This window comes from Manacus vitellinus, unplaced genomic scaffold, assembly GCF_001715985.3.
Source record: "Manacus vitellinus isolate BGI_N305 unplaced genomic scaffold, ASM171598v3 scaffold_63_pilon, whole genome shotgun sequence".
In the NCBI taxonomy this organism is placed as follows: Eukaryota; Metazoa; Chordata; class Aves; order Passeriformes; family Pipridae; genus Manacus; species Manacus vitellinus.
Window position 1 is genome coordinate 1,919,952 of NW_021940711.1, and position 72,089 is coordinate 1,992,040.

At 39.0% G+C, this 72,089-nt stretch overlaps 2 protein-coding genes across 2 annotated transcripts in view; both read right to left on the reverse strand.

The window, feature by feature from the left end:
• Positions 1-23,798: 23,798 nt before the first annotated feature.
• On the reverse strand, positions 23,799-53,241 carry SLC17A6 (solute carrier family 17 member 6). Its single transcript, XM_008931748.3, has 12 exons — positions 52,983-53,241; positions 49,804-50,056; positions 48,351-48,469; positions 35,733-35,847; positions 34,000-34,087; positions 33,809-33,895; positions 32,740-32,882; positions 30,541-30,690; positions 28,374-28,506; positions 27,560-27,670; positions 26,261-26,388; positions 23,799-25,934 (listed from the first exon to the last, which is right to left on the reverse strand). The coding sequence occupies exons 1-12, from the start codon at positions 53,066-53,068 to the stop codon at positions 25,602-25,604; spliced, it is 1,746 nt and encodes a 581-aa protein (XP_008929996.1). The 5' UTR covers positions 53,069-53,241; the 3' UTR covers positions 23,799-25,601.
• A 16,956-nt stretch (positions 53,242-70,197) lies between these two features.
• The window catches only part of ANO5 (anoctamin 5), a 59,626-nt gene continuing 57,734 nt past the window's right edge, over positions 70,198-72,089 (reverse strand). The window contains exon 22 of the mRNA XM_029963795.1: positions 70,198-72,089. This exon is cut by the window's right edge and continues 1,843 nt beyond it. The gene's annotated coding sequence lies outside the window, so the exon portion shown is untranslated.

The following is a 72,089-nucleotide window of genomic DNA, read 5'->3' on the forward strand; positions in this document are numbered from 1 at the left end:
AATTGCAGGCAGAATGGTAGCCCGGAATGAGATGATCAATACACAAGCTCTCCAAAAAAATCTGAGGTATTACATTTCACATTAAATTATTTAATAGAATCTGTGCTAAAATTACTATGATCCGTATCAGGAGGGAACGATTCGTATTTTTATGACTTTTTATTAGAGTAAGTTTAAGTTCATTTTTCAGAACCACGATCACACTTGCTATTTTTATATGGCTCCTTGAAAGTGTTTCCTCAGAATGAACCCCATGAATTTTCTTTTGTGTGAATGGAAATGGGCCTTCTAGTTAAAAAATGATGAACAGTAATTAGAACATAAATTATTTAAAGGTCTTGTAGTTTAAGCAGACATAAAAACTGGCAGGCAATTAAATTCATGGCAAACTCTAGGGGATACTGGTGGAAACAGGTGGAAGCAAGTATTTTATGAGATCTCAGGACAAGCTTGAGGGCTCAGGAGATGGTGATGTGGGGATGAAAACTGGCATTTTTCAATCTAATGCTGGCTTAACAAGATGTATGGGAAACCTTATTGCACTGGTGTGAATGTCCCCTGTGGGCCAGAGCCAGGCTAAAGCTCCACATTTCGAGCTCCAGATGGGAACAGCCAGCCCTCCCCCCCTTTGCAAGCTTTCCCTTGCTTCCATCCCTTTCTGTGCATAAATATCTGTGGTGTGCATAGGCTTTGGAGACCAGTTTCACAGCTACCGTGCAGTCAAGCGGAGCAAGGAGCGCTCTGACAAAGGAGCCAGGCTCACCAGCATCCAGGAACTTAGAAAAGTAGATGCTGAGGGCTCTAAGCCATTGTCCCTACCCTGCCCCCACGGCAGCAGGAAACTTGGGATAAGTAAATATTGCCAAAATCTCTCTGCCTAATGGAAAACAAACCTAATTAAATTTTCAGCAGCAGAAAAAGTTGTTTAGTATTCATTTGCCTTTTTATGCTACAACCAGCTATTATTTATAGTTTTGTAGAAAATGTTTGCAGACCTAACCTATATTTCTTTTTAAGAAGTGTGTGACCATTACGTTGAACCACAAATCTCTTTTTATTAGCTGCACAAACATGCAGTATGTACAAATCTATATGTCTTCATTCTCCTTACATATGTTTTACATTTGTAGTAAGTAGCATGAACTCATAGGTGTGGTCAGACAAGCTAGTTTAATAAATGTATATGTATTTAGTATTTTCTTTGTACATTGAGACAAAGATTTCCTTTCATCACCTTATGCTACCTGAGCAAGCTGAAGACACAGAAGAACTAACTACAGGGCTATCATGAGGCCATAAGATGATTCTCTTCAGGTTGCTGAGTCTGTCTTGTTATTTTAATATATCTCAAGGCACCATTGCTTGGTAGGTCCGTTTGTTTGTTTTTATTCTCTGAGCTTGGGCCTACCAAACAACAAGCAGTCATCTAATATAACATGGCAAAGATCTTATGGCTACCTAATGGGATAGCATTTTTTAAGCATTATCAAGACTCTCTTGGATGTGTCACTGCCTTGATGTGGTTTTTTTTTCATTCTCCCAGGAGAGTGAAAATTGCAGCTCAATAATACAGGTTTTAATTGCTTCTCAGCACACCAATCCAGTGAGGCTGTAGACCAAAGATGAGGTTTTTTTGAGAAGGTGGAACACTTTGAATGCTACACAGAAGACAGAAAAAATAGGTAGAAAACCAAGAACATTTCGGTAGTTATTCCTGTTCCATTTAAGGGAAAACTTCTAAAATTTGGATTTTCTAAAGTGAAAAACACAAGACACAGGTGTTTTCAAACACTCTATTCTGTGTCCACTCTGTGTAAAAAAACCTACAGACCTTCAGTTCAGAACTGCCAAAACAGGTTACTTTATTCTTGACACATCTTTTGATTTTCAACCAAATGATACATCAACAATACCAGAGTGTTCCAGATTTTGGCAGAGGGAAATGCACTGTTATGCAGCATATTTCAATTTTTTTTTTCTTTTTCTAAAAAGCAATTTCATTTTTATTTGGTTTAGTTGCCCTTGCCAAAAATTCCCTTCTCTTCAATGCCAGGACTCTACTGCTAGAAGCAACCTGAAAAAAGCTTTGGCTCCATGGAAGATGTCTTCACTGGACAGCATTAATTTTTCTATATTGCTTCTGCTTCCCTGCATACCCAGAGCTGGAGTCCTGAATCATCTGTGAGTGACTCTTTGCAAAGAGTGAGCTTTTCCTTTGTAAAAACATTTTTCCAGCACGTCTACAGATTACTGTATATCAGATATCCACACCAGGGGCAGACTTGATAGTACTTCACAGGCTTTAGACTCAGCTCTGTGATCACCTCTGTGAGAATCCCAAACTTTTGTTGAAAACAAAATACCGATTTCAGGTCCTCCTACATCTGGAAGGAAGCTGGTCAACATCGTGTAATAACGTTCTTATGATCCAGAAAATAAAAAGCAAACAATAAATAAGAGGTGAACAGCTGATTAAACTAATCTTCGGCTCGTGAAAATTATTACTTTTTTTTTTTCTTTTGCCTCCAAACCCCCTGTTTTTGAGGCTTGACTAATGCTTCGTGAACGTTAAAGGGGAGATATTAAATTCTGGATCCTCGGGTTCCACATGCTTAAATGTTGCACTAAAATACAGTGATCCTTAATTTGGTGGGGAGTCCTTGGGAGTAGTAATCCCTCACTTGGTAGAAAGGCCCTGATTCAATTCCAAGGAGGCCTCTACACCTTTGGAACCAAAGGTGTACTTGACCCGTGTGAAAAACCTGCTGTGTTGCACAGAATATGCTGATACTGGACATGTCATTAAAGTATTCTGTAGCCTGAAAATTTTTACAATAGCTTTCTTTATGTTTTGAGCTATTTCAGTAATGTTAAAATCAACAAGGACACATAGAAGGGCAGATTTGGGCACTCTGTCATGGAGTGTGCACATTGAATTGTACAATTTCATGATGTAAAGTAAAACTGGAAGCTATTAGGGCACTGCTCTCTGTTTATAATCCACATCAGATTTCTGTACTACAGAAACAGACTTAAAAGCTCCAGAACTCCCTTTAGAATTGGTTATTTTTTGGTCTTTGGAGGGTTTGTGCTCTTTAAATCCAGCCATGTTTCTTTAACTAAATCTGGTTGTGTGTAACTGTCAGTAATAAGGAACTATTTTAAATACCTGAAAAAAGCTTTTAGTTTGCATTACAGCTTAGCAGAGAATCCACAGCATATAGCTGAGCAAAAGTAGTTTTACCACTAATGAAAACAATCCTATATTTGACAGGAATGATAAAAGTTGAAGTCTCCAGGCTTACCAATATTTTTTTTTCTTTGCTGAAGAATGGAAATACAGCTAAATACAGAGATAAATAATGCACATTATTGCTGGGGGAAACAATTTCCTTTTCAGCTTTTTGGACATTGTCATAAATCTTAAGATACACTTTTCAGAGTTGCACAGGGTATTTGACTATTTCCTTTTTATTTATTATGGGAAATGAACATATAAATGCCACAGGCCTGGATTTTCAAAGCACCTTGAGGGACTGCTGATTTTATTCATGTTTCTTCTTCCCATTTGTGGAAGAAAATATTTGAAGTGAGTATGCTAGCAGTGGCATCCAGAAATGCCACAATTTAAAAGTAAGACAGAAAAACATCATAAAAATGGTGGTGACTAAAAAAGCTCATATGTAGATAAAACAGGTGGTCATTACATTGCCAATGTTTCTACAGCCCATAACCATGATTAGGACCCCACTACAGTAATTGCACATACAGTGCAAAATAACCCATATCCCAAAAAAAAGCATAAAATCCACACAGAAATGCAGCATGAATGAAAGCATCACCATAATAAACTATACATGTGGGAAAACTGTGTGGAGACTCTTAAAACACTATATATTAGAAGTACTTATTAGGACTTCATCCTTTTTTCCAATATTTACTTCATTTGGGAATTTGCCATGTTAAAAAATTATTTCCTTTAAAAATAACGAGCCATTTTATTCCTGTTTAGTAAGAGTCTAATAATTCTGACTTCCCTGTTCAACCAAAATCCATAGGATTTTCAGTTCCATTTGGAGACTGCAGGGGCAAGGGGGCCTTGGGTCTCCTAATGCCACACCTGGCAGATCAAACTCATTTGCTTTGCCACTGTGGGGACACCAAGTCCCTTGGGCCTGGCACAGCACAAGCAAAGCCAGGCTTAGTGATGATATGTTGAGCAAAGGCAGGAGTTTTGAGCAAGGAACTGTAAAAAACCGAGAGGAAATCATTATGAGAAAGGCATAGCTTGGACTCATCTCCTTTGCAGGAATTAAAAAGCTGGCAGTCACACTGATCCATTGCTTCTCTCAGTTCAGTCCCAAACTCTCCCTGGGAATCAACCATTTCCGCTTTGTTTTCTGAGGTGGGGCCAATCTTCTTTCAAAAGAGAGCAGGAGCAGGTGCTCCAAAATTTATCTTAGCAGTACAAAGACTAATGTGAGCTTACAGACTTTAATTCAGCTCCCTCTTTTGTCTAATAAATATTAACTTCTCCCTTCTTTTCCTATTCCCTGCCTCCTTCCCTCCCACCTCTCCTGCCCCCTTTTTGTTTCTCTCTCCCTCCCTTCCTTCTGGTTTTAGTCATCAGCCAGTAAAATACTGTAGAATAATACATTGTCAGTCCCTCCTGCCTGAGCTGCCCCACACTGTGTTAACAATTAAATATTCATGAAGCTCTGCAAAAGAGAAGGCGTGTTTGAGACAAGGGACAGAGCCTACAGCCTGGGGAGAGCATTCACTCAGGAAGGGTGAGGTATGCTTCTTCTTTCCAATCAATAAGTAATATAAGAATTTAATTATTTAGTGAAGTAGGTATTTGGAATCTGATCTCTCTCTTCCACGTGAAACCGATGTGTTACTATTTCTGGTTCTCATTTCTGGGGTAAATTATTTATATATAAACTATGCCTGAGATTTCCAGTTTATTTGTGTGTAATGGGTTGCAGAGGAGAAGATTGTCCTACCTTCATATATAGTATGGTGAGCTATGAGATGAGCATTGTTGTTTAGGAAACAGGCATTGAAATCATAGCATAGAGATGTATGCCAGGTCCAGCACTCAGCAAAGGTCAAAAAGAAAATAAAACATTAGGAATCACTAGAAAAGGAAAAGATAATGAAAGAAAACTGCATTATACCACTGAATACATCCATAATTCGCTGACACCAGAAATGTCATGGACAGTTATGGTTCTCTGACCTCACAAAATATATATATAGTGGAACTAGAAAACTTTCAGAGATAAGGAATTCAAAAGAATGGAATGAGTGTTACACAGAGAAAGATGGCATAGGCTACCAATCTTCAACATGGAATTAGAGACAAGTTAATCAAGACAGAAGTTTGATCATCAGTAGGACAGTGAGCAGTCGTTTGTCTTACCCAGCACAAGAAAGCAAGACTATCAAATTAGGGTAGTAGGGGCTGACAGAAAAAAACCAAAACCAAATAAAAAAATGACCTCCAAAAAAAAAACCTTCACTCAAAACCAAACCATAAAAAACAAAAGGGAAGTTGTGTTAGGCCTGTGAAATCTGTTGCTTCAAGGCATCTGGGAATCTCGGATGACAAAATATATTGTGCCAAGAGGGGACTAACAAACATTTGGAAGAGAGATTCGTCAATTATTACTTAGTAGACAAATACCAGAAGGCTTTGGGAATTTTCCAAGCTGAAAATTGTTGGAAGCTTGAAGTGTTAACAGGAAACTCTGCATATTTCTACCTTGCCTGTGCTCTTCCATAGGTGCTCGCTTTTTTTCATTGTTGGGGTCAAAGCAGTAAGCTGTGTTCTGACAAGTGTGGTGATTCTGTCATCCTTCCTTGCATGTGGAAGTGCTTCAGCTGTACAGATGAGAAAACTGGAAACAAATATCCTCATACAGAGGAGAAAGCATAGATTTCCTGCACCACGTTTGAATGGCTTTTCTGAACACGCTCAAGAACACACAAGAAGCCTGCATGATAACATGGGCCTCAATTTCAGTCTTTCAAATCTCAGAATAATGCTTTAATCACTGCCCAACAGAGTTTGTTAGTGAAACTTCTGTGAAATCAAGGACATAATGTTGTTACCTGCTAATTTCATAGCCCTGAAAGTTAACAGCAGTGAAACTTCCTGGCGTCCACCTACGTGTTCATTGAAATGTGTGTGTGTGTCAAATGATTCATCTTGATCCTCACAGACCTTTTGATATTCTTGAAAGTTAGAAGATGCATTTGGCTATTTAGAGAATAAAACCTTTTTTTTTTTTTTTTCCCCACAACCAGAAAACGTACGGGGGAAGAAGAGAACAGATAATGTTGTACCTGTCAGCCTGGAACAGCAGTTATGGAAAGCTGCCTGGTGTTACCACGCTTGATCTAGAGCTAAAATCCAAATAGACACATATATGTTACCTCCAAAGACTAGCAGACCCACTTAACAGCATTAGAGCAAGCTTTATTCAGTCTGAAGATTAATTTATATCAATTCTGCCTCAGAAATTTGCTGTAAAAGAAAAACAAAGGCTGTTATCTCTATAACAGAATCCAACTCACTAAAGAAAATAATAATAATAGCCTCATATTGTGGATAGGAAGTGCTGTTTAGGCCTGCACTAAGAATATTTCCCAAAGGCACCTTTTTTCCCTTTAAAAGTAATCTTACATGTTGTTGCAAGGACCAGAGACAAACTTGTGAATCCAAATATGTACTCTGCTGCTATTCAGGTAAACACATTGCATATACACTTCCACAACATGATCAAGCTTCATCTTGAAAGTATTAATGTTTCTTCCCCTCAACAACTGTGCAGAAAGTTGTTTTAGGATCTTGTTGGTCAGATAGCTGGACAATTGGTACTCTAAGTTTCATAAATTATGAGTTTGTAATTTAGTCCTTATCTTACATTGTCCCAGGCTTCAGACATTCCCCGGATTCTGGTTGTCTCACTTGGGGATATTGATATAAGACAGATTTTCAGGTTTCTACAACAACAGAATATATTCCTAAACATCAGTAAGTGATGAATGGAGGGTCCCATTTATGCTCATTTTTAACATAAATATTTCACCACTTTTTCCCCACAGTCTTTAGGACCTTAATGTTCACTGTGGCTCATTTTAATGTCTTCATATGATAGTTTTATCATATAGTTTAATCTAGTTTAGAACCTCTGTAGAGATTCCCAGATACATCTCTGTAGAGTTCTGTCTGATATATGATTTTTTTTTCCCATTCTTTAAGTTTTAATTTTGCTTTAGGTGTAAACCAGTTACTGTCAACATACAGAATCAACAGGCAATTTGAAAAAGAAAATATTTCAAACTTTCTGACATGCCTTCTGTTAGTTTTTATCACTTTCCCACTAACTTGTAGCTTAATCATAACCTTACTTTTTATTCTGGTAAACTGTGGCTCTCTATCTTTCAAAGAGCTAGAATGAAGTACTGATTATATCTGACAGATCAGTGGCTTTTCCTCTTTCTGCAGGGTTCTCAGGATTGGAGTTCACAGTGGAGGACCTCAGAAGTTCAGGTTTTAGATCCACCATATATCCTAATACCTTCAAAATCATCCTCAAACATGTCATTACAATAACAAATACTTTACACTATCTTCATCAACATTATTATATTCCATTTCTTTCACAATCTGCTTCGTGGTAAAGAAAGAAAGGGGTAAATCCCCCCCACGCCCCCAGTGGTTGATTTTTGGGTTTTTTTCAGGAGTAAAGCTGGTTTTCCACATTGTCAGCTGGTGCTGACATTATGCAGTGCTTTAGGAGGTGTTCTTTTTATGGACAATCCCCTGGTGACACACCCCAGCAGCAGCAGAAGCAGCTGAGGTGGTAGCACATTTTTTAGTGGATGGAACAGAGGAACTTGCCAAACCTGTGAGAATGTGACCCGAAGGAGAACTTGTTGCCAGCTTTCTCTCTTTTTTACAACTTTTCCTCTTTCTTTCTCATTATATTTGACATTTTCCTGGGACTAAATTCTGTAACTCCAAGTGCCTTATGGCAGCTAACAGGGGAAATGGGGCCTGCCCTGATATGGAAAATAGAAAAAGAAAATACGCCCCAAAAAAAGTTTCAATTGTTGGAAAAAGCATTTGTGAGGTGCTTATGGCCCCTCCTTGTCTTCAGATGTTGGTAGAAGCTGAAATTCCCCGTTCCTTGCACAGTTGCTTGTACAAAGAATCAAATATCATTAATTTCTATCCCTAATTTTTTTGTTTTTCTTTCTCAAGTGTGTCAAACCAGTGTTGGCTTTGAAATTACCTGCACTGTTTCAACTGGACTCCACTGATTTGTAGGTATTTTTCCTTAAAATTAACTAAAAGTTCTGTAAAAGTGAAAAAAATTAATTACTGAGCAGTGCTTTTACACCAAACCTGTGCTCATTACATGTGCTGGCTTAAATCCAGGTGCTAACTTTCGCTTAAGTGGCCTTGAAGAGTCTAAAGGGGGGTGTCTAACAGACTAGGCATGTAATATTAGTTCCACTTTGGGAGAAAACCAAAATTTTTTTAGTCTTCTATGGTGATGGGATCTGATCAACAGCAGTAGATTCATGTAGAATGCACAAATGCAGTGTATAGTGTTGTGTGTAAGATTTTAGTGGCTTTGAAAATAATTTTAATAATTTTCCTTCTTAAAATATGTTCCAAAGTGTTATAGAGATGCTGCTAGATCTTGAGATGCTCTAGGATGCAGATTAAGAGATGGGTTCAGACAGATGCAGAGAAGTGATATATTTAGATAATTTGGCTGAGGAGCCAATGTCTTTGGGATTAAAAGGCAACCACTGGATCATCAGGAGATCAGAGATCATTTAGTACTTTTAAAACTGTGATAAATCCTGGTGGCAGATGATAGTGGCAATACCACTTCAGCTGTTTTGTGTTAAATTGTTTCTGTATCATTTGTAACTGAGAAGAGGCCAGACCTTTCTACCAAGGACATCTCTCTACTCTTTTTTGTGTGTCTGGCCCAATGTGCAGAAAGATTCTGGGAAATATCACAGTCACAGGTTGTAATTGATGTGAAGTAGAAAAAAGAAGGAGCCCTGTTTGCCTCCATACTGCAGAGAACAGCAACAAGGCTGCCTAATGGGCTTTGCTGCTCTCCATGTTGTGAGTCACACAAAAATCCAGTATTTGCATTAGTGAAACAGAAAAAGGATAAATCCGTGGCCTCCTTCATCTTCTCCCCTTGTTACCCCCACAGATGCAAGCAAAACTTATAAAGAAGCCCTTTGTATTTTTTCCATCCTTTTGTGTCCTTCCCTGGTCACACACCAGGAGTTGCCTCAGATGAACCCAAATGAGAATTTCAGAGCTGCTTCAAAAGCAACAAGAGCTCTGTTCTCAGATGTTGGAGATAAGGCAAGGACATAATCCTAAGATTGAAATGCTTTTTTCTGCTTGAGTAACTGGGATATTTTCTTCACCCATTGCCCTTTAGGTTGTGCCCAAAGACTAAAACATATGTTAATTAATGGAAATTATTATTTTCATATTTGAAAAAAAATCCCAGAATTTCAAAATCAGATTTATTCTGCTTCTTCTCTGTGACTGAATGAGTTTAATTTAACAAATGCAGATACCTTCTTATCATGTCTATCAAGTGCTTTCAGGACTTTTTTACAAAGGAAATAATAGGTTATTTTTGTTACATTTATTTTCAAGGTATATGCAACAATTGTGTGCAGTGTTGAACAAAAATTTTCTGTCCTAAAGTTGTAAAATCTAATCATTCATCTGTGCCCACTGAACTAGTCATGGGCAAATATGTTTTCACTGTTACAGGTGTACAGCTTGGGAAATCTTGACACGATTTTTTTTTCCTGTGGTAACATTTTCACACCTGATCTAATTCAAGGTGTACTGTACAAGAACGTTTACCTGGAGATTTTTATCTGTTACCTATGTGCACTTCTGCATGCTTCTTTAAGAAGATGCTCCATAGCTCTGCAACAGTTTATGACTACCATGTGATGCAGGAATTGCCATGGTAACTACCTGTGTGCATTTCTGATTGAACAGCACAAGGAGAAGGTAAGAAGAGCTGTGAAAGTTGTTGGCAACACAAGTTACCCTCAATTTGTGTAGCTCAGTCACTCACTGTGATAAAAACATTGTCATTGTCTTAGGATTGAATGTTTGTATTTTAGACATTAAATCCAAAGGAGGCACATTTTATTAGAAAATTCAGTTGATTCTTTGCATATTTGGGACTTATGGAACAGAGAAATACATTTGCTCACATTCAGGACAGAAAGTAAAGAAACCTTTTGCTCATTTATCTCAAGAATAAACTGTTGGGCATTCTGTATTCTTCTTTCACGTTTGTTCAGAAAGGAACATATTTCTCAAAGAAAGAAATTCACAGACTGACACTCCTTGAGGAAAATATATAATTTGTGTTTAACGCTTTTTAAGGAGTATGAATGCAGAAAATTCAGTAAAAATGCATTTCCTCACACAGGATTACTGTGCTTGTTAATGCTTTTTTCTTTTAAATGCTACGTTTTGAGAGGTGGAGGACCTGAAATGCAGATGTTGTTTTTTAGGAGATAATAGTTGTATTTAGAAATGTACATGGCCTTAGTAATATAATTCTGATATCTTCCTCTAAACTTCCTCTGTTTGAGTGCTACCAAGACAGACAGCAGCAGTCTGTGGCATGTATTCTCATTCCCTGGCATTGGCTCTGATCCTTCAAGGACCACTTGTTACTCATTCACTGCAGGTCTGCAAAGCTAAGAAACTTTTCAAAGTGGTTTATTGAAGTGCCCAGTAAACTTTTGTTTCTTGCAATTCCCTGCTTCAAGGGGGACAATAGAAAATAAGTAGAAAAACAAGTCTGTGCCCTTGAAGGGAGCCTTCAAAAGCAAGATAGAGAAACATTTTTTCCCCATCAAATTATTTAGAATTAGTTTTAAATCCTGTGAATTGCTGAACATCATCAGCACTCACAGCCTGATGTTACAGAAGTCCCACTTGCAGAAACGAAGGTAGAGAATTGTTAAGTGTAATTCCCAGCAGTTCAGCCACAATTTCCAGACTCTGATGAGTAAAGATCAGAATCAATAATTAAATTGTGCTGAAATTAATCAATCCAATTAATCCAAGTATGTGTCTATTTTCAATTCTTCACCAAAAAGGAGCAGAGTTCAACAGTACATTGGAGATAGAAACTGGGTTCTGTTCCTAGCTCTGCCAGGAGCAAACATGTCACAGTCCTTTCAGTCTGCTGTCCTTGGATTTTCCTATCTGTAAGAGAGCACAATGCTTTCTGTTCTTTGTGAAGATCTCTCTGAGATCACTCAGGTAACACATAAACAATCAGTAGCTTTGCTGACATCCTGAAAAAAAAAATATATTAGATCAACTGTATTGCAGCCCCATCTTTCTTCTTTACTCTCTGCACTTCTGCTCACCATCGTGGACCCAAAGAGGTGAATCAGCCATTCTGCACGGCCACAGAAGTGAGACTGCTGGACCTTTGATGATCTCTCTGCCCAGCACATTCCACATCCTACCTCCAAAACGTGTGCCAAGTGACCAGCCATTTCACATAATGGGAGAGGTGCCAAAGGAACGTGTGCCAAAAGCAGCATAAAGAAATAAAAACTGTTTATATTTTTTCTAATATTCTTTTGAGGAAAAACATTATGATAAGTGCTGCATTCACGGTGATTTGTGCTTGTACTGGTGGTTTTTTTCTCAGGTTTATCACAATTTCATGTCTGCAACTTGAAAGAAATTACAATAATAAAATTTAAATATCCCAGGTTCCAGAGCTGCCACACCTGAACCTAGAAAAATTGCCTCCCTGTAAATTCCAAACTGGCTGAGGGCAAAGGAAACAAAATAAGAAAATATTACATCTCCCTGAATTTGAACAGAGAATTCTGACTTTAAAAATGAACTAGCTTTTACTTCTAGTCTTTCTCCTTGTCAACATGCCAGTCTGCCACCTGCTAGATTTAAAAGGCTGCATTATTTTCCAGAACTGAGACATGGTCTGATGTCACTCCTTATATAAGACCACAATCAACTGAGTTTTCTCTTGAGGTAGTTCCAGCAGTGAAATTAGCTGTGCTGACAGTGCCCACTGCACACAGTGGCTGCCTCTACTCAGGGGTCTCTAATATGCATTTCTTTCTATGTATTTCTCTAACAAGTATTTCTTTTTCCAAACTTGCACTGAATTTTATTTAGAGAAAAAGATATTACTACTAATTAATTATTATTTACCTTCTGCTCCCACTCAAGAATTGTCAGAAATCGTGACATTGTGGGAATTTTTCAAGTATCATGTTATGTACACCATGTGCTTTAAGGAGAAGAAACAAGTGAGATGTGTCTGATGTTTTCTACAGTATTGATCATCCTCTGAGTGCTGCAGGGACCTCTTGGTAGGCTCAGAGTGATAAAAGCATGTTTCTCTGGATGAAAAAGCTTTTACTGAATATCAATATAAAATATTGCAAAAAAAAATCATGGAAAAATGTATTAAAAATGCCGTGTAAGTAGAGAATAAGTTAGGTCTTCAAATATTTTTAAAAGCAGAATTTGAAACAGCTTTTGAGCTCTTAGCAATGTTGTCCTTCTGTACATTTTTTGTATCAAATAAATGCAAAATGTGTCAACTGATCCTTGAAAAAAAGGTTACCATACACGTACAGAAAGGTACACAAATCGAAATTTCAGAAGCATCTATAACTCATGTCCTTCCCAAATGTCAAGTTCTGAGTTAAAATGTTCTTTCAAGAATATTTCCATTATATATTTACTTGGTATCGGGTACCTTTAAGAGGAAACAGTAAAGCTCAGTTATATTGTGTGAGATTTCAGCAGACCTTGGGCGGGGTCAGGGGTGTGTAAATCCTTGGACAGCACATTGCTGCCACTAAAAATTATATGTGCTGTGTGTTGCTATCCTGAAAGGGGCTCAGCCTGAGCAAAGAGGGACTCAGCTTTCTTCTTCTCTTGCTAAAGGAACTTTGTGTTCTGCTGGGCACAATGGAATTGTTTCTTGGTGATATCCCAGCATATCCCATTTCCCAGACTTGACAGAGGCTCCCAGCAGTTTCCACAGGTTCTGTGTATCTCCTGCTGCTGGGATGAGAGTGCATATCTATTCCTAGGCTGTCCATGTAGTAAAATTAGTTGGCTAATTATTACTGGTGGTTGCCAATGTTTGACTACAGCAGAAAAATTAAGATTTTATAGCAGGGTGTGATTTGGGTAAATATGAAAATAATTTATGAACAGAAGAAAGAAAACTTGTCTAAAGATTTTCCTCTCCATGTAATTAATCCACCACCTAATTATAATAATTAATATTAACAGCATTTTCTTTATTATGTTTCATAATCTTTTCTAAAGATTGCTAAATGCTATTTCAGGTCTATCATGTGTATGATGACTATGTTATCTGTATTTTTATATATACTCTGCATTAAAGAGCACCCAACTCCAAAACTAAAACAGTGATGTTCACCATAACAGCAGAGCTACGTGGCAAAGATCTGTGAAGATACATTTTGGAGACACATCTCAAGCTAATAACCTTTCACCTCTCCCCATTTCATCTGCACTTTGGCCTCTCATCTGCCTCCCCTGGGACCAGTATTCATATTCCAAACCACGGGGCAGCTGTCAGAGAGGCCCTATTATTATAATTTTATCTTTAAAAAGGCAACTTGCCATTAAACATGCCAAGTATTTTTGAATCCTCATGTGAAGGGAGTGATGAGTAGCAGACACAAGGTTTGAAGGTACTTCTTTTCTGAGGAATCCTTAGTTCTCCCTCGCTGCTCCAGTGACTAATCCTCTCCCTTCCAAATGCCAAATTTGTTAGCAGAGCATATGATTGGTGGGATGGAGAGGAAGTCAAGCATGCATACTTAATTTTGATGGTGAAGATTAAAAAATAGGTTGCTATCTATTTGCAAGGTCTTTTTATGCCAGAGTCCTGACAGTCAGATTTTGAAGTGGAGAAAAGGGAGAAAGATCTAGTTTCACAAATTTTTACAATACAGGGGAAACAAGTGCTTGTGAGAGAATAAAAGTGAAACTCAACACACTTTCCATATTTGATGTTGAATGGTGGTTAAAATTTTTGATCAGGAAATTCTTTCTCTTCGTAGCAACGTAGCCTATCTGAAAATCTTGAAAGGAATTCATCTCTCTGAAAGGAACATCCTAACAGTTGTCATCACATCAGGCTCCTACCATAGAATCATGGAGTGGTTTGGACTGGAAGGGACCTTAAATATCATCCAGTTCCAAGCCCCCTGCCATGGTGCTTGTTCTTGGTGAATATGATCCTATATCTAATCACCTTGATGTAGGGTGAGTGGACTGGCCACTTCCAGGGATGAGAGACACAGGATGTGGGACACATGTCAGAAGTGTGCAACAGTAGGAGTAGGTAGAAGTTGAAGAGTTTGGCATATCATGTTGCCAGCTCATTTTTGCTGTTATCTAATACAGCATCCACACTGCTAGTTTTTGTATACTCAAGAAATGGAGCTAATTTTCTCTCTAAAAGTAGTTGTCTGGAGAAACAGATATTATTAACCAAAAGACAAGGAGGCAACTCAGAAATACCAAAGACAGATAGATGACATAATTCATGCCTCTAGCAAGCACTTCATTCTCTATGTAAATAAAGGACTACATCTTCAAACTATGTACTTCACCACTAGACTGGCAGCTGCGAGATAGAAAATTATTTTTGTATTCTCAGTTGCTATTTATTTTATATTCAGTATTTTTCTCAGTATTTGGATGCCAAAATGTTCTTTGTCAGTTGAGCAGTTTGTACAATTTCCCCCTTTTGCTCAGAACCATTCGTTGCCTGGATTTGACTAACTACATTTCTCATGAATTTACAAATAACTGAAATTTCTTATACTCTAGTGGCTCCTTGTGGAGTTGCCTTTTTTAGACTGAACAGCACATGATTCACTGTTTGTTCAAGGGGTTTTTTTTCCTGCATTTGCTTTAATGTGCATAAAGGTTTTGATTTCTAAGTAAATAGCTAGGAAAATTCTCCCAAATATTTGAAGACAGAAGTCTTTTATAAAGTAGTTTGGCAGTTTCATTATATGCATTTTCAAACTGATTTGTTACTTGGTTTTTTGCCTGACCTTTTATTCAATGTGTGTTAACTCATAAAAAATGGGCATAAATGAAATCTTCCAAAATTTAAATGGCAGATGTACAGGGGACACACTTACTTTTATTGAACTGGTCTGAATCACCTGAAGACAGCAGAGCTGCTCTCCCAGAGTTGTATGACTATCTCTTTGCAACCCTGTTGCTTTGTTTCTATCAATATGTCCCATTTTGTTTTATCTCTTTCTGCAATACACATGAAAAAATGACGATATTCTTTCACAGATTAAGAAACAAACCTCTCAGAAAGTGGTAATTACTTATTTAGACAATTAAATCAACATGCAATACTTAAAACCTTGAAGCTTTTGAAAGCATGCTTTGAAATATTTGGGCTCCAGAGCAACATGTACAATCATTTGTCTACTGAAATTCAGGAAAAATGCCCCACTTCGTTGTACTCAAATGCAGGAGTATTTATCTGCTTGCAGAGTTCCAGCTCAGGGGGAATCCCTGTGAAAAAGATTCCATGAGTGATGTAGACCTTTATGGCTGCTCTTACCAACCACAAGGAAAGACTGGGTAGATAAGAGACAACAATTTTGCTGTCCTTAACCTCTGGGTTAAGGAATCAAATGAAATTAAGATTGTAGATTTGCACTGGTAATTGCAGTTTGCAGATTTGGGCTGATGGATGGTGAGCCAAGGAACACAGGCTGGGTGTTGGGCACTGCTGTTCTCATAAGATCATTGCTTGATGGATTACACAGAAAATGGTTTCTGTAGGTGAAAAAAAAGCAACTTGTTGCATTAGTTGAAAAACGTGTGGTGACTGAGGCAGAGGATTGTTAGCCACTTACTAGGAAGGGGAGATGATGTTTTACTTGTGGCTGTTGAATGCCACTCCAATAAAGTGATTTCCTTCTTTCTTATTCCAAAACTTCTAGACTGAAAATAAACAAGCTATTAAACAGAAAGAAGCAGAACATATTATAGACATTAAATGTTCGAGGAGGATAGAGAAGAAACAGTCTGATTATGCTGAGATGATGCATCTGATTGATGGCATCAGAGAATTTGTAACTGCAGATGATATGGAGGCTATATTATAAACTTTGGTAGTTTCATTTATCACCAATTGATCTTAAAAATCAGGATTAAAAACTCCCCAGTTAGTGCTCTGTAAATTAATTATAATTTTCAGGGTTTGATCTTGTTTCCTATTATGTATGCAATCAAAGCCCCCATATTACACAGGTGCTGAGGACATGGGATCAATGTCTGGAGCACCAGGACACTGCAGTGATGAGTCCTACTGAAGAGTAATCAAGGAAAATAATCATTCTGTCTTCAAATCAGGATTTAAATGGGGTGATAACACTGAAGAAGGAGGAGAAAACAGCATATTCAACAGCTGCTTGTTAGGTTATGTTATTAATTTGTGTATTGACATGGAGCTCTCCTGGAAAAATACATTAGTTCACTGTGCATTGTTTCACAGTGTGTGTGGAGAAGGACTGTACATGCAGATTTTAATTATGATGTCTCCTAACTGTTAGTACTTGTTTTTGCAATCTTCAGACTTTACACACACACCCACACATATATAAATATATAAACATAGAGTGTAGCAATCATAATTTTTGGAGAGTGTTTGTTGCACATGCTCGGTTTGAGGTCTGAGCATCGTCTGGAGGCAGCAGAAGGCAGGAGGAATCACAAGGAGAGTTTATTCTTCTGTCTGTGGACTTAAACCTGCTTCAAAGCCTCAAGAGAAAAAGGAGAGATGATTTTCTGATTTTCTGTTCTTTAAGTTATAATAAATCCAAAAACATTAAGTAGTGAGGTAATAGTGAATGTTAATGCAAGAACCATAAGATGAATTTGGTTAACATTAATAGAACTTTAAAAGTTGCAAAGAAATTTAACTGTTATTTCATGACAACCTTCATTTCTTCTGTTTAATGGGTAGATTATGTCACACTTTGGATGTCATATCAGAGTGGAGGATCATCTAAAATACGTTGCTTTTAAAAATAATATATAAATGAATTATAGAATCACAGAATCAATTCAGCTGGAAAAGACCTCTGAGACCATTGAGTCCAGCCTTGGACTGAGCAACACCATGTCAACTAGACCATGGCACTTAGTGCCACATCCAGTCTTTCCTTAAGCACCTCCAGGGAGATTTGGGATTAAGATTAGTAAAAGATCCTGCTGACAGATGACTCGCTGTAAAATCAAGGTTTGCTTGCTTGGTAATGTGGCACTGTTACAGGTTACTCAACACCAGAGATCAAATCCTAGTGGTAAAGAGTGACTGTATTTTCTTAGTAAAGCATTTTATCTACTGCAAATCTAATATTAGTCTATTGCTAAATTTACCCCAAACCCTGACTACTGTCAAAGTTGTTACTGACAACCTCTGCTCCTTTTACAGATACAAAGGAGGAGGATGCCTGCAATCCAAAATGTCCTTTCATAAATGCCTTATTAGGAATATGATGCTGGTTTGTTGTCAATAAATCACAAGAACAACAGAAGACTAATTAAATTTGTTTTTCTTATTGCATGCAAGACAAAGAGTGCTTTAGAGATTAACTGTAAACCTGTTCTAATTAGTGCCCAAAAGCAGATCAATAATTCATCTCTATGTCTTCCTGGACTTTGTTATTAATCTCAAATTAATGGCCACACACAGCAAATGAAATTATGGACTCCAGCATTTTTCCCTGGGAGATGAACACCATTTCACTTTAGATGGCACAGGGTCTCGGTGGCTCCTGCACTGTCTATTCAGGCACCAGAAGCAAAGCCACACTTAATGGGATGTCAGGCTTCAAGCCACTCTGTAAACACTTTTTGTCCATATAAACTCTAACATATTTACTTAAAAAAAAGCTTTTTAAGGAAATCCTAACTCCTAAAGAAAATTACATAGACTTTTTATTCTGAAAGCGAATGAGGTTGCCCAAAAGTGCTTGAAGACATAATATGTTCATACTCTGTTATTAAGATAGTTAACTTTCACACATCAGCAATTTTGCTAATTGATTTTATTGTATTTTCTGATGTTTGGTTTTGCAGCCTGTGTTGATGGTGACCTTTAAATCTCTCCCCATAGTCAGCTGGAGGATTGTCTTCCGTCTCATTCTTTCTCACACCTTTCTTTTTCTGTATGCCTTTGGGATTATTTTTGTGAGATTATTCCAGGATGAATCACATGTTTTGTGATTTCATTGCAGAGCAAAGAAAGCCAAAGTTGCTCGAAATGAAAGAAGTAAGAGAGGAAATAGCAATCCCACAGGGAGTGGTTGAACCATGCTACCAAAATACTGCTGTAAATCAACCTACATGTGATACACTGTTTTATTTTTATAACACAATTGAAAGTCATATATTCACAAGATTAAATCAATCAATAGCTAAAAAGAAAATAAGCATTTCCAAGCAGTGCCTCCAGGTTTGCTTATTAGTCATCTCAGGGTTTTTTTCCTCACATGCCTCTAGGCTGTTTAATTAGTTATTTCACGGGATTGTCTTTCTTGTGTGACTAACCTTTTTCACGACTGACAGCAACTTAAGTGAGCATTCAGGTGTATTACTTAACTGATGCTGGAGCCAAAACATCTGGAACATCTGCTGTGTGGGCACCAAGGCAGGCAGACACGGACACAGCCCTCGGTGAGCAGGAACCACGCCTTGCCCTGTCTGCCCTGTGTCACAAAGACCTCTTTTTTCTTTGCTTCAAATATTCTTTCCAGCTCATGCTAAGTAAATAGTAGAGATCAGGAGATTACAGGAGGTCAATCCAGCAGCAGAAGGATTTGAGCATTTGGCTGGGATGTGAGAGGCTCGTTCCCTGCAGCTCAGCCGTGGCCCAGGACTCCTCCCAGGCTGACCCGCTTCACTGTGCAGTCCCTTTCATTCTGACAGAGAACTAACAAATCCAGGACCTCTGAGTCTGAGGAAAATACAGTAAGGGCCTTCCCTCTGCTTCAGCCCTTCCATCCTTTTAAATGGGGATATAGGCTGAAATCCAGTGAGAAGCAGCACTGTGGGTAAGGTCCTGCCCGGTGGGGACTGTTCCAGAGCAGAATTGCAGTGCTTGCAGAGTGGCTGTCACACAGCAGTGACAATTTTGAGGAACTTGGTTTGTCTTCATTGTAGTGACATCAATGTCTTCCCAACACATTGCCTCAGAGGGAGCAGAACTGGGTGTTTTCATCGAGGATAGCACACAATTCTCCAAAGCATCACGGTCTGTGCATCGAAGTATCACTTAGGGAATAGATCTTAAAAGAGTACCAGTTGTTAAATGCTAAATAGTACTGGTATTTCAATACCACAAAAATTATTTCAGCTTGTATGTTTTCTGCTAAGGAGTTTTTGGGTCCTCTCAAGTCAAATCGATGCACAAGAACAAATAAACCACAGATAATCCCAAAGGATTTTATTCTAAATAAAACATGGAGTACTTACATTCAGTGATACAAAGAGTAAATGATGGTTTGGCATTGTATAAACAAGTTTCTAGGCTAATAAAGATATTCCAAGGCAAGAAAACAAATGAACTAGAAAATGCTTTAAAAAAAAAACAACAACCTTTTATTTTTATTCATATAAAACACAGACACACACGAAATGTCCTTTGAAGAAATTGAGCCAATGAGGTTATTCTGACTTCTTAGATTTTAATTTGTCTCATTCATTGCTGAATGTGTTTGCTATATAAAAATGAGAGAGAAATGGTTTTAATTGGGAAATATGATTGAGTTATATTGAGAAATGTGGGAAAAAATCAAAAGTATGTTTCCTGAAACACATATTTTAAAATGACATGTAATGTATGTAATTAATTTTTTAATGTATTTCATTTTCAGGCTCTTTAAAATGAGCTGAAAAGTTTTTGGAGGATGTATACAAACATGTTATATGAATTAGCCCTTTTTTAGATTTTTGCTGAGATTATTATTATTATTTTGTTATTAAAGGGTATATGTCAATAGTAACTGGGATTTGCACGTTCATGCAATGGAGAATACTGACTCATAAAGCACAGACAATCCACTTCATCACAGTCCCATCACATTTCCAGTCAAGAAATAACCATTGTGAACCACCACCTTCAGGACTCCTAAGGCAGAGTTAGATGGGCAGTGCTGCCTTGTGATTTGCTCTCTGAGACTTGTGCATGCCAACAAGCATCTTTTCCAACACCACTTTTAATTTGATGCTTCACCTGTGCAGGGTAAACAGTTTGTGCTTTATTGACCCTACGACCAGACATAACTGCACAGAAAAACACAACTGAGGAAAAAAGTTGATGTCTTCTTTATTTGATTCAATTTTAATTCCACAAAGCAACATTTACAAAGAAGAAGATGACACGGGAACTCTTCAGATTAAAACTGAAAGCACTTAACAGTTTTGTTAGTTGTTCTGATGTTTGCCTTGAAGAAAATTATCATGCCTTCCTGACAGACTCATTTAGTCAGGGCCATTGGTGGCATCCAGCCAGGGCTGGCACATTTAATTGATTATACAACACAAACTCTAATTAAAAGGCAGCCATCCAACTTTAACAATGCACTACTTTATTGTTTAAATGCTTTCTTATCTAGTTCATTTTCTGCTTCCAAGCATCATTTTTGTTGGGGGTGCAAGTGGGGGTCCCAGAGCAGGAGGCTCAGGGCAATGAAGGCCTGAAAGTGTTTTTCTGTTCTCACTGTCCCTTCCAATCCAAACCTCACTACATGGAAAAGTGAGATTTATCAGCTCTTCTGTAAGATTTTCCTTAGATTTCCTAAAATGCTTTATTTCCTGTAATTTCTAACTTAGTCATATATTTTATGTCTGACATTACATGTGTTTCATACTTTTTCTCTACCTACTTTCCTACAGATAAGAACCTTCCACAGGTTGAATTCTTGCTCAGAATCTGAATTTTTATTGTTTTCTAATGTCTCACCTATGGTGTTTGAGAGAACGTGGCTTCATCTAAAACAAAAATTGCAAGAACTGTATGTTTATTACATTAAAAGTCTTACCAAGGAGGCATTTTCCAACAATCATTTTTTGACATTAATTCCCAAACATGAAAGATGCTGCCTAAGCACTTGACCTCAGTATAAGTACACAGACTTCTGTAGTGGTTCATAAGCAAATACATAATACCTTTCATTCTTTGCTGTGCTTTGGTTTACAGCTGAGTGAGGAGGTGCTAAGCAAAGCTAGAATAGTGACATCAGACACACTAGCTGGGTAGAGAGGATATACATAGATATCTAATTAAAATATCTGACTCTAGTTCTAGGTCCTTTGATTATTTACTCTTAAAACTCCCAGTGCAGTGAAAATTGTTCAACCAAAAAACACAGACAATTTCCAAATAAGCACAAAAGAATCTGCTGTTAAGTAGTTAATCTAGACTGAGACCAGCCTTGAAATTCTTTCACAGCTTATCACGAAAGGAACAAAACATTTCATCTTTCAGAGGCAGCAACTGAGACTGTGATGTTATCTTTCTCACAGTACAGCTTTGAACTGTGACATTTATTCTGACTTCCACCTTCATTCCTATTCCTAGCTTCATGCTGAAATAGAATTTCATTCATATTTGCAGATATTCTTTTGTAACTTTTATTCAGCCTTTACCTTGAGGCTTTCTTTTTCCCCATAGAACAGTGTTTTTATGAAATTTGGTCGATTGAATTTCATGATCACCTCTGAAAGCAAAGAGCACTCTGTGATGGCTTTATCTCTGCAACAAAGAGTATGTGTTAACAGAAGGGATCCCACTGATGGAGATTCAAATATTTTAAAAATTGTCACCATTTGACTGGTCCTGTCTATATGGAATCATTTGAGGACATAAAGGTGAACATCTGAGGTATTATTCTAGCTCATCTGACTGCAAAGCTTTTCTAACAGTTTTAGAGGAGCCTGGATTCAGCTCCTTCCTTTTACTTACGGTTCTTCACTGAAAAGATAAGTAACCAATAAATAAAAATGTGAATAACAATTCTCTTCCTTTTTTTTTTCAATGTAGCAAGTGAGCAGGGAGTACCAGACAGTGGAACAGGACAGAAATGGGTGACAGCACAAAACCACCAAGTGTCTGTGAGCACAGTCTGATAGACAGAGGTGATTTGAGCTGCTGAGAGTCCCAAAAAGGGAACACAGCACTGTACAAGTGCAACACACCCACAGAGCAAGTCTTTGAGTCTGAGTGCAGAAGAGAAACCTCTGAGCAGAAAGGGTACGGCTCAGAAGAGGTTGAACAGGTATATTTTAGAAATGCTACTTTATAAAACTGAAGAAGCAAGGCAGAATCATAAAACCTCTTTACTGAGAAGAAATATAGAAGTTTAGATGAAGGGTCATGTCCCCTCAACTCTCCTTTTCCCTAAAGCAGATCCAGCTGTTGCTTCTTGTCTTTGAAGAACCCAATTATTTTCATTTCCCCCTCCTTCTTTCTCAGTCATGTTCCTGATGATTTCTTGCTGTATTTTCACATGAATAGGAGTTGGTGAAAAAGTACAAATCTTAAAACCTATCAGGCTCCTATTCCTTCCCAGAAGAATGGATTCTTCTGCTCTGCCATTGAAAGAGGAAGCAAAAGAGTAAAAGCAGAAGCAGAGAGTTAAAAAGAGGATGTGGAGGTTCCTAGAGTAAAATAGCATTTACAGGCAAGTGTTGAGTTCTCACTGAGTGGCAGATGCTGAACAGTGCAGTGTCTGATGCCTGGGTTAAAGTCTCTCCTTTGTTCTAAGTGATTAAAAGGTGTCAGGCTAATAAGAAAAAAAAAGTTACCTGCACTTAATGAAAGGAAATTATTGAAACAATTCTAAAATTAACATTAATTAATTCCAAGACTCTAAGATTAGACTGAAAATTAAGATGAATGGATTTTAATTTAGTTTGCATTTTCTGAGCTGTCCACTCGCCCCAATAAATACAGGAGTAATTTTACAGCCCCTATTTATCCCACTTTTGAATCTTTCAGCAATCTCCATGGCAACATGACACCAGCCCAGCAAAAGAATTAGCAGTAACTTTGCCTGTTAACTGACTCAGCATCTCCTGATAATCAGCCTACGGGGGAAAAACACTGGGCCTGGCTTTGGCTGGAGTTTTGAAGCCTTCTCTTCAGTTTGGTGTTTTTACATTGTTCTACTTGGCGAAAGAAAATCATTGAAAAGTAGAAGTTTTAGTAGAAAAATACTTCCTTTTGCTACGGGATTTCTTAGTCACTGAGTGCTGCAGGCTTTATCTAAAAATGGATGGAAAGTAACACTTTTCAGTTAAGGAGTCTTGTTGCACGATCAAGAAAGAGAAAAATTCCAAGGGCAGTGGTCTGTGCTGGTTTTCTTTTTCTTTAGAGAGTGCTGCTCCATGCCAGCTCTTTAGCTAACACAGATTAGTCCGTCTTTCCCAGTTTCATTGCATTGTCTGTCACACTGATCCCCTTGCTCCTTACTCTTCCACACCTAGGCCAAGCCTTCCTCACAAGAGGAGGAACAAGCAGAATTTGGTATTTGATAGAATCTGATAGCAGAATTTGTTCTGCAGTGACTATCACTTTGAGCATCTGTATTAAAACGCACTTAAAAACTACAGGAAACCATGGTGGTCCTTTTTATATAAAAGGATAAATAGAGCATTTTATTAACACTTTTTGCAGCAACGAAAGTGACACAGTCCACATCTTTTTCATTAAACACAGCAAAAGCTATGGTCACGTTTTACATCACTTTGAGGCACAAAGCAAAATACTTTTTTTTTTTTTCTTAAGGTCAAGGTATGGTTTGCATTTAAAAAAAAAAAAAAAGGAGAAGAAACAATCCTCAAGTTGTATATTGCGGTAGCAGGGTTTCCAATCACTAGCACAATACAATGAACAGACCAAGAATCCAGAATGGATTATTACATACAATAATAACCATTTGATTGAATTAAGAAATGGATCATTGTTGTCATTTTAGAGTATTAAGAAGTGGTCTGGTGTTGCTAACTTCAGTTGGTTCAGTTTGGTTCGATCCCAACAACCCCAAATATATACAACAAGCTAAATGAAGGTTAATATATAGTCTAGAAGATTATGCACTTCATAATGCATTGCACTTATTGCTTGGTACACTAATGTTGCAGTCACTGTTGAGTTATGATAAAAAGACAAGCATGATGCTTGTTGGCTTCTTTCAACCCAACACTAGTTATTTACCACTTTGGTTTATTGTGAGTTTATAGGTTACTCATATTCAGTGTCCATTATTATTAGGTTTAATCGAAAGACAAATACATCTTTTATTTCAGGGATTTCTAAAATAACAACATTTTCTATAATTACAGTATCTTCAATAAACTTATATCTATGTATACAACTGTGGCACGATGTGTAAAAATATGAAAGCTATTAAGGGAAGGATAAGGGTTAAATTATTCTCTGTTTCTTCTATTGGCTTCAAAATATTCTGCAAAACAAATGCATCCATAGGGCTACTTGCTCATAGTAAATTTCTCTTTGGAATTTTGTAAAAGACTATATTTTTTTCTATGTTATATTGATTTTTTTTTCTCTCTCTAAAGACACCAGTACAAATTTGGAATATACTGCAAAGAATAGAATCATAAAGCTTGTTTTTTGATAGAGGGATTTGACGGTCTGCCTGAAAAGTCAGGCTTAATATTATATATTGTTTTTATATTAGTTGATAAATGCAGGGAAGAACATGACAATATCTATAATTTCACAAGGTTCTGTAAACAACAGAAATAAGAATTTGTGCCCAAACATTCAGTATAAAACTCCTAAATAATTCCTTTATTCATCACGGAGCAGCCTGCAGCATGTAATCACGATAAACATACAATATGCCCTATTTGTTCTTTAGGCTTGATACAATCACCATGAAGGGAACTGGATCAATCCTTGTAAATGCCTAGGACTCAACCCTTCTTCTCTGAGAAAGCTCTTGTCCTAGGCTAAACACACAATTCCTACATTGCACTGAGTAAATGTGTGTCTTTAACACAATCTCTTTCAATACAGTGTAACAAATATATAAGTGCATTTTTAATGGTCAAGTAATTTTGGCTTGCTAAAAGAGCATTAGATGTGCCAACTTGGTTGCTTAGTTGTGCTTTAATCTTTAGTTATGAGTTTTAGCTCTTGTATACTGTAAGTATCTAATTGCCTCTATAGTTTTGACCAGTAAACCCTTAAAACTCTAATGTTTATAGAACAAATATAACCTAATGAAAGTGATAACATGTCACAACTCATACAGATTGCACTTTGATGTACTTTTTTTACAGTAAGACCTTCCTGTTTGATATGTGTTTACATGTTTATACCACATTTTATTTCCGTGTGCAAACAATCACAATGAATTTAATCACAAACACTACAAAATATACCAAATATTTAGGTTTGTTATGAATAATCTCCTTCCTTGTAGTTGTATGAGTCTTGTACTTCCTCTTGTACAAATTCCTCCTTCTTCTCCCAACCATTAGGCCAGCCACCGTTGACTTGGGTTGTAGCACCATAAGACTTGGTGGTACCATAATTTACATAATTCTGGGTAATGTCCCCTGTCTCTTCAGCGAGTTCATCTTCATGAATAAAGCCACATTTCTCCTCACTTGTCTGTTCAGGGTCTGCCCAGGGTTGTTTCTCTCCCGAAGCAAATATGCCATAGAAGATTACACCTCCATAATGAACCAAAGCAGCGATGAGGAAGACATACTGCCATTCTTCACGTGTCTGTAAAGAGGAGATTAGCTCCATTAGGTCAGCACATAGATCTATCTAACTCTTCTGAGTCAAAAGATTTAAATTAGGGATGGAGACTGTGCTAGTCAGCACAGCTAAAGCATTTGAGTGTCCGGATTCCAATTATTTATATCCGCCTTTCTTAGAAAAATTCATTACTTCACAAAAGCATCGACCTGCATGCTTCAAATTTGCATCCCTGGATGCAAGTCCCAGCCTCTAATATGGATATCCTGGCAAGCTGAATTATAGAAAGGTCTTTTTCTTGAAAGCAATGGTATTAAGCTGGAAGATTTGAAAACTGTATTTCCATTTACCTTGTTCTTTGTCATTGCTCCAACAATTATAGGGCAAACCATTCCAGACAAGGTCCCGACTCCATTAGAAATCCCCATTAAGATGCTGGCATACCTTGGGGCAATGTCTAAATGGTTGACATTGAATCCTGCAATAGAAAGGTCAGTGAACATTCACACCAAGAGCAGAGCATTACTTCAGTTGTGGAAAGTAGTGCTGTCACTTCACAATTTTACTGTGACATATTTGGGCTGCTTAGTTGCATTCCTTTTTCTTTAGAAGACTTATAATACTTAAATATTCCTGTAGAGTCACACAGACCAGCAGAAGGGAGTTCCCTTCCGTTCTTCAGTGGTAAAATGCATGGAGTAAAAAGACAGTATCTACAACTGAATTATTAATTAATTTTTATAAATGTTTGTTTGTTCTCTTTCATCTCCAGCAGCATAATTCTATTGGAAACATAGGCAGGTAACTTTTTAAATAAGCTAAAGAGACAGAACTAATTGTTCCCAAAATAAGCACCAAAGCAAGTGAAAACAGAAAACAAACCTTTGGATTCAGAAAGGGAAAAGGGAAAAGGTAGGCAGAATGATATGGACAACTTGGAGAAAAAGTGAAACATGCTTCCCAAGGTGTGAAAAACAGGAATGATACCTTGAAGAATACGTGGGATTAAGGACAGATTTGATTAAGGAGAGTTTAGATGTTTGGCACAAAATGAAAGAGAGCCCATTTGAGACATAAGGAACCAGCATGGGAGAGGATACAAAGATCACAGTGGGAAAACAATGGAAGGTCAGGTGACTAGTGTTTGGGAAAGGCAAAGGCAAAGGGATGATGAATCAGCAGGAAAGGGAAACAGCTGAATTTTAATTCAGAAAAAAAATCCAGTACTTAGGCCCCAAATTAATAAAATAATACAAAACTAACGAGGTATTAACCAATATACAATGGAAAAAATGGTGAAAGACCCATATTTAAACAAAGATGTGTAAATTCAGGTATCACTGTGTAATACCAGTCCATTTGTCTTCTATATTTGATTTCAAGAAAAATCTATAGCACACATTAGCATCTTAATGAGAAGAAAGTCTAATTTGCTGCAATGAATATGAAAAAGACTGAAGTATTTGTACAGAAATAATCTAATGTAAAAGATGTAATACTGAATGTACTTTCTTTTGTAGGGACCACAAATAATATCCTTTGAGAATTCCAAAGCAAGGGGGCTTTTTAATCACTATCCATCAATAAAAACAAAGAGGTTCTATCTCTTAGGATAAAATAATTTAGTAATAACAGTAATAAAATCTTACCAGAAATGGCAAATCCACTAAAACCTACAGCAAGAACTAAGAATGAAATAGCCACTCCTTTGCTGTGTGAATATCCCACCACAAGAAGAAGAGTTGCTTCCATACCAAAACCTGGGGAAATAATAAATAAACACAGGCATCAGATTTAATTCCCTCTCAAATACTGAAGGCCTTAGGATATGGTGATATTTCTCAGGAATACAAACAAAATGTTACCTCAGAGTAGAAAAGAATCAGGTATTTCTTCCATCCCTAAAAACGTGTTCTTCCTATCTCAAATAATCCTTATCTTACTCTTTGTATGCTAATTTATTGTTACTTCCTGTCAGTTTTGAAATGAAAATAAATACTTGTGATGTGGTTAGGTCATTCCAGCCACCTCTCACGGGAATATACACTGAACCTGCTTATGAATTTTCCAGCCCTTGTCACAGCAAGGATACAGCTCATGTGGCTTCAACACCTCAGAAGTCAGGGATGTAGCTTCAGGTAGACTGGGCTGTTTTAGTGCAGAGGACGTTTAGATGAGGAGCTAAGACTGAGTAAATAGCTAAGGGTAGGCAAATTACCCTCCCAAAGCTCATCTGTTTCTTTGACAACCTAAATGCTCTTTCCACTACCAAATAATTATATTGAAACTGGGAATGAGAACAACTATGTTTTCCTTTGTTTAGTAACAGCATCTGCCCTACATAAAATAATGCAGAAAGTATTGCTTCCTAAGTACGTAAAACTGTGCAGTTTGTTTGTTCTGTGCAGAACACAACATGGGCATCAAATCTGTACAACTTTTAAATAAAATAGGAAGACTCACCTCCACAGTTCATTATCTTTCTCACATTAGTGGTTGAAAGAATCTGCCTGGTTCTTAAAAAGTCTGCAATTTGTCCCCCAATAGGAACAATAATTGTCATCACTAAATGTGGCACAGCAGATAAGATACCCACCTAAAATAATAATTAGAATTAGCAAAGTATAAACCATAAGAAAACGTTGATTCTTCATTTCCTGAAGCATTCAGCAACTAATTAATTATTTACTATTTTTTTAATGTCAGGCTATGTGCTAAAAAATGTTTTAATTTGGTTTATCAACTGAACAACACCAGTGACCTGAAATGATTTTAAGAATGTCTGATGACATGACACTTCTTGTTTATAGATTGTTTACACAGTTTATATTTAAGCTAAAGCCTTTTCTCTCCCTCACTTATAGTTCCTCTGTCCTTTCATTTCAGAAAATTTATGATCAAACATGTTAAACTGAATTGCTGCATTTCTGCTGGTGTTCAGCCCAGTTTTGCAGCAAACCTCACATGCTTAGACAGATTCCTTATGGATCAAAGTCACATGCACAGTTGACTTTTGCCCTTGATTTGTGACCATTCCTCAAGCTCCAAAGTTCACATGGGTAAAAGGTCTATCTGAAAAACTCTGTACGTAGTGAAAGACAAAACACTAAATATCCACTGTTGATTTTCAAAGTGCTATACATACTAGCAAAATGAGACCTAGTAATTTTGTGGTGGCTGGTCCAACATATAATAACAGATTTATAGGGAATTCATTGTGTACACCTGTAAGAGTGCTTCAGCACAGGGGGGTTTGCATGATTCCTGTCTGAACAGTGCATCAGCTGGCCTGACACCTCACTTGAGCTGCACCAGCGTGCAGAGCAGACAGACTCCACCAGAACAAAAAGGAAACAAGTTTTCTCTACTCTTCAATTAAAGTTGTGAAATTGTGTATTTCACTGCAGTTCATATATATGGCATACATATATATATGTGTGGGAGCTTCCTTCATCTGAATAAGTGCTTCTCTGAATAAGCCAGATATTAACTATGAAGAAACTGTGGTACTACAATTACTGAGGTGTTGCTGACTAAATTATAACTATTCAGTTATGAGCATCCATATCCACTGCAGATGTCAGAAAACTGACTTTACCCTCATTGTTTACAAAGCTTCAACTTTGAATCCACTCCAAGAAAAATCTTTTGGAACAAAATGATCGAATTAATTCTATAGAACAGTGCCATTCTTATTGCATGCAGGACAGATGATGTTTCAAGCACAGCAAAGCTTTCTAAAGTGACTCCAGCTGAAAAGGGAAGCCCATCTTTAAGTGCAGGATGGCATTGTGTGATTTTGACAATATTCCATAATATGGCAACACTTCAGAAGACACTCTTCTCACTGTCACTTGAACCTCATGGAACTAAATCAAAAGAATACAGTTCTCTCAAAGGCACAAGCCCTCAGCACTTTCACAAGCAGGAAATCTGTGTTAGTGGAAAGCTTACTGTACATGCTGAAGGCTTGTTTGCATGTATTTATATTTACCTCCCCAGATCTTCATTTGCAAAGCCTAGCCTTGATTGATGAGCCAAACTTCATATCAATCACGTGGGACCTTTGATCATCCCTGTATCTCATATCTTTTTCACTGTCTCTTCTGCTTCCCAAGTGAAAAAGGGGGAGCAGTTCTCACCACATTAAAGGGAGATATAGAAAAGTGATAAATTGTGCTGTCCTTCCTAGAATTAGATGGCCCTGTTTTTTAAAGTGCAAGAAAAAAAAACACTTGTCAGTGCTTTCTTTAGTTTCACGACTTCAATGGGACTCTGCAACCCTTGGGGCACCAGGGATGGAAGTGCAAAGGGTCTCTAGATACCTTTCTAATACCTGTCTAATTAAGCATGGTCTGGGTTTGAGCACTTAACTCACAATGTAGCCCCAAATGGATCATCACTAAATCTCATCCTGCCTCCACCTTCCCCTATCCCATCCTTTGTCCTTGTTGTTACTTCTCTTATTTGTGCTGGTCGAGGAAACAGGAACTGGGAAGAATAAGATTTAAGACTTAAATCCATGATAAAGATGCAGAACACTTTTCTTTTCTCCTCCTAATAAAATCCACAGGTACAGCTCTGGTATTTACTCAGTTAAGATAAAAGCTTTATGTTTTTTTTTACATACCTTGCTTATTTCAAATCCAAACACTTCCTCAAAGTAAGCAGGCTGACTAATGAGCAGCAAATAAAAAGTCCAGCTTCTACAGAAGTTTGCAACTATTATTGCATAGACTGGCATAGATGTAAAAAATTTTCTCCATGGAGTTTTGTATTTCTGAAACATAGAAAGGGGGATCCAGTTACCATGTTGATCATTACCAGCTGCCCATCTTCCCCTTTCTTACCCTTGTTTTACCTACACTCCAACAAGTGCACATAAGCACAGCTTTATGTCTCTGAATTCCAATGACTTCATTTACCACAAAGGGTAAATGAAGTTTTTATACTTAAAAACATAAGTAAAAATTACTACAGAATGCACAGGCAGAGAAACTCAGTGATATTCAACTTTATCACAACCCTCATGTACAAATGTTATTATCTCAGTCATGTAAACATGAACATACTAAGCCCAAAACAGTAGTAATATGTCTTCAAAAGACAGTGTTGCTCTGTCTAAGGCAACAGTACAGAACTAAGATTTTACACTGTAACTATACAATTTCATCCTGATGTTTTATAAGCATGTACTTTAGCATTTAAATTCTAATTCCAGTATTCTAAGTAATTTTTTTTTAAAGCCTCAGCTGAAACTGCTTGCTCAATATATTTTTTTTGTTTGTTTTATTGTATTTTTAAAATGAATTGCATAATGACCAAAAAAAAAAAAAAAAGACAGATGGGCAGAAGTACAATCCTGCTGAGTCCCAGCACCTCTCCAGGAGTTCAGGGCTCTGCCCATCTGTGTTGATGCAAATACAGGATCCAGACCCAGATAAATGCTTGAATATCACTTCACGCTGAATTTAGATTACTATTGATTTGAATAATGGCTTTTCTTCAAAGAAAAACAGCCCATGGATGGGTATATGCAACACCTTGTACATCTATTAAACTGCACCTAAGTCAGAGCTAAGGATTAAGTGGGACTTAAATAATGAGAAGCCAGCCAGCAAATCTAACTTGATGCTGTGGGGAAAATTTTGGATTAAATATTTTAGAAGCAAATGAATTATTGATACGAGATCATAGCTTCCAAAACAAGGTTTAATTAAAAAGCAACAATGAAAAATAGACAGAAATTATACAGCCCAAATTAGAATTGTATGGACATCCTTTGAAGTAGCTCATTTCACATCAGATTTTCAAAACCATGAATGCTACTGAATGTTATTGAATATCAGCTCAGACAGTCCCTCAAGAGCACCTAAAACTGTCAGCTATCAAAGAAATTACTTTGTAATATTTTCAGTTCCTTATTTAATCTGGAACAAAGTTTTTTTACTAAGACAAAAATGATATATCCCCGAGTTCAGTCAATCTGACCAAATAGAAAAAATAATGAAGAGTGGTAGTGAGGGTTTACTGGGAATGGATAGTGTAAAAATTGGAGCAGATGAAGTGAGGCTTAAAATTTTTTTTTAATTTTCTTGAGTGAGTAAACACTAAGGCTTTTCAGCAGTTACAGAAATAAGAAAATTCTTATTTAACATGATAGGAGTATTAAGTGGCTGGAAAATTCTCAGAATTTTAGCAGTTTTTGAGAACTAAAACAGTACAGAACTAAGATTACGAGAGGCTTGATAACATGTGTGCAGCAATATTATCACAATAATGGGGAATGTTCTTAAGGGTCTCCCAGCACACTCTGTTGCAACTCGCAGTCTTTCTGGCAAACAAAACACAGAGTAGTCATGATTTGTATTTTCTCATGTTCTGGGGACCTTAAAAGACACTCAGTAGTGCTTTTCCTCCAGTTTACTTTTAGGAAGAGGAAAACCCTTCCAGAAATTACTGTACAGGAAGGAAACTAACTGTCTGAACTCAAGATACTATAAAAGTCTAAATGAAGTTGCAATTTCAAATGTGGTTGTATCTCTTTTTTATACTTTGGAGTAGAAAAAGAGGCCTAAATTCCATGAGTCACCTGCTAGGAGATGGAACCTGTGTTCTCTTAGTGCAAAAACATTATCTACTCAGAAGTCCACCAGCAGATTTCAGATCTTCCCACCCCCCAAAAAAATGCAATTATTCGAAATGTGCTTTTGTGTCTTATAGGAGGGTGTTTGATTTTTTTGTTGTTGTCTTCATTTGGGTGGTGAGGGGAGACGTTTGTTTTTCTTACTATCTCATAGGAAAACCAGTGTGTGAGTAATATTCTTACTTCCATTGCACCTAGGAGGTTGGCACTCTCTCCAATGCTTTCTTCTATGTATCTCCTTTCTTCATCTGTGATCGTAGGATGCTTTGCAGGACTCTCATATGAAACCAAAAGCCAAAACATGTACCAGACTATACCAAAGCTCCCTTTGGAATGGAAAGAAAGACTTTAAAAAGAAATGCACAGTAAAGCAGCAAACAAGGAAAAAAAAAATCTGTGAAGAATTATAACAAATTTAAATGGCAATTGTTGTTAGTGCTTCTTTACTGAGTTATCTCAGTAGAGATAACTCTCCAACAGAAAGTTGGATTCTGTAAATAATATTTGTGCAAAATACATGCAGAGCTGGAGCACAATGAAGTAGTCTTTGCTTCATTTACAGAATGCTTTCACTGTAAGTGAATATTCACTGATCTTAACATCAATTTGTACAATGCAATGCAATGAAACAGCTCCCATTTCATTTCACCAAACTGCAAGTGAAGTTCCATTCTGCTTTAAGCCACTGTTGTTTGACTACTACACTAAATCTTTTACCTGCAAAATGGGGCATTTTTTTTTGTCATAACAATGCACTTCCTGAGTAGTTTATCAAATTTCTCTAAGGTTTCCCCCTAATCCACATCAATGTGGATATACTTTTCCATCAGTGTAAGATAATGTGGCACAACTAGTGTGAATAAAGTTTTGCAGGTCTTCAGATAAAAATCAGGACAACTTATTCAGGGCAGGTGCTCTAAATTTGCAGTTTTATAAATGTAAGGGCAACGTTACTGTGAGCAGAGATCCTATAGATCTGCATAGCAGTTTGCACTGCTTGTGCTAAAAGTGATGAAGGTTTCGCTATGCACTAGCTTGTCTTCTTACTGAGAATGTTACTTTCCTACTTATTCTTTCCTTTAAATTCTGTTCTTTCCTTGTTCTGTTCTTTCATTGTTAAAAAATCTGTATTTTTAGATTTACAGTCCCACTTGCCTGGGTTTTTTTGGCCTCTTAACAGTAGCTTTGACATTTTTAGAAAGGGCAGAGTAAGGTCATACCACAGTGGAGTGAAAGGAGCAGAAATGCCTACCATACACATAGAACACAGAAGACCAGCCCGTGTATTGCACTAGAATCCCAGCCAAAGGCATTGCAATGACAGCTCCTGCGTAGGAACCTACAAAACAAGACACGTGGGGGTGAAAGGGGGAGAAAAATTCAGTTTCAAAACACTTGTAACACGACAAATGAAAGGAAGACAAAGGTGCCAAAGTTACTTACCACAAAAGGAGGTGGTTGCTAACCTACTTCTTTCTAATGGGGGGGCCCACTTGCTCCAGATGCCGTGGCAGGCAGGGTAGGTGACCCCCTGGGGAATGGGGGTGCCACAAGTTAGCTGATGCTGACAAGTTAATTGCCTTTTACGAGTTTTAATTTTTAATTACTATAAACAAGATGAGAATGCTTTGCATTTCTATAGCAAAGTCTGAGCACAGCCACAGAAAAAACTTCAGCATCTATTCCAGCTGAGATGAGTTTTGTATATCACTCCAAATCATCTGTTATGGAACAGACATAAAACATGTTTCCTTTTGCTCCCCCTCCCCCTTCCAGGACAGAAGTGCAAATAATTAAAGAGAAAGAATATTAGTGCACAAGAACCAAAGCCAAAGAAAAGATGAAAACACACACACTCTGGAGTCTTTCAAGTGCTGGGTTGATTTCTCCAACCCTCACTTTTTTTATCAAACATTTAAAATATAATTTAGGAAGTACAGATTAAAAGTTCCACTGCTTTAAAACTAGAAAATAAGAGCTTAGAAATGTAATTTTAAGAGAGAAGTTTTTCTATCTCTTTGTCTTTAATGAACCTTCTTGAGCATGTAAAGAAAATCAATGAATGATATTATTTGACTTGATTTTAAACCAGCTACCTTTTTAGGTCTCTCTTCAAAATCAGCCTTTAACCAACAATAGAAAAGCTAAATCTGTGGTGCTGAAATTTTGGAAAATGTATTATAAAATGTACAATAATTACCTATGAAATTCCTGATTAAGAATTATGATGTACGCATAGTTATATATATATATATATATATATATATATATATGAGTCACTTTTCTCTTAATCTGGTATTTCGTTTCCTATGCAAAAATAGAAAAAATTTAATAACTATTTGCAAATATCGAGGGTATCATAAATGTTGAGCTGATCAGCTGCAATATGTAGAAGGTTATAAAACACCTTCTGTTTTGGAAGAAGATCCTGTAACCAGTTTCATGCTCATTTCAGTATCTTATCCAGGAAAGAAAGAAAGAAAGAAAGAGAGAAAGAGAGAAAGAAAGAAAGAGAGAGAAAGAAAGAAAGAAAGAAAGAAAGAAAGAAAGAAAGAAAGAAAGAAAGAAAGAAAGAAAGAAAGAAAGAAAGAAAGAAAGAAAGAAAGAAAGAAAAAGAAAAAAGAAAGAGAGAGAGAAAGAAAGAGAGAAAGAAAGAAAGAAAAAGAAAGAAAGAAAGAAGGAAAGAGAGAAAGAAAGAAAGAAAAAGAAAGAAAGAAAGAAAGAAAGAAGAAAGGAAGAAAGAAAGAGAAAGAAAGAAAGGCTACTTTTTTTTCTCCTTTAAATTACAGTAAATCTCTCATTCATTCCAATAAAAGCATGGTCAGGACTTATGATAGAACCTTAGTTTTTTATTATATATTTATTCTGTGAGGCTGGCCAGCAACTAGCTGCTGGGAATTACACCAATATAAGCCTTATGCAGGATAAGGGTTTAGTGAAACTTCAGTGCTAAATACATATCCCAGTGGCTTCTTAGCCAGAGAAAACATTGCTGTGTACTTTTATAGCTGAAGGAAAATCAGATGGCTGTAATTCACATCTTGAAATCTTTTACGCTCAAAATCAGTAATAGATTGAGAACAATTTTTATTTTCCTTCTGAAGCTACGATTGCTAGTTGTTAGGTGCTAACAACCACCTATCACATTTACTGGTTATTTTATAATTTTTCCATACCTCTACAAGGCCCTGCAAGATCCTAACGAAGATGACACATCCGTAGTGCACCCTGGCTGCAGAGGGTATTAGCATGTTGAGGGAGGATGTCAGCAGTATAGCAGCACCAAACACTCTGCAAAGGTGGGACACAAAAGGGAAAGTAAGTAACTTCAGTGTTTACCAACTGCATTATTCCACATATGCTCATATATCAATACAGATGTTCCCTCCACGTGTTCTTTAGGTAAGGAATATACTTACTGCTGGACTGCATTAATGTCTGCTTCCATCTAGTGTAATAACCTGTCTGATAAGACCCAGGCCAAACATGGATTTATGTGTCTATGTAGCATAATTTCCTAAGGAAATAAATCTTATGCAAGCCCAGGTATAGATCTTTCTTTCCCTATAACCCCACACTTTCCTTTAACTTTTGCATTTATTTCAACCAAATTTGATTGAATTCTCACCCTCTGGAAGCAAAGTCAGAAATTGTCTCCAAATGGTTTGCTCAAACAGGTGGCCAATAAAGAGAGTTTCTCATTAGTGCTCAAATTTTAAGACAGTGACACCATGCATTCACTCCTTACAAAGCAGAAGTGAATCCACTTTTATAGATGCCAAAAGCAGCAGAAAGAATTTCAAACAGAGCTGGGATTTTCTTAGACACAAGAGTTAATCAATCTGGAAACACATCTCCATAGAAAACAGATCATTCTTTCCGCTGTTTTTTCAGAGGCTACTCATGGAACATTGCTCATTTTGATTCCACAGCATCCTAGGAAGTGCTTCAAATAAAGTACATTTCAAAGACTAAATAAGTGTGTGAAGTGGTGATTCATTTTCAAAATTCCACTGCTTTGACCGAATTTCGATTTGATTCAATTAATATCCAACCCTTGTAGGAGGAAACCTTTTCTCTAATATTATTATATCTTATTTTAGTGTTCATCCGTTCCTTTATTGTGGAAATAATCCTTTCTTCCTCCCATTTTCCTTTCAGTGGAACTATACAAAGGAATGAAGCCAGCAGCAACGACTGGGCACTTTGTAAAAAGCAGTGTAATGCAAAGAGAAATCCTGGAGATGTCTTAGCACAGGACATCCCAGTATCTGCTGTGGAGCTGATCTGACAGAAACCTTTAACCTTAGCATGTGTTCTTCAGAAACTGGCACAGTGCCATAGGTTGGAGAGAGGCAGGCCAAAGATGCAGGATGCTTGGGCTAAAGCAGCAGGGTGAAAACTCCCCTCAAAGACATTCTGTTCCACGTTCTGAATTTAGAACTGCAGCCTGAAGCAAATCTGTAAAGAGCAAACCGAGTATGCACCACTTCTCTTTGACAGACATTAAAGAGCCTGATAAGGGAGCTTTGGTAAAGAGCTCCAAATCTGGTCTCCTCCTTGTGTTCCCCATGATCTCCACCTCAAGTTAACAACATGTAACTGCCTGTGCAGCACATTTTGGGCTTTGCTTTGTCAGCATGTCCGATGCACTCGCTGGGACTGACTGAAGCACGTGTTTGTGTTGCACTCTGGGGACTGTTTTGACCTGAGTTCTGTCTCTACTCCCTATTTTTTTTTTGTGTATGTTTCTACTCCAAAAGTACATTCAGTTCATTTCCCTACAATCTAATACCTCCTAAAATAATACCTTTATGCTCACATAAACCTCAGTAGTATCTTGGATTTCATTTGATTTTTTTTCTTTCTTTATTAATAAGAAGAGTTTGGGACCTACAGGAGTTTTGCTTGTGATTTTTACAAATCCTTTTTAAAAAGTTAGATCTTCCTGTTAGCAGTTTTTGAAGCTCTGTGGTCAGTAACTGTTCTAAAGGTTCATCAAGAAAATCCCTATTTGCTTGTGAGGGGGAAGAAAGGACTGTTTGGTTTTTAGCCCTCCCTTTATTTTCTGAATAGCTGTTTAACTAAATGCCTAATGCAGTGATATGTTTTTAAATTTTTTGATTGTGCACAGACTTGCTGGAGCAGATTCTTAGCAAGTGAATCAGTGCAACCATTCTAAATCAACATTCTATTGATTTGCCAATGGAATTTATTCCATTGGTAATCAAAATCACGCTAAGACAGAACATTAAAAAATTCTGTCTCTAGATAAGGATGAGATTTACAAAACTGTCACGGTAGGTAACTGTTTCTTCAGGGAAATTTACTCTAGTTTGTTAATTCTGTGTCTGAAATCAGCTTCTGTTTGCCACAACTGAAAGCTGCATTTCCTAGATTTGCCTCTCTTCTCATGTTCACTAAAGAGAAACTGTTTCCTTGAGTCTATTCCTTCTAGAAGAGAAAGGAAGATGTCATTGAAGGAGAGATCAGACATGTTTCTTCCAGATTAAACTCTTGCCTGAATTTAGACATACAAGTACCAGTGAATATTTAGTTACATCAGGGAACAGATGATGAAATAATTCCACAGTGTCACTTGTGAGTCAGTTCTCTGAACTATGCTTTATAGAAAACAGCCTTTTCAAAAATAGAAATATTTCTCCAAACCTCCCACAAAAAAAAAAAAATCTAAGTATTTAAAGGTAGAATAAATTCAAGTTAAATTATGATTCTTCCTAGCAATGGCTTTTTTATCCTTTTTCTTCAATACATATTAAAAGTGGCACCATGTACTTAGTGCACAGCTATTTTAGTGAGTTCATTCCCTCTATAACTCTTAATCAAGAGCAAGTAAATCTTCCTACATTTGCTTTGCATCCCTCAGTGCACATTCACAAACATCATCAATATTTCTCCTTTGCGCACTTTTATCTTGTTATATTTATATCACCTCCATAAATACTAAATTCTGCCTAACAGAATATTCTGATATAGTGCTGGTTTTTGTATAAACTTACTGTTTATACAAAATATTTATTTTATATTTAATAGCTTTAAATATCTCAGCCAACAGTATTTATTACGATTTAGATCAAATAAGAATGATTTCGAGCTACAGTCAGTCAAAATATTTGAATATTTGAATGCAGCATGCATTTGAATATATTTAATTGGGAAATGGAACATTCTGATTGTTCCTAAGGCGTTTCTGAAGCATTTAACTGACCTGCACATCAAACCCTCAAATTGCATAATTCTTTTTTTTTGTGCTTAGATTTTTGTTCTGTTTACTAAGCTACTGATTTTATGATCCCTTATGTTCAATTTCTACCTCTCAAACAATTCTTTTTTGCTACAATGTTAACTCCAACAAATGGGCTGGAAAGCCTGTTTTTCTTCAAGATCCTTCTGTTTTCATGCCAAATTCACAGCCTGTGGGGCTCCAGAGTGGTATTTATTGTATGCATTGCAACTGTTTCATGCTGGGCACACTCAAAACACCACAGAACATATTTTAATACCATGGCAAAAATTAAGAGCTTTAAAAGATAGAAGGTAAGCTCTGGAGAAACTACAGTATATCACAGAGACCAAGCAGGAGAGGCCAATGGCACTGCCATCACTCTTGGCCCTGGCACTAGGATGGAATTAAAATGCCCTGACATGCCTTCAGGACCCCTAGCCTTGGGGGAAAATTCCTTTCTGACCCCAAATCAGCAACTGTGCAACTATATCTAGAAGAAAATAACCACATACAGAAGAAGACAAATCAATAAACACAGTAGTAGTATGCCAAGGTGGGGGGGGAGGATAAATCCTGTCTGGTCCTCACAAGTGACCAGAAGCAGTCCTGAAAAAAAGAATTATGCTTTATTTCTATTTCTAGACTCGGCAGACTCAGTCCCAAAAGAGAGAATCTAACACTGATCTTCACTGTTTTACTGACATTGGCCTTACATCAAGGTCAGGAACTGTGACTTAGTCCTCCTGTAGTACAAGTAGTAATGACAGCAAAATCATATTTGACTGTGAGGAGCTTGGGATGGGAGCAGAGGAAGAAAATTACTCTGAAAATTCAGGAAAAATGCTTAAAATGGAATGAGGTTGCAGGGGGAATTAATCTGTTTGGGTTTCAAGCCAACTGGCTCGTTTTTCTCTTTGGGGAAAAAGTAAAGAGAAAGGAATGTATTTATTTTTCATCTCTGGATCTCTAATCTCTACATCTGTGCAGCAGCAGCACTGTTCCCATCCACCTTTGCCAGGCAATGCACGTGACATGAACATTCTGCACGGGGTGTATTACAGAGATTATCACCCAGCTGGAAGCAGGGGCAGCTCAAAAAGTGAGCTGAGCACAGTGGGAGCACAGATGCAGGTCAGACACCCAGTGCCAGATGGGTGACACATTGAGTTACAGAGAGGATGTCTGAAAGCAAGGGATCACCTGTGTATTTATGTGAATTTTTAATATAATTAACAGATTCCACTATTATCTATGTCTCTATTCACCCTGAATGAGTGATCCCACCTTGAGAAAATTAAACTGTTATGGATACCAAATAACATTAACCAAATACCTTAACTAACTTTGTCCTGTAATAAAAATAAAATTAAAATTAACAAGTAACTCTCTATGTTCAAAATAGGATCTTTTAATACTTATTTAAGCAAGAAAATGCTGTAGTTTTAAGATGCTGTATCAGTGAATTACGAATGCCATTTAATTAAAATCCACAATAATTAAAGAATAATGAGTCCTGGTCACTGACAGCTACAATATTGCATATATTGTAATGGATTTATATTAAGAAATATGAAGGCATAGAAAATATTCAATGCCTTGCATAGAAAATTCATTCAGAATTCTAACTGAACAGTTTTTACCTCCAAAATGCCACTGATCACCAATTCATGGAAGATCTATTTACTGAATAGGAAAGTTTGATTTTTTTGCTATTTTTCTAGGAAATCATAGTGGGTGTGGGTGTTTGAAAGCATTTCACACCACTACAGTAAATTAAATCAAAATATTATAAGGGAGTTTATTCTGACTGTAAAGAGGAACCCATGGAAAATGTAGCTCATGTTCTTTTCTGAGATATAGAACCTCTGGGTTTGACAATTTTACAGTAATATTGATAATATTCTAGAGAACATTATTTTCATTGGATAAAGATTATGTATTGAACAGGTATTTTATTTTTAAGCAGTGATAAAACATTTTTCCTCATCTTAGATAACAGTCTGTTAGGTAAGGGTGGAAACCAAAGAGGAGTGAAAACATGAGTTTTCTTGCGAAGTTTTCCCAACTTAGTTTGAGGACAGAAAAAATTCTGTCATTATAAAAAAATTAAATTTATTTGGATTCCAGTTGGTGGGATGGTTTGCCACTCCTTTTCCTTACAGCAACCACATAAAATACGTTGAACAAAGACTTATTTTATCAAACATATATAAAAAAATTAAACTAGGTTTTGACTCTCCTTCAATGTTCTTTCTTGAACAGTGCTTGCTTGGAAGAGTCCTAATGCAGCAGCAGCTCTGAGCAGCTGAACATGTATTGCATAATGTGACTTTTTAGACCATTCTGTCAGCCCAAGATTTCTAAAATTTATTGTCTTTGACTCTACCTACTGTCTTTCATCTCTGACACACCTGCTCCTGCAAAGGGCCAGCAACACAACATAGAATTGATTATGACATATTTTTATACAACCTAAAGAATTCCTCGTCTGAGAGCTGCAAGGCTCAATGCTGGATTAAATGTTTATTTTTTCCAGTAAGACATAATGTCTAGGGAGAAACAGGACAGGAGCTAGCTGGGGTGTCTGTGGTCATACAGCAGCTTTTCAGAATCCTTTTTTCAGCAAAAGGTCCCGGCAGGGACAGTTTGTGATCAAGTTTTTAACTTAGTTTTCTCTTTGGATGTATAGACATTTCAGAGGTTTAGCTGCTGGTTAACAATTCCCTTCTTACAAACAGGTGTGTTCCCTTCTTACACACCACGTGTGATGAGGGCCTTCTAAGATTTTGGTAGAGAAAACATTTCAACAACCTGAACTTGCTGTGATTCGATCTGCCAGGTTTGAAGATAAAGAAATCCCAAATATTCCTGAGTCTTTTAGCAAAACAGACCATGCAAGGTCTGGCTCAAGCACCAGTGTGAAATTCCAAGCAGTGGCTCATTCAGTGTGTATCAGTAACCCCAAGTCCCTTGAGCTTTCTGCCCTCTTTGAACCCCACTAACACCACTGATTCATATCAGGACCCCAGACAATTTTCAGGCTGCACCTTCCACTGCTTGTTCACATCCCTGTTTTTGGTGTGTCAATGTGTATTTCATGAAGACCCTGGGCACTGCTGGATATCAATATCATTGTAAATGATGCCGAATGCAAAAGACTCCTGGGTCATTAAATTCAGATTGTTGCTCTTACCAGCAAGTGCATTACATCATCCTTTCACGAGCAGATCAAGTTCCATCTCAGAAGTAATAAGCATTTGTCCTACTTAGCAGCAGTCTTGCCTTTCCAGCTTTTCGCTTCATATATCCCATATATGCCTTCTACCCATGTTTTATTTTAAGGGTTTTAATCTCTGCAGTTTACCCCAACAGCAATCCTAACTTCTTTCTTTTGCATCATTAAGCAACCCAGGGCCTCTTCACCTTGTCTGCTTTTTTTTTCCTTCATTCATTAGCTCACTCTGCCAGTCCTCCCTCTTTCCTGTTTGAATTCAGCTGGGGAATCTCTCAAACCTGCGGTTTCGTTTTACAACTCATTATATCCATATATGTCTAGATAAAGCTCTGACTCATTCCTTCTAGCTCATTAGCTCTGGGACAGCTTGCTCTTTAAATATGTAATCTGCAAGATAATGTTTCAAACCAAGACTGTCTCATTCAAATTACCTTACCAACATCCAGGGCTTCATTGTGATTCCACTGTCTCTGTTGATTTAGAGATATATAATACACTTATCAGAGGAATCATCTGTGGTTTTAATTTTAAAATGTTTTGTGGAGCTGTTTGGGAGGATAACTGTTGGACTCAAAAGCTGCAGCTGTACTGCTTTTTTGGAGTGTTTTCTGACATATGGGCCACATGTTACAACTGATTGTATCAGGAGTGCTCAGAGCAAAGGCAGATTCCTTCAGAGCAAAGTGACAGTGGCACTACTGGTTTTATGCAACCAACCTGATCAGCATTTTGTTGCAATAAATCCAGTGAACAAATCGCTTTGGGGTGAAGTATGGAGGCAGGCAGAGGTGATTAGGGATACCTGTTGGATACAGTGCCTGTAACTAATCATGTCAGAAGCACACGTGGGTTTTGTTTCAGAGAGGGGGTTTTTTTTAGATATCACTGCTCATGCAGGAAGGATTCCTGGAAGCTCAGGAGTAGGAGAGAACTGGGAGCAAAGACGTCTGGCAGCATTGAGATATCTGGATGATATAATCCCAATAAATAATAAGTTTCTTTATCAGCTTGTTCTCAAAGGAGTGTCATGGCAGTGGGGTTGGAACCAGATGATCTTTAAGGTCTCTTCCAAACCAGACCAGTATAGGATTCTATGAAAGCATCTGGTGTAATTTTATGTTAACTGTGTAGCAAATTTTCTACAGATATTGATTCAAGGGATTTGGATCACTGGAGGATAGAATGCAAAAATAAGTCCAAATTTCAGACATAACACTACTCTTGCAGTTATATCTGAACAATCAGGGCCAAATTCTGAATTTTTTTATATTTAGTCCTGAAATAATTAGTCATAATAAATCTGGTTCTCTGCATTTAGTATCTTGAGGATTACTGCCATTCTTTATTCAAGTAGTTGCAAAATTCCATGTTTGTCAATGTAGAGTTATACAGCTGCTTCTCAGTAACAGAGAAAATAGTATTTTCCCCTATAATGTTCTTGCCTTAGGTGCCTTGGAAGATAAAAATTAAACACTATTAATGATGGCTTACTTGCTCCCAATTTATGTCAATATAAACAAACAGTGCTCTTACTGACTCTTGAAAGATTATTTTTGCTCAGTAATACAGCTTTTTTTTTTTTAATTTTTTCAGCTGTTCTCCATGTTCACCTACAAACTGTGACTTGCCACTCATTTTGAATATTTACATTACCTATACTGATATTTTTTAAAATTATATACCTATCATGTCAGTTGGTCATCTCCTTTGTAACCTAAATACTCCTATTTGTCTTAGTCTAGTTGTCTTTTCAATCTGCAATCACACTGATAACCCTTCTTAAGATAGCTTTTATTTATGTTTCTGTATTAATGGACTAGAAATGAACCCAGTATGGGGAGACACTGCTTAGCTATTCAGTGACATATATAATCATTCTGACTTTTATCTAGTACAGGCTAGTTTCCTGATGACCCTGTTGACCCCTCTACTGTAAACATATTCCTGTGAAATGCTGGCCCTGACAATTTATGGCTTCATAAATGATTGACAGAATGTAGTGGTTTTTTTCTGATTTGGGCCCTTAATTTGCATGACATGGCATAGGGCTAACAAAGCTGGGATTATGCCATGAATATTAGAGTGGTAGACAAACTCAGCTGCCCAACAAAACAGAGAGAATAATCTACCTTTGCCATTAGAGAGGAACACTTATTCCCAAACACTGTCTTAGGGTGAACGTGCTTCATGACAGAATCACCTAAACCCAATCCTATTTAGTAATAGTCTGTGGCCAGAAGCTGTAGTATAACAGCTTTATTTGGTTTTTTTAAATCGTGATAAAACAGGTTATTTTCATTCATATGTGTATAAGGGAGGAGGGGGAAGTGTCTCTGTGCTCTTCATACTAAATCCTATTATAAGCCCTTCATGAAGCATTAATATGTAGAAGTCGACCTCCCGCCACCTAATCTAGTTTAATAAGGGCTTGGGTACATTATTAATTTTTGTCACACATCTGAGGCCCCCTTTTATCAGCCAAAACCCCCATCTAAATCCCTTGTTGCATCATTAAATTGCGAAAACAGCTTCATCATTCGTGACAGAAAAATGGAAGGAGCCTGAGCCATATGGCAGAGGGAGCAGCAGTACCAGCCACCAGCTTCTCCAGTCCCCCTCTTGTAGTGACTGGTACTTCAAAGAACCTGCAATGCAGTAGGGTGACAAAATCATCTTGGGCTTTTTTGTGCAACACTGGCTTCTTTGCCTGGAGGCAGACGAGCCCAGCACCAGTGCCTGGGATCAGAGCCCAGTTCAACCTGCAGGATTTTGAACTGAACATGAAAGGTGTGGATGGCAAAGTGCAACCTCAGGGGCTTCTCCCTCAGTGCAAGGTCAGCTCATGTTCTCAGAAGTTCAGAGGTTGGCTCTTGTCTAAACATCCACAGATCCCCTGCTCGTTCTGTGAATTAATAATTGTTTGCAAATCAGAAAACTCACAGTGTGTCTTCCTGCTAAAGGAATGGAACAATTTCTGCTTTGAAAACAGAAAAACATAAAGATGTAAACTTGTAGGAAATCTTTCTACTTGTATTTCTAACCCAGTCCTTTACCTTACATCTCTATGCTTGTTGTCATTAAGGCTGAATTACAGAGAAGTGTTCTGATTTCACTGACAGTTTCAGTGAAAATCTGTGGGACTCTGAGACAAGATGCACTGACAGACAGTTGTCTGAAATATTCAGTTTATTCATGCAAATAATCCTGTTGGATTACTTGCTGGGAAGAAGGATTTAGCCCTTAATAACAAGAAGAATGGCATTCGAAAAACAAAGATGGATTTGAAGTGAAAGGCTGATTTGTATATTTTCATTCAGATTAGAATGACAATGACAAAGAGTTCAACACAGATGAGAGATAATTGCATTGTAGAGAAATGTAATATTGTTATGTAGTTCCAATTTTTAATGTGAATAGTGCCAGGATTTGAGGTTTCACAGAAACAGAAAATATTACCCTAGAATTGTAAGGTGGCTTTAATATTTTAAAAATTGTCACTCTGTTCTGCCCTTTGTGTTTCTTTGTGTAAGAAAGTTCTAATGTTTGAGTACACACAGATGAGCTAAAATGGTCACTCAGCTTTGTTTTATAAAAAAAAAGTCTCTGATTATTGCAGACCTATTTTTGAAACAGTGCTTGGCACATACAGTCAAAACCTGCATTTCTATTTTAAATATTTAACTACAAAACTGTGAATTAATTTCCTGTTGTGTAATCTAAAAATACCCTATTAATTTCAAAGAATTTTTCCTGATTTACAGTAAATATTTAAACTGTTCACTTAGGACATCAGTGAGGAAATACTGCCAGAGCATCTTGGTAATGTTTTTGGTAGGGAAAGGGCTTTTTTATAGGTTTCCAACATAAAGAATATTTAAAGAGTGTATCAGAAGTTTAAAGGGTGTATCAGAAGCTTAAAATATAATGACATTTAAATTATCTTGAGATGAGGTGGTAAAAACCAGTGCAGTTTCACACCTTTCCATATGTGTGTGACAGCACAGCAGGAAGTTTATTCAGAGACAGCTGCAGTAGCATGAATGTGGAAAAGGGATTAATAATTTGAATAAAATTATTTTATTTCTAGCTTAAAAACAAAATGTGCTTAGTTATAGGGCCACCTAGACTGAAATTCGCTATGGCATTAACCCTTAACACTTGATTATGGCTTATATTTTGTTCAATTATCCCTCTACTGTGAATATTTCACAACAGCTAAAATATAACTTCCAATATAGGAATTTAAAACCCAGTGAAAAAGAATCTACCATCATTTCTCTGGCTGGACTAGTGGTAGGTAGTCAGTATTGTTAATATTTAAGCTTTTTAGCTGATTCTTGTTCTAGCTTTCCAGAGGACTAAAGCATACCCTTATACCCAGCATTTTTTTTTCAGTGGAATTCTGTGCATACTTAGTAATCAGATTGCCTCCTAGTAATCTTTTTTATAGGCTAATATCCTAAATACATAATTCTTCCTATTTCTTTCACTAAGCATCATTTTACACTATCCTTTCTGAAGCAATTAAAGATCTCTAAATCAATCTCTAATTTTTCAACACTCATATTAATATACACGTGTCCAAATTGACCACAGCAATCCTAAGTCTATGTCATTGACCCGAATAAACTCATTGCACTAAATAAAGAAAAATAAATATCCTAGGGTTACACTAACTTCCTTAGTAGAGTATCATGTTGGAAGCTTGTGATGTGTTTCTAGTCCTACATGGCTTAAGATTCCTCTCAGTGTGACTGATTTCCAGAATAGGGAACCACTCTCTGATGCTACTTTATATTTAATATACCATCTGACTGACTGGACCTTTCTGTACCCACAAGTTTATCAGCACTCATACATATTCCCAAAATGGCTGGTTTCATCACACCGTGTGATGACCAGGGTGAATACCTGGGCTCCCTGTAGAGTACACAGGCAGAGAGATTAATATTCTGGGAATGACTCAATACACCTGAGCTATGAAGTACTTCCACAGGAGTAGTAACTAAAATACACGCAGCTTAACTAGGACTAGTCCTCATTTGCTGCCTAAATGTAAATGTTTGTGAAGAGGAGGAAGATTTCATTCACATATGCCAGCTTGTGTGTTTCTACTACAGAGTTTTCTTGGCAATGTCCTTGCCATTGTCTTGCAAATCTTTGTAGTTGCATCACTTTAAATCTGAATTGGTTCAATTGGCTTTACTGATGTTTTTTGATTCTCTGGGTCAAATTCTGCAGCCTTTACTCAAGCAATACTCCAGTTAATCCTGAGGAGTTACAGACTGTGTAGATGCAAAAATGATCAAAAGAGGAAGAAAAGGTAATCTTTTAAATGGCTGTTAATTGTTATTTCAAATAACCTTTACATTTCTAAACCATTATCAGAAAGATGGCACTTTGTTAAACAGAGACATGGATACCTCAATTTAAAAAATGTTATATTTTGATTTATCTGCCCTAAAGTGTGGGATTTTAGTGTCTTCTCAGTTACAGAACATCTCTCCGTTCGTAAATACTCATCATTTCTAGTGTGGGTCTGTCTAAAAGGTATATACCTTGAGGAGAGCATTTCTGCAGTAGCTCCTCTCTCTTTCATACTCAAGTCAGCTTGATCTACCGGCAAAGCCTTTCTGGCCATCCAGCCCTGCCTTTGATGTTACCCACTCCTGAGAGGAGTTAAAGGTATATATTGCTGAGTTTAGGATCCATTTGCACTTAGTACGGTACTGGTTTGAAGAGTGGCACTAGGACCTTTGCTCCTGCTAACGATGAACCCTGTGGCATTAAGCGCGGATGTGAAAGCCTCATGTGTCTCCAATACTCAGTGGATCTAATTAACAGGTAGAATCGCACCCTGGGTGCTTGAAAAATTGCCAGACACCATAGAAACGAGTCCTTAAGTCCCTGGACCATCTGCACTTTCTTTTCACTGTGGAAGTCTCATTGAAACATGTTTTTCGACCATTCTAAATTCATTTGCGCGCTAATGAAAAATTCCCGCTGATGGTTTTCCTTTCCATTAAAAAAAAAAAAAAAATCATAAAATTCTTCTGTTCAGTCACGGGGAAAAAAAAAAAAATATCTCAAGCTTTAATGAAATAATGAATCTTTGAATTTGTCTCTGAATACGTGTTGTTAGAGTGTCATTGCCACAACCTCCCAAGCGACTGTTTAAAGGAAAAGAAGACCAGCATGGGATACCCCCCCGCAAAACCTGAGGGTAGTTCGGAGGAGGGTGAGCAATGCACCGTCACAGCCGCCTTCGCGGGTCGCGTACAGGCGGTCCTTCCTTTTTTGAGGCGCTGTTACCTGTTCGCTGCCAGCCGGGATGAGATGTACCCGCCGGGGATCTGGGTGATTATGTATCCCCAGAAAAAGGAGCCGTGGATCATGCCAACTGTTTCGGGATCCCAGTTAAACTTCGCTTTCTTCCAACGCGAGGGACCGGGAGAGAAGGAGATAAAGAGAGGAGGAAGGCTGTAATTGTGTCACTTAAGAGCTTTCACCCGCAGCAGCTTCACACGGGGCAATTGAGGGGGTTCTGATGCCGGTGTCGGCGCCGGGCTCTGCCCTCCGCGCTCCGCCCGCCCGCCGGATGAATAAACGGCAAAACAAAACCAGTAACAGCGATGGAAACAGCACCGCCCGTGCCTCCCAGGGACACGAGAGGGGCAAGGTCTCCCTGAGTGACCGGAGCCCCGTGTGCCCCGAGATGCTCGACCGAGGCACGGGCCTCCTGCGGGACCCCCGGGCAGGGCAGACCCGGGGACCTGGGACCGCGGGACCCCCGAGCCCCTCAGACGAACCCGGGGACCCGGGACCCCCTACCCTGGGGACCATGGACGCCGACCCCCGAGCTCAGACACCGGGACCGGGAACCCCCTACCTGGGGAACCTGGGACCGCGGGACCCCCGAGCTCCAGACACCCGGGGACCTGGGGACCCCCTACCTGGGGACCTGGGACCGCCGGACCCCCGGACAGGGCAGACCCGGGACCGTGTTGGGAACCCCGGACAGGGCAGACCCGGGGACCCGGGACCGTGTTGGGAACCCCGGACAGGGCAGACTCGGGGACCCTGGACCGTACCTGGGACCCTCTGCTCACAGACAGCCCTGCGCCGTCCGGGGGCCGGAGGCGTGGCCCGGCATCCCTGCCCGCACTTACCTCTTGCCTGTGCAGGGAGCAAGCCGGGAGGGGTTTGCCTCTCGACTTGTGTATTCAACACTCATCTCTATTCATCGTTCGCCTCTTCCTCTCCACATTATAACTCGCTTAAAAACGGCTTTTATCGTTTAACGCCTTTTATCAAAGCAAATTCACCCTGGTGTTTTCAAACCTTCCTGCCAAACCTTCCCACCTCCTTTACTGCGCGGGGCACCCGCTGGCAGCTCCTTATTCGACGCCCTCCTTCCCCTACGTTTATTTTACGAGATATCTGCGTTTTTCAAGGTTGTATGGAAAAGGGAGAAGTGGGGGGTGAAGTGTCCGCAAATTAGCACCGCAAACTGGGGCTGGGAATCGAAAGGAAATAATAGAAATAATTGGTAGGAAATGTTTCTGCTTCAAGAACGGGATTTCCGTCCTACGAAGGGCAGTAGCCGGGCCGGGCAGGGCGAGGGGGCCGCTCGCCCCGGGACCGGGGAGCGTCGGGGCTCGAGAAATGCCGTGAGAGCATCAGGAGCCCGTCCCGCCTGCGCTGAGGTGCGTGACCTGGGAGCTGTACTGGGAGGACACGGGATTAACGAGGGAAGGGTTCCCACCTCTTTAATAATTTTTCCTCCTCGGTGTATGGTGCTGTTATTGACCATATCCACGATGGCCACTCCCAAGTTACATCGGATTCCGAAGGAAATGCAGAAACCCAGTCCACTCATGATGGCAATGATGTACCTCCGGGGCAGCCCGAAGCAGGTACAGTCGCACAGCGGGGCTTTCTTTTCGTGCACTTCCATGGGCTTCCCATCTTCCGTCAGCTCGATGGTGTCCCCGGGCTTCTGCCTCTTCTCTAGGACTCTGCCCGACACAAGAAGGGAAAATCAAGCCCCGGCCGCCTGAAGGCACAACCATTTCGGATAGCTGGAAGGCTTAAACTGACCGCTCCCCCCGCTCCTTTGGCTCGGTTTGGAGTGGTTTGAGGATTTATTCCTTGTTTTCCATTCACCTTCAACTGTTCTTTAGCAATGACCTGTGGGAGTCACGATTAGTCATCCCCAACTCCCCCCGCCACCCCGCCGCAGCAGCCCAGGGAGGAGCTCTAGCTGAGAATTGCTCATCTATCATTAAAGACTTCTGCTTAAATATGTAGGACGCACCAAGAAGACATCATCTGTAACCACTGCAGAGGCGCCATGTTGGGCAGCCCAAGGTGCCTGGTGTGGAAACAGAGACGGTCTTTTTGAGTTTTTTATTCCCTCCTTGCCGTATTAGAAACACCAAGGGGGATGATCTTGGTGCGCATCTCGCTTAAGGTCTGGGAACAAAAGAAATGTTAATAGAAAGGGAGGGGGAGCTGAGGGGTGGGGAAGGAGGAGGAGAAGGAGGAGAGGGCGATACTGCTACTTATTTTAGATTTGCAAAATGGCTGTCACATGCAGTGAAAGAAAACATGACCGTCTTCAGAGAACGGGCATCTCCGGAGAAGGCTTTCCCGAAGATCTCAGCTGCTCAGCTACACGTTGCGAGCGTGCGATCCCTTAGCAGGTTCAACCCAGAGCAGCTTTAAGCCCTGTCTCACTGCCTCCACTCGCTTGGTTTTAGGTTTTACGTGAAAACCCTGTCTCCTAGAAAACAATCTGCAGGAATCTGAAGAGAAATAGTTATTTGTAGCTATTTCGAATCAACAGAAAAAATACCATGAAAGGTGATTCGGAACTTTTCTTTTTTTGGTGGAAAAGCTTTTAAAACGCTGTGTCGGTATTAAGAAAAATCAGGTTTATCAAGCAAATGTCCCACGCTGAATCCCTAAATCTTCCTCTGTAGTCACTGAGATTTTTTAAAGACGGGAAAACTAACCAATTATATCGTCTTGAGAACAAAATATGCGACCATTTCCCGACACTCTGGACTCTCCTACCGCTGCCCTCACCTCTGCTCTAGGAGTGTTTCCTCAAGTCAGAAATTCTCCTCGGAGGAGCATCTCTTTCAGGTTAATTCATCCGGTTGATGGAGCAGTAACGATTAGCAGAATAAGGCTCAAAAGATTACCCGTGTTTTGGGGGAAATACAGGGATTTTCTCCGAAAGCTATTCAGTTGAAATTCTCCTGATTTTTTCCTTTTTTTTTTTTTTTTGGATGAAGTATTTCCATGCTTAAAAACCGCGGCACTAAGAAGTGTTTAAAAGTTGTGAATAAAATAAACCACCGTGGTTTTATGTTAAAAATTCGTTCGTGCGGATAAAGGATAATGTAGAAGTGTTTTCTCCCTGAATGGGTGCCTTGTCTTCGGGAAGAACTGGAAATCAATGCGTAAGGGACAAGAAAAGTGTTTTAATTCTAAGAATCGGAAACAAAGTACTTAATTCCCCTGCACTGAAAAAGATTAGAAAATCGCGCGTTTGTTAATAGAGGTGTGAATTGAAACGGAGTTTTGCTGGAAAATACAAACACCGTTTCTCAATTATTCACCATGTGACTATATAAAAAGCAGTGGAAATAACCGGTTTATTTATATGTTGTGGACTCTTTTAGGACGGAAAGACAAAAAAGAGGTTTATTTCCTTAATTATATTGCAGCAGTTATTCTGGATTATCCTTTTTAAAAAAATTATTATTATTTTTCGCCCATTGAAAATGATTTAAACATGACCAATAACTGCAGGTAATTCGTTGTGTCGTTGATGACTTTAATTTTGCGTTTGGCTTTTCTTACTGGTACGCTTCCTGCGAAAATTGAAATCTTCATCTTGTCTTTATCACTTCATTGGTATGTCCCCTTTCCTTAAAATGGCAGCAGAAGTTGTGACTCATGCTGTGGAACAGCCTTGTGCCTGTGCCCAGCACTGCCGCATAGGTATGGAAAAAAAGACTTTTACGTGACCTACCCTGGGCAGACAAATCCGCAGTTACCTTACAATTCGGAAAAAGGAAAAGAAGCAACACCAAAGCAAACAAACAAAAAGCAACACTTCGGGGTAATTTCTAGCAGACGGTACAATTGAAAATATATTGGAATTTCGCAGACTATTCTCAAACGTTCTGGAGGTCACCAAAGTCACCAGATTGGACGGAGCACTTGTGTGAACTTTAGTGCATACACATCTTAGGTATGCAAGAATTTGGGCTTGGTTATCTGGGTGCACAGGGCTCGAAGACGGTAGAAGTGTTCTTTACACACAGAAACATACAGCAGTGATGCTTTTGAGTTTAGCAATTGCAGTTCTGTATCGCTTATAGGACAAGCAGATGCTTCTCAAGGCAGATGGATAAATAATTAAACACGTTCTTCTATATGTTTCAGCTTCAGGAGGAAAAAAATCGTTCAGATATCAATTATTTATATATCTCCATCTTCCTCTGACGACGAATTACACAAAAGACAATATTAATCAAAACCAGAATTGTTTTTGTTTTAAGCTTTGTTAAGTGCAGGGGGAAAGATCCTGTGACCGCATTGCAAAATTGAGACAGAAGAAAAATACAGGTTGCTACCCTCTCCTGATTATGATTTCAAGATGGGATCCTGGTTTTGTGGGAGAAAGATGGGGTAATCTTTCGCTACATATTTACTGACACCATCTACGAATCAGATAGAGAAGTTACGAGGGTGCCATATTGAGCAGCTTCAGCACTAGTTTCCTGGATCCAGATTATATCCAGCAGTATCTCAGCAGCTCCCACCCTAACCTCCCCAAACCATTCGACCTCCTTCAGCAGCGGGCAGTTAAGAAAAACTTCCAATTTTCTCTAGGAAGTAGAGTCCTTTAAGAGATCTCAGTCTTACCTGTAGAGTTGACCAAGCGATTTACCAGCAAAATTCTTCAATCCCTCCTTGCCGGGGGTCAAAATCCTTTGTTTTACCGACTCCATTCCTGCGGGGATGCTCGCTGGATTCTGCTCTGCTCTGTGGAGGGCACCGCTACGAGCAACGATGCTTCATATTGCTTTAATCCCTCAACTTTTCTCCCTCATTCGGCGGCTATCGGCGCGGCTCGGGGAGAAGGCGGACTGCGAGGCAGCGTGCGCGCGTGTGTGAGCGGGGGGAGCCGGGGGGGCGAGGGAGCGCGCCCGTGTGCGCGGAGCCGGAGCGCGCCGCAGGCAGCGCGGGGGCGCCGGGAGCGCTCACAGGGGCTCACAGGGTCTCCCCGGCCCCGCAGGGCCCGGGGCGGCGGGCGGAGGCAGAGCCGTGCCGGCTGGGAGGGGACGGAGCGGGGGCTGTGCGGGAGCGCTCGGCGGCGGTGCGGGCTCGGCGGGGGCGGGGTGCGCGGAGCCGCCGCGGGCACACGCGGGGCGAGTCCCGGGAGCGGCGGGAGAAGCCCACGGGATGCGCGGAGCCCCGGCGCGTCCGCGCTGCCGCTGCCACCGGCGCGGCGGCGGCTCCCGGGGCCAGTCGGCGCTTCAGCACCGCGGCAGCGCCGCGCCCTCGGCACGGACCGGCCACACCCTCGGACGGACCGGCACCCTCGGCACGGACCGGCCCACCCTCGCACGGACCGGGCACGGACCGGCCGCACCTCGCACGGACCCGGCCTCAGCAGCTCGGGGGATCTCGCCGTCAGCCCCGCGGGAGCCTCGCCCTCCGCCCGGGGCGGCTCCCCCATCAGCCGCGGGGGCCGCGCCCTCGGGCTCCGTCCCGGCGCGGTGCCGCCGACCCGCGGGTGCTGCCGGTGCGGGAGGAAGGAGCAGCCAGTCCCGCTTCCCGGCGAAACGGGGCACAGCTGCAAACAATGCCGCTGCAGCGCTTGTGAACAGATAACACCCATTGCAGGGGTGTGCTTATCCTCTGTGTCCATGTTTACCCGCACAGCTTACTCTGTGTCATGTTAAGAATCCATGTTAAGACCGCTTTCTCTCAAGCATTTAATGTTTTCCATCTCTTTCGTGCCCTCTGTTGTCATGCCTCTGAGCAGGCCAGTGTGACGCTCAGCCGTGATTTGTGGTATTTACAGCACTGCAATGAACGTAATTTTCCACCTTTTATCACATCGAAGCAAAATGAAGATTCAAAACGTGGTATTTCTTTTTTAAGTCGTAACCATTATATTTCTCTTAGGTTTCCTGTTAAAGTTCCTGTGTTACTTAAAAATTCTAACTTGTGCTCTAAACAAATCCTTCTAAAATCATTAAGATCCTCCACTTGCCCAGTTGGTGACTAAACGTAAATGGTGTATTTTCAAAGTAAGATTCCTTGATGAAAAGGTGTGTTGTAGCTGCAATAGCCTAAAAGCAACTGCTCTTTGGATTCACATAAATATTTTTTTCACATGTTGCCCTCTGCTGGAGGGTTAATGAAGCTTTACAGCGTCAAAGCACATCTATGCAAGACCAACTATTTTAATATTGAAATTCCCCCGATGACTGATCCATGTAGAATTTCGATGTTTCCTTTCAAAGTTGTAAAAGAACTACAAATAGAAAATAAATTAAAACAATAGGTAATTGAAATGTTGCTAATTACCATCATATCACAGACCTGATTTATAAATCATGGCAGGCACTGAATGTGGTTTACAGTATCTTCACTACCATCACAAATCTGAAAGGGATTTTTCCCAGAAGAAGGAAAGCTGCACAGTTATATAATCCCGTCTTCCCAGTGTTTCATGGCTCCAGTGTGCCATTGCAGATGCTCAAAGGAAACCCATATTAATAGATTTTTCTGAGAGGCAGCGGGAACAGAATATTGTTTTGCAGGGATGGACGAAATGGGATTGGATTCTGTAACTCAAGCCTTTCAGAAAGGTACTGAGCTCTTTTCTGAGCTGGAATTTGAGACTGTAAAGCCTGCAGGGCAAGGGTGCCTTGTTTATCTAAACACACTCTGCAGGGAGCTCTGGCCTCTTTTTTAGAAAGCTCAGCACTGATGCTATGGCCACTAAGTAGCAGCAATAATTATTAGTAAAATAATGGCATTTAAGAAATAAATGGTGATTGATTTGGGAAAGATAAATAAGTTATCATATCACATCACACAAAAATGGTCTGAAAGTCCAGGTGAGACATTCCTGTAGGCTCTTGCTAGAGGAGAATTAGTTAGTCCTTAATTGGATAAAATATGCAAAAGAGCAAACAACCCTGGTACAGTAAAATCCTACAGTGACTAAGCTGCTGCTGTAGCTATCTGAAATAGAAATTTTGTGTCTATCCAATGTTCTATCCAGACATTACTGAGTCACACCCTGATCAAGCTCAGCTGTTTTGGTTTCACATGAGGCACTAATAAGAGCAGTAGAGAGCGAATCTCATTAGTATTACAATATGTAATAGTCTTGTAAGCTTTTTTAACATAATATATTAAGTACTTAACGTTGGTAGAATGAGCCATTTCTAGAAGAAACAACACATAACAGTAACTAAAATGTTCAATAATTATTTTTATAATAAATACCTGTCACAGACAGACTTCACTCACGGAAGAACTAATTCAAACTTCAGTGAAATCATTGTGAGCTCTTTCACTGGTGTCAGTGGAAATAGGAAGTTATGCAGAACATTCTAGCCCAGATAATCACTGCTAAAGGTATTGACCGGGGGAAAGAGGAGATTCAGCCCAAAGCTGCCCAGAAAAGGCAGCTGAAAAGGCTCTAACAATATCTGGGGTATGATATGGTGTGATGCAGGATGCTGCAGATGACTCTGGTTTTTTTCCACACAGAGCAGAAAGCTTATTGTTTCATCCTGAAATCTTGCAATTAAATACCATTTTCTTCACCTCATGAGATTTTCTTTTCCTTTTGCTCATGTGAAGGCTTAAGGATTGAGTCCTTACCTGCCCTTTTATTTCTATAAATAGCTCCTTCCTACAAATCTCTAATTGAAATATTTCAACTAGTAATCTCTTCCAGAGATGAAGAATTACAGATGTGGTTCTTAGGTCATTTTTTTATTATTGTTAAATATCTAATCTCAAAATCTTCCACAATTACCCTCAGAATAGTGCCTAAATATACTATCATTTTTTTAAAGGACTACAAAGTCGATACACCAATAGAAATTTCTTTTTCTCTAAGTTTTAGTCTTTCTGAAGAAAACTACACCTCAGTCTAAAATTTTCACCATGATACATACCAGAGGTTTAAAAAAACTAATTATTTAGATTCCTTTTTTGATCTTATCTTTGCTGCTGATAGACTGCAAAATGGATTTTCTCCTTCCCAAGTGTCATGCATTCAGAACTTACAAATGAATAGGAATTTTGTGATCCATTTTGAAAAATAATTGTATGTTATTTTAAACTCATATAATCACACTTATAAAATCCAAGACATTTTGTTATCCCTGTCTACTCAAAGGTGACAAAATACTGCTCTTAATGCTCTTAGTCATCTTCATTAAAAAAAAATACGTGCTTAAAATCTTAGTTATGCCATGAAATGCATGTCTGTAACACAGTCTTTTGGGGCTGAGGATAGCATAAATATGCCACAAAAATTGTGATCTGATTCTCACTCCTATTTATGGTAGCTGTCCATTAAATCCAAAGTAATTTGATGTAACCTTAAGAACAAAGCAATCTTTTACCTTTTTTGGGACTATGAAAGTTCAAAATCCCACAGCAATGCCAAAATAATGATCGTCCTTGCCAAGCCACCAGGAAGGAGGTTGTCTGGAAGAAGCAATGGCTTTGTAAACTCTTTTTTTTTTAGTAAACTATTGAAAAAACTATTCAATAATAAAAATTATTGAAATAAACCCTTATGCCATACCTTGACTTAAGAGGCAGAAATATGTGACAAACAGATTGTTTTAAACCAGGAGCTTCCCCATTCTCCCTGAGAGTTTGCAAGGGTCACTTCTTGAAAAGCTTAGGTTGGCTTTTGATTTATTCTCCAGAGTCATGATGATTCACAGCAACAACTCAAAAGTCTCCTGAAAAATCACACAATCCATCAATTTGAAGATTTAGGTGTAGTGTCCATGTGTAGACACCTCAAAGATCTGTCTACGCCAAATTCTGCACACCAACCTGTAAAGATTCTTCAGTCCCAGTTAAAACCACATGAGGCTGGGTTGACAATATTTTATAGATTATTTTGCCTTCTGGAGGTCTGTCCAGCAGTGTCCAAACATGTGTTTTGTGAACTGGCCTTGCTTTTTTCTGTGCACGTATCTCCAGACAGGCTGTGTGCCCAGTGGTTGCTGTGTCCACTTGAGAAGTGTCATTCCCCACTGGTGTTGAAGGGAATAGCTGTAATGTGCTGCAACACCAGAAGTTCACACAATGTCTTGCTGCTTCCTCATGACCTGTGACACATCTGGAGTGGTATTTTAATTTCCTGAACCGTGGCCCAGATCAGTAATTTACATGTTATAAAGCAAACATGGCAGAAGTTGAACTGTTGGATCAGACTCTTGGCTCTGTATCTCTACAACAACCCAAAAACTGTTCATCCTTCTTCTTTTGTGTCCCCAGGAGAACATGCTCCAACTGAAACCTGCTGAAGAATGCATCTCTCAGGGCAGGACATACACATTCAGATGATCCCTCTCAACCAGCTCGTGCCTTTTTGGAAACAGAAATTTGGAACTTTGGGCTGAGATCACGGGGACAAATGGAAAATCCTAGCAGGGAAGTTGGCCACAGATTCAATATAAACTGTGGCTGTGGATTTTGTCAAGCAGAGTTGTGTAGCTTTTCCACTACTTCAGCTAAGTGGGATACGTGGCAGCTTAGAGCTTGTAATTTGGGCTACTCTTCCAGATGCCCTTATCCAGTTGCTTGAATGTTATTACATTGCTCTGCCAACAGCCTGATAAGCACAAGGAATGAAATGTGGATGAGTATAGAAGTTGCACACTCATTTTTCAGGGTGATTTCTAGTTTTAAGCTGAACTGGAGGTAATTTGCTCAGGGATCTCTCCACTAACATGTGTGATGGAATACTCTGAAGACTTGCTAGAGACTCCAGTATTTGCAAGTTGCTATTGCTTTTTGAGAGGGTAACAAGAGTCATTTAAAAAACAAAACCAAACCAAACAAAACAGCATAAAATTACTTGAAAACCGCACTTTTTTTTTTTGTATTAAGGAATATCTTCTTTCTAAGCATGTAAATTCTTATTATTGGCTCTGATGTCAATGACTAATTTTTAGATAATCCAGCTCCTGTTGAAGCTGTTCCTTCAGCCCTCTAGTGGTAAAAGCTACTAAAGCACTAGAATTGCAGTTAATTTTTATGTTCTATTGATACTGTGGATTTCATTGTGAAAACAACCCAAATCACTAGATGATTTGCAGTTACTACATAGGACTACTCCACGGCTGGAAATTTTCCTGTTATGTTATAGAAAGATTTATTTATTTCTTCCATCCTCCCCTTCCTGTCTAAAATCTAGTTTGTTTTTAATATTAGCAGATAGATTAAATAAAACCACAAACCAAATAGTAAAAATCCACCCAATGGCAAATGCCTTTTAAATCATGGAAGCAATGATATTAATTTATTTTTTTTAAAATATCTCTGGGGAAATTTAACAGCCTTGAATACATTTATCTTAGAAGTGAATGGAGATGCTTATATTCTTCCCAGATATTACAGGAACATCTGTTCCTTTGAATTCCAGTACTGCTCCATGAGTTACATGCAAAGTGTCCCAGAGGACTTGAAGCCATCTGTCATGTTACACAGGCAGAAATGCACCTACCTCTGGGGCTGTGACACAGTGACAATTCTCTCAGTACCCAGGACAGCCTTGCAGCACTTGGTGAGTGGGATGCAATTACCCATAACGAAATTTAGCCAAGGATTTGTGGCTGCAGCACATTATCCTATCCTTCATTAATACGATGATTAATGATCTTTTTTATATCATTAATCTGTCATTACTTTATTATTCCAGGATGTCCATCACTGGATTGTTTAACAGCTTAGAAAAGGTTTTTACACAAGAGGTGGTTTGGTCTTAGTGACAGTCAGGTCTCTTTTCACTGTGTGAGAAACCTTGTGAGAAACACAGAAATTGAGGACTGTGCTGTGGTGCCTTTTTATTGCTGGAATTAGAAGATTGGAGGCTGATTTTACGAAGCTGCAGTGGTCATTTCTGTTGACTTGTCTCTTAGCATTATTTTGAAATGTATTAAGAGAAGTTGTGGGAGGAATTTCTGTTGTTTCAGATCACAAGTTGCAGTGATTTGAAGAGGGCTGAAATCTATTGCAGGCATTCATTTGCTAGGAGAACACTTAAAGAGGCACCAAATGTAATATCAGATATGTCATTTGGTCAGGAAAGTATTCCTGGTGGGGAGAAACAACCCAAAACAACTCATAACAGATATCTGGAAAATCGTTGTTCTTAGTACAACAGCAGACTAACATCTGAACTGGTGGTGTGGGCTCTTGGACTATGGTATTGGGTCTGGGACTGACATTACAGCCTAAATTTGTCACTCAGTTTTAATATACCTCAGGTTTTTATTATGAAAGAGGGAGAATTATCCACCTTTAGCACAAAGGTTGACTTTTCAATCGACCAAATTAACACAAAATACCTTAATGCTGTATGCAGATTCTATTACATGGGAAGTGATTTCTCTAAGGAGAAAAATACACATAAAGCTGCAATTCGAATCTACCTCCACAAAGTATAATTTGCTAGTGATACAAAGACCTGAGACACTGTGCCTTCACCACTGCTCTGCCAGGACAGGTTCCAGTGATCTAAGGAGTATTTTCAAGTGCTGTACCATAGCTTTTCTATGTAGGAGGATATTGAGACAATGAGTGTATCTGTAGCCAAAAGTAAACAAGGAGGAAGCCTGTGTTTAGCTGATGTTTGGGGTTAGTGGAGTCTGTAGAATGTGATTCTTGTGCTTTCCCAAGGAAGAACCACGCTTTGCACTGGGGGAGGCTCTCATTCATCCCATAGTCCATAGTTTCATTTCTTGACAAGCTGACAACCATCATATGAATTCAAGGCAATGTAATCTATTTAATATCTTAAATTTCCTTTGAATTAACCTAATAGCTTTGTCTCCAGTGTGGATCCAAAATAGGAAAATGAGGAGTCTGGACAGGTTTCTTATGTCAGACATTTGTATCTGCATCAGGTGACACTAATCCAAGCTAGCAATGCTGGCATGTCCTCAAAAGACGAGTATTTCAATCAAAATACTCCCAGAATTTTATTTATAATATAAAATCAAATATTGCTTGTTCTGTGAGCATCAGAAACATACAATCATAGAATCATTAAGGTTGGAAAAGACCTCTAAGATAATTGAGTCCAACTGTTAATGAATGCATCTGACTCTCCAAGGTTTCCTGTCCTCAGCAAACCTAGTTTTCTACTACCCTCTCCTTACACCAGGCCCTGGGCAGGATCTATGAGAAATCAAGTCCTCCTTTGCATGTTCTCTCATGCTTTCCTGTCAGCATCCTTAGTCTTTTTCCTTCTCCCTTATTGTGCCTCTTTAATTTTCCTTTACAAAACTGCTTCTGGTAAACTATTTTTCTGAAAATTTTAGGGAACTCATAACTATAGAAAATTTAGGTTTCTGTCAAATTGGACAAAAATAGGTTCAAAAGTGATTGTAAAGGGAAATGAACACACACACAAAAAGAAACAGAAGTCTCATTTTTTTAGAAAACACTGAAACAATCAGTGTTAGATGTTGTTGGTTTCATTAATTGAAGAAGTTATCTTTAATACTGCTGTATCTTTTGAGAAACAATTTCTCTGCCTTTTATCAACCACAAAGGTCTTACTTCTTTTATAAATACTTAGGAAGTGCTAGATACCTTCTTTGGAAATCATGTCCATGGGTTTGAAGGTAGAAAAGTATTCTTGTTCTTACCACAAGATGCAAAGGAAAACCAAAGACTGTAAAAGGTTTTGAGGGAATCAAAAGACAGAAATGCTATTCTTGTTGATTTGTGGAATACATTAGATGTTCCTTCTCCCCTGGAAATACTAGGGCAGCACATAATTTAAGATGACAGGAGAATCTCTGCTTTAATTTAGGGCACTGCTAATGATCTCAATGGTGATTGTGCTGTGTTCCACAGGGGAGGGGGGAAGATCAGGGTATCACATAGATACATCACTTCAGGCCAAAGCACCCAACTCAACCTGTCCATTTAAAAATATCTGTGATCTCTAAATGCAAATAAAAATCCCAAGTTATTGATTCAGATCCCTTTCCTGTTCCACAGGGAGCATCCTTTGAGCTTGGGCTTCGCACGCATCTAATTTTAGAATCTGGTGCTTACGTGTAAATATTTTATATCTGTTTTTTCTTATGGTTTGTTATAAATAAGTCATCACCGATCTGGTGGATCAACTAATGGGTTCCACTAGAGGAAGCTGTGGCTCCAGATGCATTGTGTATTGCCACGGGATGATACAGTGCCTGTAGTGTAGCTTGTCAGGAATGCACCTGGCTTACTCAGTTCCATCTGGGTCAAACTGACCCAGTGCCCGACTCAGTCTCTGTGGGGCCAGTTCTGAAGTTTTTAGCTATTCCAGAGTTTCTCCTGTGGGGGGAGGTGAATTTTAATTGCATAATTGGTGGTCTCTTTGCAAGACTTGGAAGTTCAAAGAGTTCAAAAGACTTACGCTGAACCTTCTGCCCTTACCAGGCTCAGGGTTTCCTTGTCCATTTCTTAAATTGGCATTTTCATCATGAAAGCCAGGACAACCTTTTCTGTCTTTTAGTTTTCTTTCCAACAGCCCTCATCATAATAGTTGACACCTTCACCATGGACTTTTACGGATTATGTCTGATTATTACAACTCATTCTCTAGTTGAGTAACTTTCTGGCTCTCTTTGTGGCAAAGGTTTGCTGGCTGTTTCCTTTTTATACCCAAAGGGCGATGTTTTATGGGCAGTTTTACCCTGGATTTTTTTTTTCCAGAGCTGGAGAAGTGATCAGTATTACTGCTAGTGCTGTCTCTGTGTGCTGGGAGAAGTGATCAGTGTCACCATCAGTGCTGTCTCTGCGTGCTGTGGTGTATGATCTAGGAATCCCACTCTGTTTGCCAAAGCCAAATACTAAGGTGTAGATAGAAAGCTCTTGTAAGACAACGCTATTTATTCTGTTTTACTGCTACAGAAACTTCTCAATCTATCAGAAAAATAACAGCTGAAAGGAGGAAAGAGACAAATGCCAAAGTCTCTGCTTGGGCTGTATTCCTACCTAACTCAGCAAGAGGCAAATCTCTGCAGAACATCAAGAAAGGAATTCAGGATTTACCCTTCTGTATGGAACTAATTTTAACGTGCACATGGCATTTCACCAGCTGAGAATCATTCCATACACATTTCACATCCTCTGTACTCTCCTTTCAGAAGTGATGCTGCTTTCTCAAAAATCGTCTTACTGTTTGTTCTGAAGCCCTGTTGAGAAACAGGCATTTCTGAGCTATTAAGCCTGCTTTGTCCATGAAAAATATCCATTATGCTACAGCCAAGCAAAGATTAAAGACTGAGATATGTGTAAATATGTAGGAAAAGGGAGGCTACAAGCACGCCTCTGTTGCTGTTTGCCAGATGTCCTGAGCTCACACTCTGGGGGCTGCAGAGAGGTAATTATTGTCTGCAACACATAACTTGTTATATTTAGTTGTTTGTTTTCTGGTTCTCTCTCACGTAATATTTTCCTACAGTTCCACACTGTAGGTCTCTGTATATCATTCCAATGAAATCACTGGGCCTATTTCCACAAAAAAGGACTTAAATTTTCTTACAGTAATCTGAATGGGGTTTTTTTATGCAGGTCCTTTTTTTCTCCTTACCATCGGAGATTGAAATTTAATTTAATAAGGAAGGTACTAGTTGTCCCTACTTTTGTTTTGGTTTGGTTTAATGTGTCCAGTAATTGGTCTGAGACCGTCAATCCATTCATACCTATGATGTCATATATTCCTTTTTTTTTTTTATTTTGTATATCTTCTGCCTTCTAAAGGACTGAACACATCAGAAGCCTTACAAAGGCTAAATCTGGTGCCTTTAGAACAACAGGGTTCATGGGTTTTTGACTTTCTGTTAGGAATAATCATATAATAATCAAAGCTCTGAAATAAGTACAAATCCCCAAACTGAGTGGCTGGAAATCAAGTCTTTCCTAAAAATCCATTCTGTCAGTCATGTCTTCTTCACATCCAAATTCTTCTTTACTATGAGGCCTCCCTGGCTTATGAAAACACCTTTCCCTGGAGGGATCTTATCTTTAATAAAAATCTCCACCGACTCCATGTGTTCAATCAGTCTCATATTACTGAGTCACTCCTGGTGCACTGAATTGTTCTTCTGCTTGCACAGACAAATTTCCCTGGCAGGCAGCCCATTTCTTTCCATTTATGACAAGAATATTAATCCCCCTCTGATTGGTGTGTGCTCCATGGTGGGGGCACACCATAAATCACAGAGAGGTCCTTTCCCAGCTGGTTAACATCACACCTCAGGGCTGAGCCCAGCACAGCCTGTCCCAATCTACCTGGGCATCTTTCCTTCACTCCTGTCTTGTACCTTGAGTAGTGTTCTCCAAAAGGCTGCATAAATCTTGTCTTTCAAAAGCTGCCCTGTACTCTCCAACACTTCCAATAGATTTCAAAATGATCCTCATTAATTCTTCTTCACTGAAAGGATGGGTGACCAGTCGTGCCGCCTGAAGGAGATGGAAAAATATGACCAGTGGGGGAAAGAGAGGGCAGGATTCTCTTTTAAATCCATGTGGGACACAGAGGTGGTCAGATAGTAAAAACATCAGCCCAGGTTTCTCTCCTCGAACCCAGTCTCAAGGAATATGATTTAAATACAACAGGAGTTTCTCATGAGTGCCAGCATTCTTTTCAGAAAATCTCACAACTATTCATGTTCTGGAATTCCTTTCCCATACCACAGGCAGGTTATCAGCCTGAGAACAGACACTAACTAGGCCTTTTAGGAGGGCTGAAGGCAGTTTCTGTTTCACATTTATATTCCCTGTTTTCCAAAATACTCTGTGCCTCACCAATCCATTTCCCTGCAGTAGGACAACAGGCAGTTTACAGATACAGTTGATAATGTTGCTAAACATTTGGGCCCAATTCTAAACCCCTTAATAAGTACTCGACCAAAGTGTAACTTAATTCATTATTTTGCTAGCAGCTGCTCCAAGAGACATCAGGTTCAGAAGTTCTTTGTTCTCTGTGCATCAGGAGGAAAGACTGTGCAAACAGAGCATGTGAGAGAACTTTTTCTTCTTGTGTTCAAAATACCAGATCCTTCTCAGGAATCTATTTGTGAATTAGTCTGAGATTAGTTCTCCAGCTAATATGAATAGGCCCCTAATAATATATAATCTGTCTGATGTTATGGTCACACAACAACTCGCACACACAAGTATCTGAAATGCAACTTGAGTGTGGGAACTGGTAACTCAAACTTGCAGAACAAGGTGGAAAATTGAGAACTGAAAGAAGTAGAAAACTTTTTGCCTTTGATGGTAACAAAAAATAGTGAAAACTCCTGTTCTTAGTATCTTAAAATACTCCCCAAACATACTTAATACACCATTTAGAAAATTTTGTATAATTTAAAGGTTTTTCAGTTTGAAATTTTTCCACATAGAGATTTGGTTTTAATGCAAAGTCCTACAGTGGAAAAATTTGTTAATAATCAGGAAATGAAATAAAGGGAATCATTTCATTTGCAAAAATGGTGAGTGAAAATGTGCTAACTTCTTTCACTGGCATTTTTAATTGTGCACGTTAAAGCAATAAAAGAAAGAAACAAATTAATCCTGACAGAGATCAATCTAAAAACCAAAATTGAAAGCATAATTTCTGTCAAGGTTTTAGATTTTCTGCCAGCTCTGTCCATTGCCCACTTTGCTTTGTTTGAAAGAAGAGAATATTCAGGGTTGGAGGTTGACTCTTGCAGTCCTGAAGCCGTTTTATGTGATCCCTGTAGCTGCCCAAATTAGTGGGCCAGAATATAAGCATGGGTGTCAGCATATTTCCCACATGTATGGTATAATCCCATCTTGGGAAGCTGATGTGTCCTTGCTATTGATTTTGTAGGATCATGGAGTGGTTTGGCTTGGAAAGGACTGGTCAGGGTAGTCACTGTCCATATGGGGAGGTGGATCATGACCCATCTCTGTCTAACAGCCTCAAAGATGTCACTGGGTGCCTCAGGACCAGATAGGGATCCACACTGTGACATGTGACAAAACAGATGTTGCTGTAGCAGGAAACACGGTGAACTGTCCTGATTGTCTTGCAAAAGACATCTCAAAAGATACAGTGCAGCTGGCTCAAATGGCAATCAGAAGAGGGAGGTTTCAGCTCAGACCAGGCTGAAAGGGAAAATCCTCCTCTGAGTCCAGCATTTCCCCTGGAAGAAAAAAATCTAGATAACAGAAATATTCAGTCAGCCCCACAGATGGGATAAGGAAAAGTCCCTGGAAGGAGAGTCCTGTGAACAGTGTCCGAGATGGCATCTGCATTTCCACCAAAATCTGGCTCTATTTGCCATCCAAATTTAGAGCCACGAAGCGCTTTATGTGACAGATGTCTCCTCTCTGCCTTACAGTTAATGTGAACATCTTGTGACTGCCTGTACCATCATTGCCAGCTCTGACAAGAGAGTCGTGGTGGGACTGTCTTCAGGTTTTTTTTGGTGCTTGACATTTTACTGACAAATCACTGAGGTCTGATCAAAGGCATTATAATCAGCTGAGAAATCCCTATCTGCTGCTCTGGGCTGCCCTGTCAGAACACCTCCAGGCCAGGCTGCTCCTCCAGCATGCTTTAAAGGGATACAAGGAACTTGCCCTTCAAAGGCAATGATCTGACATCACTTCATCTTCTTATGCTAAATAATATCAACCCTTTTACAGGTTACAAGTTTAATTTTAAAGTTTCAGAATGACTGTGAACTTTGTGCATTTCTGTGCCAAATGTGCACCACATAATTGGTGTTTATTGCAGAATGAAGAAACTCACTGATTTAGCCTTATAGGAAATTATATTTGTTCTCAGCACAACAGAAACTGAAGTTCCCTCGCTCAGCATTTGCTCCATCCTCACCCAAGCTCTGTGGAAAAGCCTTGCTCCTGTGGCTGTGTTTGTGCCCAGGAATGAGTTTGGTCCCTGCAAGGACAGGTGCACATCAGTCAGGGGTGAGTGGTGTGTGCACAGGAGGGGGGCTGCTCTGTGCACAGGGAAGTGTCTGGTTACTCTGGGAAGCAGAGTTTGTCCAGCACTGAAAGTGAAGCAAACACTCCAGAGGATTTTTTTGCAGTTAACTTCTTCCAGGTTTGCAAAAGCAAAGAAAATCCTGCTTTTTTCTTCGCTGCAGAATCAACCTCAATTGCCCCATTTCAGTTCCTGTATTAACTGCTAATAAAATTGGCTCCCCTCTCCTAGGCAGGGGAGACTTTTGGACAGACTAGAACTTACATTTAAAGGCTTCTTCTACACATCTAAATACTAACAGTTCCTCTGCATGGTCTGGCTTTGAGCCCATCTGGTGCCTCAGTTTCTCTGTTTTCTCCAGTTCATGAGCCCTTACCCCTCTGTTTATTCACCTTCCTCCTTTTGAAGATAAAGTCATTAATAAAGACTTCATAATTCCTTCCTATATTCAGTTCCCTCCACATGTTCAGCATGTACTTTGAATTTAAGCAAAAGTATGAAGCAGGGTCTTTTCCTGCTTTGATTTCCTCTCCCCATATCACCTTCCTCATTTCTAACCACAGCAGTGACCTCCATTAACCAGTTCATCAACCTTTTACCAATCCCAGCTGATGAAAAAGTTTAATGGCTTGTTGGTATGTGGTGACTTGGTATATTGTGGCATCTTCTAATAAAAACACGAGTCATTGTGATAGGCCAGTTGCAGCCACAGAATCATTTGTTATTTCCACATAAATGCACAGCAACAAAAACACAAAGGAAAAGCACTGAGACGCTTATTGCTTGCCATAAAACACATGGGATCTTGTTGTTCCCTCAAAATATGAGACTTTCCTTCCACACTGTCTCCTGTGCTGCTTCTGGGGAAGCTGAAAAGCTGTCACTGACACAGAGGCAATCCTATGTGAAAGGGGGAAACAGGGAATCCTTCCTGATTGCAGTGCACTAGCAGCTTGCTTCGAGCAGCATGACACCCTAAAATTAACAGATTGTCATTATGTGGTAAGGTGTGTAGAAATCTCCTGGCCCAACTATTTCAGCTGTTTGGGGGTTTTTCCAGCTGCATCTTTGTTACAGAGACGTTGAAATCTTGGCCACATCTGAAAATACTAGTACAATTTCCATCAGTGCAGATGGAGCCAGAATTTTATTTGAAGAATAATATATAGATGCCACAACCAGAGAACAGGCTTACCTGTAGCATTACCATTTGTTGACACTCCAGTAATGGGCTAATGTCAGCAGAAATGTTTATGCAAGAGAATCTGACAGCAAAACTGCCTGTTGTGATGAGGTAACATGGCAGGGAACCCAGCCTTCCTATCAGTTTTCCCTGTTAAAACCTTCTGTCCAGAGTGTTTTTATTCCTCTTTGAACAACCTATGAAAAGAGCCGTCGAGCATGCAGTGCTGGAACATTCCAGCACTATTCCTACTACATTGCACCAAACACTAGCTGAGAAAAATAAGTAGAAGCCAAGGAACTGGAGGCCATCTGAGCTAGAGCTTTCCTGCCTTTTCAGCTTTTCATTGCTGAGGATGGTGTGGGCCAGGCAGACTCACAACATCAAGTGTTTCAAACCTACCGTGGTTATGGAAGGGACAACGCAACAATAAGGCTCGTTTATTTAATGTCTCTTGATGACAGAAGCAGTTGCTATGGTCTCTGCACCTTTCAGTACCAAAACCAAAATGCTGAATAGTGTTGGATGCTTAGAACACCCAAGGACAGTGGCAGGCCAGTCCATAATTTAAACAAAAGTATTTCTGACAAGCCAACAGCACTGGTTTGTTGAGCAGTTGAAAAAATAACTCAAAAGAATCCTACCCTCACTAAATGTTTCAGACTGACTCATTTCTGACTGAGAAAGCATAGTCACTAATTATGGCAGGGGAATGTGCGTGTGCACATTCCAAAAATTGAGATGGCTGCTGAATTTCACATCCTACTCATCTCCTGGCAGATTTCTTGGTACAAATACTTACATTTAAAAAAAAAAAAAAGCCTTCCTCAGTTGCATCTGAATGATGTAAGTGTTGTGTGGAGAAAACTGATTATTTAAAAGCAGACTGAGATTTAATTTAGCTATTCCTTTTTAAGGACGCCAAGCCAAGAGTTGTTGTGACCACCCTTAGCAAGGAAGAAGGCAAGAAATAATAGCTGTGGCTTAATGAGGTTACACAGCAATTCAGGTATTCTGGAAATCATTTTGTTATCCTTCATATGGTAATGATTATCCTTTTTTTTCCCCCTTTACCTCTTTCTATTCAGGGAAGGGAGGACTTTTAAATAAGTCCTTTGTGAGGGCTCCCTTTGCCCTCTCTTGGCACAATCTCTTTGCCACACCAGATGTCAGGGAACCCCCGACCCCTCCCTTGTGTCTCTCAGCAGTGGGTCCTAAACATTTCAGACAATGTTTTCAGGGCAAGATTTTATTTATTTCAGACCCTACACATCTCAAACAAATTGCAGACTTCAGATGCCGGGATACTGTTTCTTCCACATATTGCTGTTCTTTCCCACTGATCCACTAGTGAGTGGGCTACACATTTTTCTGCTCCTGTAAGACAACGTGTTTTACACCATTTCAGATGCAAATGCTGAAAAAATGCCTTCTATTTCAGTGCTCCCCACCATTTTTTGCACAGAATAAACATGGTCCTATTTTTTGAAAGATCCTTTTAATCTGGGTGGATGAATTAGATGCCTTACCCATTTTTCTGACTCAAAAAGTACAACCACTGAATTTTGGCGCATCTCTTATTTATTGCACGAGATAAATGAAGGAATTATGACTTTTGATGGGTAGCTACAATTTCCAATCATGGGGAGAGCCAGGTATATTCTAGAATTTGTGACTGTCTCACAAGCTGCCATGCTACTCTTTTTTAATAAAATATAATGGGTTTTGGATGATACTCTACCTTAAATTAAACCTTAAATTACCCATTTACTACAGGCCTCAGTGGTGGCAAGGTTTAACCTCCAAAGAACAAAGCTTGAATGCACCTGAGAACTCCCAACATAACACATAAATATCCCCTATATCCTGCACAGCAACAGCACTTTCCTTCATCCTTTCTCCCCCCACCTTTCTCTTTCCTTTGCTATCACCTTCTTCTCCATTTTAATGCTCTAGTTTTCCTTTTGATAGCTAATTAAGTACCTTATCTCACCTCAGTAACAAGCACACCACAATACATAATACCTTGCTTATTTTGGCATTTTCCCCCCTCCTTCTGTAATAGAGAAGATTCTTTTATTCATCTCACACCTTTCTTTAATTTGATTACTGCTCTTGCATGTCTATTAATTTTAATCATTTCAAGGTTACAAAGGAAATGACCCACCAAGTGTGGCAGGTGACTCTGTTCCCAGAGTTCTGGTACAACAGGAGAGGTGACGTGCTGGGATAAAACCATCTATTGAGAGCAAGTCATAAACTTCAACCCAGATTCCCTGTGGTTTAATCCAAAGCCCTTCACTGGTGCCAGAAATGAGTTTTCAGGAAAATATGTATAGTAAGACTTCACCAGTTGCTTGGGAAAGCTTCAGCTCTGCCATGTCTTCCAGTGTATGTGCTCAAGGCTATTTAAAGTGCATGTATGTGAACCACTTGTGCTGCGTGTGAGAACTGCATGTGGGACTGAGAACTTGAGAAGTCACCTCAGGTCCTGGCACTGCAAGAATAAAAACTGTGCTCAGAGAGTGCAGGCAAAAGCAGCCTGGCTGAAAATGGATCTGTATTAATGTACCATACATGAGCTGCAGGAATCTGTATAAATACACCTCTCCAAGAGGCTCTCTAGGCATTTTGACTTTCAATGGTTCAGCTTCACTCAGAATTCGTGGAATTTGCACAAACAAGTTGACAGCACATTAAAAATAGACACAGCTTTATTGGCCAGATTTAAATCTTATTAAATGTGCATATTAAATGTCAGCTGAATGCAATGTTTAAAAAATTTATTCCAACATTAGTGTATCATATATATCAGCAACATACTTAGCAGACAAAAATGCCACTCGGATTACACAACAGCACAAGTCAAACAAGCAGTACATGTAAAAAGTCAGCAGTACAGTTAGAAAGTCCATCTATTTTCAATCCATTCTGTTGCCTCAAACTGACAGTATTGCATAAAAAAGTAAAAGCATAGTAAGAACATTTTCTGTAAAAAAACAGTATAGTGTCTCATAGTAGCACTCTTCTTTTGCAGTCCTTTGCTTAGAACATACCACACTAAATCTTCCCCAGGTAAAAACCCCTAAATTTTAATTGGAAAAAAAAAAAAGAAATCCCTGATTGTATTACACCTGGAAGGCAATTTTTGGGTTTCTAACTAATTCTAATGAGGCAATCTATTGTTGCTTAAATTACAGTGGTTCCAACACAGAACTCTTTTTATTTTGGTTAAAGAACACTTTTAGGTACCGAAACACATCAAAATGAAATATTCCAATAGTAAGAATCAGCACATCTCCAAACTGATCAGGCCATTTTTCTGACTTTTGTCCCTTTTTCAAGAGCTTCAGCAAATGTACGTGAACCATTACAAACCTAACCATACTGATATCTTTAGTTAGAATACTGCTTAATGACAGGTAAAGGCAAAGTATTATGTAAAGGCTTTTTTTGTTATGTGATGTTAGCTCTTAATATGACAATGAATTTTCTTTTCAACAGTTTCTGTATATGAAAAAGTAATACCATGAAGCATCATGACATATTTTTAAGACATATATATATATTTCTTTTTAAATAAGTTGATCCCAGATTTTGTCCACTTTCTATAATATGATACAACATATGCAAAACATCTGTTTGTATTGTATTACATAGCAAGTGGTCTGAAAAAGATAAGTTTGAAAGAATCACAGAGTAGGAGTCAAAACATAATTCAGATTCAGGGTCTGCATGCAGGGCTTCTGCATATCAATGCTGTGTCCCAAGGTATTTCCTTGCTTTCCTCCATTTTGCTTTTAAATAGCATTGTTCATTCACAACACACCTCTTTTGCTGACATCTTTTCAAGTGTAGTATATTAGGACACTTTATTACCTGAAGAAACTAATGTTCCATAAGCAGAAACAGTGCATTTAATGCTGAATTTCCAGATTTGTTTGCAGCTTCAATCAGATTGTACGTTTTGCATAGAAACATCCTTTAGCATCTCATCACCTTTCTGTTTGAAGCAACTGTTTGCATTGCTAACAGTAGCAAAACCATGACATCTAAATTAAGCAGTTTAATTAACAGTATATGTGCAGGAAGCAGCACAGTGCTTTCCTTGTGCAAATCGTGGTGTTGGATATGTAATTATGGCGAGTGATACTCTTCTTTGGCTTACACACTAAGCAGCAGAGCTAATTTATTTACACATGCATTCCTCTAATAAATCCACTACAAAGATATCTGACTATTCAAGAACATGGGTCAGTTCATGATGAACATGAGTTGCCAACGAGCTTGATTGCTCAAGCAAACTTAGAGAACGAAGGTGAATAACTTACAGGAACGAGAAATGTACACCTGCATCATCTCCTTGACTGGCAGCCAAACCAGGGGATGTCTGCTCGAGGTAGGCACTTAATGTTAAACCTTGAACAGCTCCACTCAGGACACTGATTTAAAACTGTTACAACATTAAGGTTACTCACCAAGAACTCCAAGGTTTGCTAAAACAACATACCTTAAGCTGTGGTAGTAGTAAACAGTACAGGATTCGGCTGATGTGGAATACAAACCTCAATTTTTTGTGTGTATACTT

Excerpts from the sequence above, each read along its gene's own strand:
- SLC17A6 (XM_008931748.3), bottom strand. The coding sequence starts at position 53,068 with ATGGAGTCGGTAAAACAAAGGATTTTGACCCCCGGCAAGGAGGGATTG. Across the intron at positions 50,057-52,982 it reads TCGCTTGGTCAACTCTACAG|AGTCCTAGAGAAGAGGCAGA; the intron begins GTAAGACTGAGA and ends TGTGTCGGGCAG. Across the intron at positions 33,896-33,999 it reads AGCAACCACCTCCTTTTGTG|GTTCCTACGCAGGAGCTGTC; the intron begins GTAAGTAACTTT and ends CTTGTTTTGTAG.